The 70,685-nt window shown below is 45.0% G+C and overlaps 4 protein-coding genes and 1 long non-coding RNA gene across 7 annotated transcripts in view; 3 read left to right on the forward strand and 2 right to left on the reverse strand.

Annotated features, from left to right (window-relative positions):
- Positions 1–9,901, reverse strand: part of LOC310768368 (dual specificity protein phosphatase 22-A-like) — a 25,766-nt gene extending 15,865 nt beyond the window's left edge. The window contains exons 1-6 of one of the 2 annotated variants that reach the window (XM_083626381.1): positions 9,721–9,901; positions 8,820–9,020; positions 8,690–8,735; positions 8,413–8,517; positions 3,651–3,684; positions 2,147–2,229 (exon numbers count right to left, since the gene is read on the reverse strand). In XM_083626381.1, coding sequence (XP_083482507.1) covers positions 2,147–2,229; positions 3,651–3,684; positions 8,413–8,433 — 138 coding nt within the window. In that variant the 5' untranslated portion in view covers positions 8,434–8,517; positions 8,690–8,735; positions 8,820–9,020; positions 9,721–9,901. Of the gene's footprint in view, positions 1–2,146; positions 2,230–3,650; positions 3,685–8,412; positions 8,518–8,689; positions 9,021–9,720 lie in introns of those variants that run through there. The other variant, XM_083626380.1, reaches the window with a different exon arrangement.
- A 1,834-nt stretch (positions 9,902–11,735) lies between these two features.
- COX4I1 (cytochrome c oxidase subunit 4I1) lies at positions 11,736–18,690 on the reverse strand. The gene is made up of 5 exons (XM_083626379.1): positions 18,536–18,690; positions 16,561–16,640; positions 15,601–15,765; positions 15,357–15,488; positions 11,736–12,023 (listed from the first exon to the last, which is right to left on the reverse strand). The coding sequence occupies exons 2-5, from the start codon at positions 16,637–16,639 to the stop codon at positions 11,887–11,889; spliced, it is 513 nt and encodes a 170-aa protein (XP_083482505.1). The 5' UTR covers position 16,640; positions 18,536–18,690; the 3' UTR covers positions 11,736–11,886.
- Positions 18,691–19,816: 1,126 nt separating this feature from the next.
- Positions 19,817–33,129, forward strand: EMC8 (ER membrane protein complex subunit 8). The gene is made up of 5 exons (XM_083626384.1): positions 19,817–20,324; positions 27,067–27,143; positions 27,896–27,965; positions 29,726–29,820; positions 31,215–33,129. The coding sequence occupies exons 1-5, from the start codon at positions 20,085–20,087 to the stop codon at positions 31,372–31,374; spliced, it is 642 nt and encodes a 213-aa protein (XP_083482510.1). The 5' UTR covers positions 19,817–20,084; the 3' UTR covers positions 31,375–33,129.
- A 5,257-nt stretch (positions 33,130–38,386) lies between these two features.
- LOC310768386 lies at positions 38,387–58,022 on the forward strand. The gene is made up of 3 exons (XR_014551298.1): positions 38,387–38,741; positions 46,478–46,578; positions 55,769–58,022. It is a non-coding gene; the product is annotated as an uncharacterized lncRNA (long non-coding RNA).
- Positions 58,023–67,627: 9,605 nt separating this feature from the next.
- GINS2 (GINS complex subunit 2) overlaps positions 67,628–70,685 on the forward strand; it is a 10,784-nt gene continuing 7,726 nt past the window's right edge. For both annotated transcript variants that reach the window (XR_014551286.1, XM_083626387.1), the window contains exons 1-2: positions 67,628–67,948; positions 70,317–70,431. Coding sequence is in view for 1 of the 2 variants with exons in the window: in XM_083626387.1 (XP_083482513.1) it covers positions 67,859–67,948; positions 70,317–70,431 (205 nt within the window). In the remaining variant the exon portion in view is untranslated. The remainder of the gene's footprint in view (positions 67,949–70,316; positions 70,432–70,685) is intronic.

A 70,685-nucleotide genomic window follows, 5' to 3' on the forward strand; every position in this document is an offset into this window, starting at 1 on the left:
GGCTAGGCATGGGAAAGGAGCTTGACTCTGCAATTCTTTTTGCCAGAGTGACAAATTGCTCAATGCACCCGTGTGTTTCCAGTTCCCCTTTTCTCCCTGGCCTCATTCACTCCATCATGTTGTAAGACCTCTGCGCCCATTTGCCATCTGTCTGGCAAGTCTGCAGAGATGCGGTCCAAGCAGCTGCGGCTTTGGTGAGCGGTTTTTGCTCCCTGCATTTGATTTCCCGCCCCCCCCCCCGATGACATTAGTCTGTATCTCTTACCAAGAAAATGGCTTTCATGGAGTTCATTTTCAAAATAAATACATACTGTATTTTCTTGGGAAGCAAAGCAGCATGTATCGCCTGGGCAAATTCACCCACCCAAAACCAACACCATCAGTACACACACACAACTCTCTACAGCTGTATTCAGTCATGCGGTTTATTGCATTAGTTTTACTGGTTACAATGCTAGTGCCTCTATCCTGATTTCTAACATGTCTTTTAGGCTACATTTATTCTATAAATTTAAAGTGCTATCATGCCACTTTAAACAGTCATGGCTTGCCCTAAGGAATTCACTTAGTTCAAGTGCTGAGAGCTGTTAGGGGAACCCTGATTCCCCTCACAGAGCTACAATTCTCAGAGTTCCCTGTGAAGAGGAGTTGATTAGTAAACCACCCCAGATTTCTTTGGTGGAACTATGACTGTTAAAGTGGCATCACAATGCTTTAAATTCAAGGTGTTAATGTGGCCCTGGAAACAGCTAACACAGAAATGAGCACTGAACAGCTGTTAGATTTCCAGAAGTGGTTCTTTGGCTATGTGAAGTATCACATAAAGTGTGAAAATTATCAGGTAAGGAAACATCAGGGAAGCAGAATAAACTGCTATTAGCAGCAGCTGCATCAGAAGGTGCCTTGTATCAAGTCAGATAATTGGCGCATCTAGCTCAGTATTGCCTACACCAGATACAGGAAACCTCTGGCCCTCCAGATGTTGCTGCACTACAACTCCCATCATCCCCTGGTCGTTGGCCATGTTTAATTCCATTTTATCTGAACAAAAAAGTCCCCAACGTAACTTTGTAAGATGCTGGAGAGGGAGGGCCTACAGCAAAACCATAACCCAAAGTGAGGGCTAAAGAGCTGAGGAGGGGGAGTATAAGAAGCAGTTTGTACTGTGCCACATTTTATTATGTTTTAAGTTGCTTTTATGGGACATGGGTTAAACCACAGAGCCTAGGACTTGCCAATCAGAAGGTCGGTGGTTCGAATCCCCACAAAGGGCTAAGCTCCCATTGCTCAGTCCCTACTCCTGCCAACCTAGCAGTTCGAAAGCACGTCAAAGTGCAAGTAGATAAATAGGTACCGCTGCGGCAGGAAGGTAAACGGCATTTCCATGCGCTGCTCTAGTTCACCAGAAGCGGCTTAGTCATGCTGGCCACATGATCCAGAAGCTGTACGCTGGCTCCCTCGGCCAGTAAAGCAAGATGAGCGCCGCAACCTCAGAGTCATCCACAACTGGACCTAATAGTCAGGGGTCCCTTTACCTTTACCTTAAGTTGCTTTTAGCCCTGGAGGCAACAAAAAAAACCACTATTATTATCATTTAAATTGGAGAAATGCTAGCCAATCATAGAATCACAGGGTTGGAAGGGACCTGAGGTTCATCTAGTCCAGAGGTTCTCAACCTTTTTGAGTCCACGGCTCCCTTGACCAACTGCATTCTTTCTACAGCACCCCAGTATGACCAGTGGTTGAGGATGATGGAAGCTGTAGTCCAGCAACATCTGGAGGGATGCAGATTCCCCATCCCTATACTAGACAAATCTGGCATTACAAGACAACTGAAAGCAAGATCTGTTAATGCACAGCATGTGGAGGGAGGGAGGGTTGGGAAACCTGGCATAATCATTTCTGTAATTGCACTGCCCTCTACTGGCTTGTGACATTTCATAACTTCACCACAGAAATAATTACCTTCATGCATTCACATTTTAGCTGGGGAAGCCAAAGAAATATGAATGAATAAGGTGGCAAATGGCCTGCAGCTGGGGTCCCTAAAGCATTTTACATATTTTCCAGCTGTCATGTTTTAAGTAATTGGATTCCTCCTTATTGCTATGATCCAAGATGCTCCAGATCTCCTCTCCGTACTCACTTCCAGCACAGGCTTAGCATTATTATGCACCGACAAGATGTGTGTGATCCCATTCTTCACTAAGTTCTCTTTGTCCTCAGAATCTGGAAAGAAAGAGAGACTTCTAAGATCCAAGATGAATAAAAAGGTGCATTAGTTCATAACCCTTGCTTTAATCCAGCAAAGACCAAAACAGGATGTTACATAGAAAGATGTGTGTAAACTTTCTCCCATTTTTTTAAGGGAAAAGCAGCCTCTGGAAGCTGCAGATTTATCACCAGAAAAGTGCTATGGAGGACTTGACCCTTTCCCTTCCAGCCAATGCAAAACCTCCCTCAAGTAAAGATATTGGTACTTATGTGTAGCTTCTACTTTGGTCCTTGTGTTCTTAAGCAAGGATTTGCCCACATGTGGACACTATTTAGCTGTTCATCCACTTCTCCACCTCCTGTTGAATTAAACCACAGCAGTCCACCCACACATATATTAGGAGCAACTTCAGTCTTTCCCATTCACAACAGGAGGCATTCTGTCTTGTGATTGTCCCCACCTTCTAATCTGTTGATTCTAATATGTGGGCTAATTTTATTATTATTTTTTCTAGTGTGTACGTGTTTGCAAGGGGACTGGTTGGCTTTTAATGCTGTTACCATAAATTGTTGTGTGATTTTTATTTTGCATTTTTGTTCTTGTTTTCTCTCTTTTCGAATACTGTATGTATAAGACCCTTTGGGGAAAGCACTTGATAAGCGGTGTATATATTATGCAAATAAACAACTACAGATTAAACTAACTATGAAGAAATTATGAACATGCACTCTTGCTTTATAACATTAAATCATGTGGATGGATCCAGCCCCAGATTAAGACCCTTAGTGTTAAATAGTGGGTAGACATATCAGACGACACAGCGATTCTTCAAACAGCTCTTGTTTATTCACAGGCCAGAACAGAACTGAACTGAACTTAACTGAAGGGTTCAGCCAGCCTGCTTATATAGAGCTCCACTACAACGCAACTGTAACAACTTTCTGTAACTATCCAATCACTGAACGTCACTTTCAATCCCTTATTTGCATATGTGGACCTGAGTGAAAACTATCTACAGTATCCCCCTGCTGGCCCAGAGTGAGAACTTCAGTAGCACTGAAGCACTGAAAATATTGTTGTGCCCTCCCCGCCCCATATGTAACTCAAAATAAAAGCAGTGCTAAACCATAAAATGAAATTTTGTTTTTCAAAATGGCACAGAACTTACCTGTATGTTAAAATGGCACATATGCCTTGTGAAACACATGGTTCCCTTGCATTATATCAATCTATGTTAGTAGGACACTTCCTGGTCTTGGTGGGGATAAGTAATAATACTCCTAAATCTATAACAATACATACACCATGCAAAGATGAAACCAGCTCATCATTCCACAGTTGTACTAGATTCTAGGAGGAGGAGGAAGCAGAGGCCACATACACTGATCATAATAAACATCTGCTAGGAGACAGGCAGAGTTTGAAAAACACTTACCCCTGATGTTTCCAAGGTACAGCCCCCCTACAACCTGAAAATAAGCCAAGAAAAATAATTAGTGCTGCAGGCGCTGTCCCTTGTGAACAAGATCCTCCTGGGCTTATTTTATTTATTTCATAAAATTGATTGTAAAAACAAAAAAACCAAGCAAACCTCAAAGTGGTTTACAAAAAGATAAAACAAGAAAACAAAAGAAAATATTACAATATTTTAAAACATACAGAAAGTTAAATTACTAAAAATAATTATTAAAATTCACACTTTCTATGCATCTGGGTAGGCTTAACAGTAACGTTTTTTAGAGGAAAAGAGATGGAAGTATCTGCCTATTTTTGTTCTCTTCATTTCTCATTTTTCCAATCTTAAATTCAATTCTCCACATTTCTGCAAGAATGGTCTCATTTAAAAAAAAAATCTCATAGAAATTCTTCCTCATTTGGGGAAGAATTTCTCCTGGCACATTTTTGCACCCAGTTTTGAGTCACATACATGTTTTTGCATGCAAGTGTTCATAATGCATTTTGGTATATGTCCATTAATGTATTCATTTTTATATTGTTCTCATATTGTTTCAGGAAGTGCGAATTTGATAAGTTCAGCTTTAAATGTGAATGGAAATAAATTCCTCCCCAATCCCTTCTCCCAGAGCACAGGTCAATCCCCTGGAGCTGACTAAGGGTGGACAGAATGAGGACCAGTATCTACCAATAGATCACTGAATGATTTGCAGTAGACCAACATGGATTTCTTCTCCGTTCCCCACCCAATTCTTTAACCATTGCAATAACTTCCCAGTCCCCAAACCTGGCTTCTGAAATGAAGAAAGCATGAGAGGAGAGAATTCTGAACAGATTTGAGGGGCAGGGCTGTAGCTCAGAGGCATAACATCTGCTTTGCATTCAGAAGGTCCCAGATACAACCCTCAGAATCTCCAGGCATGGGTGTAGCAGATTTTTTGGGGGGGAGTGGACTTTTGTGGGAGGGCAGGACTTTCATTAGTGGGGGCAGAACTGATGTGATTGATTGGTTGGTTGGTTGGTTAGTTAGTTAAGTATTTCTACTATTTTACTTGATCTGGGGGGAGGCAGCTGCCCTCCCCCCGGGATACGCCCATGTCTCCAGGTAGGTCAGGGAAAAGCTCCTTGCCTGAAACCATGGGAACCTGCTGCCAGTCAGTGTAGATCAGCCAGAGCTAGATGCACACATGATCCAACTCTGCATATCTATCTATATCTATCTATCATCTATCTATCTATCTATCTATCTATCTATCTATCATCTATCTATCTATAATCTCAGCTTCCTATGAGAGGACTGTGAGCTCAGTTCTAGGACTTGGGCATAGATTTGGTGCCTTTTAAAAAGCAGCATTCTGAATCCTTTGCCCACTGCCAGCCTCACAAGGAACACACAAAGCGCCAGGCAACCTAAACATCAGGCCTTCCCGGCGTGACCTTTCAAACAGACACGGCTTGGCTTCCCACCAGCAGCAAGGGTCTGCTGTGGCCCAGAGACGCCATGGCTCTGTTTTGCGTTTCTATAGCAGCCAGCGCAGATCTTCCAAACAACTCCACTACGAGAGACGGCATCCAGGGCAGGCACACACGAAGGTGCTATTTTTAAATGCTTAGCTCGAGACATCTGAACAAAACAGGCCCCCTCTCTCTCGTTCCTTCCTCCTGCTCTGAAGAGCAAAGAACAGTTACAACGTGCTGTGTTCCCCGCCTGCCTCCTAACAAAACGAACTTGGGCAGTGTGGTACAGTGGTTAGAGTGTCAGACTAGGACCTGAACAAGTCAGATTTTGTAGAAAGCATTATGACAATGAGCTATCCTCCATGGCGGGTGGTGCCTATAGGAGCTGGTAGGGTGTAAGACAGGGAGCCCAACAGTAGGTGGAGCCAGAGCCAGTGGCAGATGCAGACAATTACTGTACCAACTGAGCCAACTCAGCCAACTAGTTTTGCCCCCATCCTCCTCCCTGCTGTGTTCTACAAGGGCAACATTGAGACTAAGGAAGATGAAGCTGACAGGCAGGGCCACCCTCCTTGAACTGGTTGGAAGTAGGAATGCAGGCAAGTAGGAGCAGGCTGAGTTTGGTGGGACAGTGTCCCGTTTGCCCTAATAGACCTGCCTCTGCTGAATATCCTGCCTACTGTTGCAGGAAAGTGAGCCAGCCAGCTGAGAAAACCTCTTGTCCGCAATTATTTCAATCCAGAAACAGGGAGGTCGGCAGTCTCCGATTTGAGCAGGCATTTTTATCTGGGTCAGAGGATCTAATTTTAATTCAGTAAAGCTGTGACTTTTCCTGTACAGGCAGTAAACTGATCCCACTGCCAGGCACCCAGCTGCATGTTAAACAAATAGTTCTTCAGTGAGTTGTTGTTGTTGTTGTTGTTAAAAAGAATACCAACCAATATTGCTGAATGTCTTCTGATAAAAACAGGAGGCTGCAGCAAGTGTAAGTGGGGTGGAAAGCTCACTAAGTGGGAAAGGTAAACTGGAGGGAGTTGAGAGTTCTCTGGAAACACAGACCAATAGTTTAGTAATCCTTCTAACATCCCTGCAAGGTAGGCCATTGTTGTTATCGTTAATATTGCAGACAGGGAAGGCTGAGGGAATATAGCTTGCTTGGGGCCACTGTAAATTCTTCGCAATAGGCAAGTATTCCTCTGAATTACCAACAATAAGTTGCTGGGAATTTCAAACAGGGAGAGTGCTGTTGTGTTCAGGTCCTGCTTGCTCACTTCCCAACTGGGGTATCTGGTTGGCCACTGTGAAGACAGAGTGTTGGACTTGGTGGGCCCTTGGCCTGATCTAATGGGGATCTTCTTATGTCATGAAAATTTGAACTAGCAGCTTCTCAGCTCATCCTTCCATCCAGTGCTCTTCGGTGGAGCAGGTGGATAAATTTACACAATGGACTTAATGGTCTTACAGCGATGATCAGGTGTGCTGCTTCAGTCGTGGAGCTGACAATCAATGCTTCTATTCCCTCTACCCTGCTGTTCCATGGCTTACAACTACCTCTGCATCCCTGATACGTTAGAGCCATGCTCACCAAGGACCATGTCTGTTGTAGCAGTTGTGATACACTGTGCTCGATACTGCATGGTTTTTAATTGTATTTTTATTGCTTGCTTGCTTCATTCATTTATTCATTTATTCATTTATTTATTATTGCATTTATATCCCACTTTCTTTTTATTCAGAGAGCTCAAAGTGACTAACATGGTCCTCCCCTCTCCATTTTTTATTCTTACAACAACCCTGTAAGGTAGGTTAGGCCCAAGGTCACCCAGTGAGCTTCAGTTCCTTGAACCCTGGTCTTTCAGGTCCTGGTCGGACATTCTGAGCACACTAGCTCAGTGTTTACTTTTTTACATTGTATACTATTGTATTACAATTTGCAATCAATCAAACTGAATTTCTAATGAAAGAAGCAATAAACATACAATTGAAAATCAATATGACTACTGAATGCAGACATGCTTTGAAAGACTACCTGAGTGAAGTTTCTGGACCACTGGTGGTCCACAGTTTGAAAACTCCTGTGTTTAAGCAAAAAGCCACCAAAAAGTCGGTTTTGCCACCCGATTAAAAATACGAAAGTGTGCATCAGACATAGGCAAACTCGGCTCTCCAGATGTTATGGGACTACAACTCCCATCATCCCTGACCACTGGTCCTGTTAGCTGGGGTTGTTGGGAGTTGTAGTCCCAAAACATCTGGAGGGCCAAGTTTTCCTATGCCTGGTGTGCATGCTCAGACTCACTTAAATCACAGCCACATTAATGGATAATTAGAATTTGCTGCTGCTGCGGTGTTAACACATGCCCGACAATAATGAGCCAATTTTTAAGGTAAAAATAATAAAAACGTCAACATGCCTACCTGGCTGCCACAAGATTATAAAGTGTTTTTAAAAAGGAAAGGAAGGGAGGACACTGGGATGGCCAGCATCAAGCCGGTTCAGCCCCAGCATACAGTGCCTGTTTGCTGCTGCTTCCATCCTCGTCATGGGTGGGGGAGGGCAGGAGACTGGACTTTGGCCCTGGGGTGCGGCCCTGCTGCTCCACCAGCTGCTCCACAACCACTCAAACTGAGCCTTATTTCTTTGACATAAATTGCTTCACTGCAGACTTCCCTAACCTGGTCCCTTCTCGATTTTGGGGGACTACCAAGTCCCATCAGCCCCAGTCGTGCTAGTGCAGTCTCGTTGGCCAAGTGTCCAGCCAGGACCCAGGAGACCAGGGTTCAAATCCCACTCAGCCATGAAACTCATTGGGTGACCTTGAAGACCAGTCCCTCTCAGCTTAACCTACACCACAGGGTTGTGGTGGGGATTTAATGAACGGGGGAGAACCATGTAAGCCAGCTTAAGCTTCTTGGAGGAAACAATGGGATATAAATGCAACAAATAAAATAAAATAAAATACTACCTAGAATCATAGAATCATAGAATCATAGAATCATAGAATCATAGAGTTGGAAGAGACCACAAGGGCCATCGAGTCCAACCCCCTGCCAAGCAGGAAACACCATCAGAGCACTCCTGACATATGGTTGTCAAGCCTCTGCTTAAAGACCTCCAAAGAAGGAGACTCCACCACACTCCTTGGCAGCAAATTCCACTGTCGAACAGCTCTTACTGTCAGGAAGTTCTTCCTAATGTTTAGGTGGAATCTTCTTTACCTTCTTTACCTTACCACCCCCATTCCCACTTTTTGCTAAGTTGCAATGAACCCCAAGGATTGTACCTTACTCATACCGGTCCCCATGCCACCTTTGAGTTCCTCAGCAGGCAGGCTCACACACAAAACCCACAGTTGCTCATTCCAGTTTCCCTGTTTGTCACCAGGGCACTGCAAAACAAGGAGAGAAAAGGGAGGGAAACACCCTTATAACTGAGACTTGCTTTCCTCCTCTGACTCATTCCGAAAGGTGCGTTTATCTGCTGAGGAGTGTTATGGGCCAGGAAGAGCATGCGCTGGTTATTATGGGGTGGGGACTTGCAGGAAATCTCCGTACACTTACCAGCTTTGCCGCATCTGAAGTGGGAGGACAGAATACCAGGCAGGAACTGACACACACAGAGAGAGAAGCAGCGGTGTTAATATTAAGGGTCACAACAGGACACGGAGGAATGGGGACTCGGGATTCTCACCAAGATCTGCAGATCTTACGTCACCAGCTGTGACATGGGATCCTTGGTCAGTTGCTGGCGGATTCCTGTGTGGGGCATCGATGCTTGTCACACAAACACACACACTCCCCTCCCATCTCTGCTTCATGAGTCACTGTGCTACAGCTGTTGCTGCCAAGTGAAATGTCTAACATACTGTTGCAATGCAGAGGTTCTGCCTTACTGAAAAAGACAAAAAGAGGGGAAATCAACATCACCCTAAACAAACTTGGGGAAGGGGGGGCGTTAATGGAAACAGCTGTCCCCCCAGCCTTTGCTTATCACAGAAACCCTTCAAAATCTGCACTGCTCTGGATTTTGCACCGCAGCTGCCCAGCCCAGTAATGTGTGCAGACATTGCATTGTGTGCAGGCTTGAGTCAATGTATATATTGATATTAGGGGCTTCCCCCCCACCCCACTTGCTCTGCCCGCCAACTCTGCCTACTCATTTGCCAGCCACCCTTCCCCCACCCCTGACCACCCTTTACCCCTCACCCATCCCCTTGCCTCCCCCACCGGCACCAGTTTGCTCCCAGCCCCCTTCTCTTTTAAAGGAGGGAAGAGGCGCTTCACAGTGTGACTTGCTAAACCACTGTGTGAAGCACCTCCCACTTCCATTTAACCTCCCTTACATTTTTATGTATAAAGGAAGAAAAGTAATGTACAAAAAAATGCATTGCATTGGGGTTTGGTTTTGTTTTTTGCAAAAATGTGTATACTTTGCATACAAAAATGGGTTAGGGGGGAATAGGCTTGAATTTCATGTTTTTAAAATATATATATTTTTTAAAAATATAATTGCAAACTGATGCAGCAATGTGGAAAACTGAACTTAGGTTTGGAAAAATGAGAAAGTAAAATTGTCATTTGCCCATTCCTACCTCTTAGGTAAAGGCTCCAGTTGGGCTGCTCTGGAGTCGTGCTAGGAGCTTCCTCGGAGACGGCAGCAAAGCGTCATCCGCCAGCAGAGGCATCAGCTCCTTTCTGCTGCAGTCATGCTTTCTTTGGCCAAAATACCTTCATTCATTCCTTGCTTGCATCTTTCCAAAGCCAGCCTCCAAAGAAAGGAAGTGGGAAAGGGACCTCTGTTTTGGTACATTATCAGGATTCACCTGAAGAGGGTGCTGTTGCAGAGGCCAGCCGGCCTCTCTCACAGGGATTTAGAAAGCAGGTCAGCGACTGTAGAGTCAGTGAAGGCAGCTAGTGCTATTTTCAGGCACAAGCCACTGGGCAAAGCACTTCAGCTCAGAGGGTAACCTCCCCCACCCAAGCGATCCTTATATTGCTAGGCTGCAAGGGACACAGGACGCAGCTGGCTTATTAGCTGACCTGCAAATCCGTAGCACCAGGGAATGAACTGCAAAATGCTATTCACAACAAGAGAGGTGGTGTGGTGTAGTGGTTAAAAGCATCAGACTTAAGAGCTAAGTGCCTAGGGCTGAAATCCTGTCCCTTCTCAGCCATGCTCACTGGCTATCCTTGGGCCAGCCATGGTCTCTTAGCCTAACCTACCTCACAGGACTGTTGTGAGGAGAAAGTAGGAGGGGAACCCTGTACACAACCTGGAGCTCCTTGGACAAAAGGTGGGGTATAGATGTAATAAAATAGTATAAAGGGGGCTGACAAGAGCCGGTAAGGCTGATTCACACATATGTCAATACACCACCTGAATGCGACAAAATTTGAAATCCTTCTCATGCAGTAATAGTGATAGGATCATTCATGGTCCCGCAGCTGTATTCTGCAGATGTGAACCTTTACAGCTATGCAAACAGCCCGTGCGATCTATAGTAGCTTACGGCTTTTGTTGCTGTGCATGAACAAGCATCAGTCACATTCACTTTCAGCTCAATATGCAGGTCAAGGGAAGAACAGCAGGAGTGACCCCTCCCACCCCTTCCTCTTCTCTGTGCATTGATTCTCCATGGAATTTCGGGGGGGGGGGGGCTCCCAACTGACTGCATGTACTACACACACAAAATCAGGTATGAGAGTTCCATCAGAAGCACTAGAGATTATCTGTCACTAGGCCTGCTCCTATCTTGGATTGTTTACAAGCTACACTAAAGAGCACCAAGGTATTAGGAATTAGCATTCACAGATGGATTTCTCAAAGTAGTGTCACGGCATCTAAAACTGTCTATAGAGGCAGATCGCAACATAGATAAGATCTAATGCAATGTAGTCATATTTTTTTCTGCCGCCATTGTGACTTATCACTGCCATCAAGCAGCTCCCTTTGCCAGCTCAGCCACACACATACCCTGTGGGAAGCCAAAGGCAAGGTGGTGCCAACCTTTGGGAAGGCTTCCAGAAGGTCAGCCCTCAGGCAACAGCTTTGCTGCATTGCAGTAGCAGAAGCTGCTGAGCACTTGGTGCAGAAATTGAGCTAATTCAGGGCAGCAGCATCCGAACCTATAGGCATCGTTGAAGCCAGATTTATTGCCTACATTGTGTTCTGCACACTCTCAAGTTTTATGCAGAATGAGAGGTGTGGTTTCCCTGCTGATTACAATCTGTGGCATAGTGCATGTTGACGTGTCATGCAGCGGTCCTGCCTTTCAGCATGCACTCAAAAGAACACAGAATCGTTTTTTTGCCAGGCCATTTCTGCTGCCGTGGTTTGACAACTCCAAGCACTAAGTGCTTATTAAAAATGCATCAGCACACTAGATGCTTCCAGAGTTGCTGGATCACATAAGATGCATTTGGTATTTCAGCAGCCAGAATCTCCCTGAGATATTTTTTAAAAAGATTATCTCCAAGAGATGGTCACAAAGTCCTTTTCTTTTTTTTAATTTCAACTTTTAATCTTGCTGTGTAGATTTTACATCTAAAAATATAGCAAGAGGGACAATTTATACTTCCTTGGACCCTAGAACAAAGCAGAATAAACTTGTCAAGCAAACCAAACATTTATTAAAGGTTTCTCTTTCAATAGAGGGGTATTTTCTTCCCCATACACAGAAGCAGCGAGGTCACATGGAGATGAAGGAATGGTTTCAACATTTCAAGCCAGAACAGGAGTGGCGATCCCTGGAGTGCATTTATTTTTTCCATTCATTCTTTTCGTAGTCCCACTTGTTTGAGAAGCCGTCAATTGGGTTCACTCTCATATCTAACATTCTTTTGGTCTGCATGGCCTTCCACTCATCTGTGAAAGTGTGAGGGATTGGCCCAAAAACTGTAAATTGAAAAGCAAATTACAATAAGCTCATGACATCTCCAATTTGTCAACAGTAAGAAGTACATTCCATCCAAGCTTTCCCCAAGCCTAGAAACAATAGAACTTATTTGCTTCCCAAAAGGATGCAGAGATGAATGCCCACTCCACAGTTAACTCACAGCAGGGGTTTCAAGTGCGTCTGTCACTGTTTTGTGGAACAGCATCCTAGGAGAGATCCGACAGGCACCCTCCATTTGTATTTTCTACAAACAACTGAATAATTTTTTTGTTTCAACAAGCTTTTTCCGGCAGGATGTTTTTAAGTCTCTCTGCGGCTTTTTTTTTTTTTTTTTTTTTTTGGTACTGTTTTGAAAACTACTTTAGTTGTTTTTATTGTACGTTTGTAAATTGTTTTGTGGCTTATGTGAAAGGAGATTCATAAATAAAAAGTATCTGCACATCTGATGACAGCAAGTCATTTAGAGACTTTATATTTTAGCATCCAACTACCACCATCTGGCTTAAGACCTCTGAACAGAGACACAACGCTCTGTGCGAGTCAAAAGCTCAATGCTCTCTCAGCATTATCTGGCCCAGGTACATTTGAAAGCCACCTCTGCTCTGCCTTCAGAACTAAAACATGAAAACATCTCACAAACATCTTTTGGCCACATAATAAATAATAATATTTTTTTATTTATTCCCCGCCCTTTCTGGTTTAAAAACCAGGCTCAGGGCGGCTAACAGCAAATATAAAACACTGATTTAAATGTATTAAAACAGCATAAAATACAACATAAATGCAGCATCAATGTCAATAAAATTCTAAAATTTAGGGGTCATGGCGGGGGGGGGGTGGAAACCCCAGTCAGTAGACATCAAATGATCACCAGGGCTAACTAAGTTGGTCCTACTAGGGCCAGCAAGGAGACCAAGGAAGAGCTTAAATGTGGGGTCCCAGAAGGGTTTCTTCATAGAAAAGGAAAGGGGAAAGGGAAGAGAGGATCAGGCTAATTCAGACTGAAGGCCAGGCGGAATAACTCTGTCTTACAGGCCCTGCAGAAGGAGATCGTCCTGCAGGCCCTAGTCTCATGGGACAGAGCATTCCACCAGGTCGGAGCCGTCACTGAAAAAGCCCTGGCCCTGGTGGAGGATAGTCAAATCTAGTTTTATGTTAACAGATATTTGTTCCCAGTTCACACTGAATTTACTGCATGGCAGCTGAGGTCCACCCAAGGCCTTTTGCTGCCCAAAGCAAAGGGCAAGATGTAGTCGAGGCTGCTGCCTATTGGAACCAACAGTAGGTGGAGCCAGAGCTAATGACAGGTAGGCCACCCCTCGACTGGTTCTAAGAAAGCAGGCAAACTAAGGTTGGTTGGGCTGTGCCCCATTCACCCTAAGGGTCCTGCTTCCACTGACCATATGGCACTCGCTCACTCACCCCCATCCCAAGTACCAAAGCTAACTAGACTAGCCACTGAATCTTACTTCCAACACTGGCAATGGAGCAGTGTCCTCCACACCTCAGGGAAGCAGCCTGGCTTAAAAGGCACAGGACAGGTTGTGTGGCACTCATGACTCTCTCCTCCAAAAGAGGCAGTGGCTGGTGGATCCAGAAGCAACAGGCAGAGAGATACCATTACTGCCCCCCTCAGTATCTGCTGCCTGAGGAAGTTACCTCTTTGGCCATTGATAGGGCTGGCCCCAGTAGCAGCTAGTGAGGACTGCACACAATAAACAGAAGGGAATTACTTTCTGTAAATTCAATCACTGACACACCTGTCAAACGACTGTGGACAAATATCCCATGAAACCAATAATATGATTATGTGGGCGGCAGTTTTAAGTTCTTAAAATCTGATTAGGGCAAACTTTGTCAGAATGGCAGGAGCAAATGCAGCTTGCTCCTTTGCCCTGCCTTAGCCAGGAACGTACTGATTATTTTGACAACACAGATTGAAGCAAAAAACAGTTGAAGGTAATCCTACTTGGAGAATTAGTCTGATGCAGTACCATGCCTGCCTTCTAAAAACCGACTTTTACTTAATCACTAATTTAATGTTATTTTATTTACTGAACTTATATTCCATCCTTCCTCCCAAAGGAAGGAAACTGTAGGCTAGCCCTGGGTGTAAAAAGGATGAAAACCTACAGAAATGTTAATGAATTGTGCACAGTACTACGTAGTTACTCTAATTCATTTACAGTGGTACCTTGATTTATGAACTTAATCCATTCCAGAAGTCCGTTCTCAAACCAAAGCATTCTTAAGCCAAGGCGTGCTTTCCCATAGCAGCGCAGGACTCAATTTACAAATGGAACACACTCAACCAGAAGCGGAACATGTTCTGCTTCCAAGGCAAAGTTCACAAACTACTTCCGGGTTTGTAGCATTCTTAATCCAAGTTGTTAATAAACTAAGCTGTTCTTAAACCAAGATACCACTGTATTTGTTTTAGAGTCAGTTTCACTGTTTAAGATACTACCAAAAAAACACCTTGTAATTATATTATCATTAGGCTTGATGTTTAAATATTTTGCTGTTCTAAAAATTTGTGCTATGTAATACCTGACTATTATTTGATCAAATCTTTTTTTCTGAGCAGTCAGGTGCCTAACTCTTAATGGCAAATCAGATTGTCTCCAAGTAATTAAGGCAAGAAAGCTTAACAAATGTTTCAATCTATTGTTGCTTGAGATGGCAATAATTTATGTAGCTGAAATGCGAGCAGCTAAGCTAGCAGCTAAGCTAACAACTTTTGTGAAGTTATACACACCCCATCTTTTAAAAGGAAGACTGGAAAATAAGCCATCTGGGGCACTCTTGCCCCTATAAGCTTATGGGAGATGGGGATCAGCTACAGATCTACCTGAAGATAGACAAACACCTGAGATTTGCCTGTCCCTATTATGACAAAGATGAACACAATGTGTTTTTCTGCCCAGGGCCTCCCATATCCTGCTATAGATCCAAAGCCAAGAACCTGTGGCATGAAAAAGAGTGAATAGCCCTATACGCTGTTGTGTTGGCTATTAAGCTGCCTTAAGTACAGCCATCATATTATAAAAAAAAGACAGCTCTGAACTGCCAAAGCAGCTTCCCAAGAGAATACATGGATTTAGGTACTTTAAATTACCAGAGCATAGCAATGATGCTCTTCAATGACTTAAAAGAGCCATATGTTGGCGCAAATACACCTGCAAGTGTAACTGCTTAGTTCTTCTATATTACTCAGTGCACATGCACACACACCTCTCTCCTTACTCTTGGGATCATAAGACATGCACTTCTCACTTGAGACACCTTGCTATCTTAATGGTTAAGATGCTCCTTAAATGCCAACTACTTACCATACATCCTTTGCCAAATGACAACAAAAGCAGTGAGGCCTATAAAGAAGAGTGTCCCACCAAGAATAGTCTTCCATTCAGATGACCCCTTGTTCATTTCAGCAAAGGTCTCATTGAACTTGATGCGGTACACTGAAAGGTGGGGAGAAGAGAGGGTGCAATTGAGATGCTGAAGCTTAAAGTTAGCCAAGCCACCCTGCTTTCCCCTGTTCCAACACAGCCCACCATAACCATAAATACTTACATGCAACCTTCTCAGCAGAAGAAAGGGCAGTCCATGATGCCTTCTCTTTCTCCTTCAGGGCCTTCTGCTCCGAAGAGAGACTTTTTGTAAACTGAACTTCAGGCAATGGAAGATCCCGACGATCAGTGTAAGCTGGCAGGCTGAAATCTTCCGTTTTTGCAATACCTGTTTGGCAGGGAAAATAAGAGAAATCTCACACAGATACAATCCCAGGAAGCTTGGAATAGCATAAACCAAACAAAAGTATCAGAGCAGAAGGGCACACACTAAAATTTGAACTGGGCAGTTTCATCTTTTAATTTCTCTTAAGAAAGGCAGAGACTTTAAAGACATGCTGGTCCTTCACACAAGAGGACCCACAAGTAAAATAAGTTAGTTCTGGAAGCATTATGTCATTATGATGGAATAGATGGGGGGCAGGGAACCTGTGGCCCTCCAGGAGTTACTGGACTACAACTCTCATAATCCCTGACCATTGGCCATGCTGCGGTTGTTGGGTTCTATCTCCTATCAAGATCACAGGTTCCTCATTCATGGAACAGACGATGGGCTGTAATAAGGTATGTGGCAGATTTAAAGCCATTCAGCTTTTTTCACTTGTATGGGAAAGTCACTATTTGTCACTCTAATCTATTTTAAAGGAGCTGTTGTGATGAACTATCACGGTATATGCTGAAATGTACTAAACCTATGTGAACAGTTTTAGGATAATTAAGTTAAGATGAGATCCAGGGTGAGGTAGTGGTTAAGAGTGTTAGATTAGGATCAGGGAGACCCAGGCTTATATTCCCACACAGCCATGACAGCCCACTGGATAGTCTTGGGCCAGTCATGCTCTCTCAGCCTATGTCACAGGATTCTTGTAAAGATAAAACAGGGAAGGGAAAGACCGCTGTATGTCACCTTAAGCTCTTTCAAAGAGAGGTAGGGTAAAAATGTAATAATAAGCCATCATTTTACCATGCCCATGGGCTCTCACACAGACTGAAGTGGAAATGGCCCGCTTGCCAAGAAGACTAAATGCCCGAGAAGCCAACATCCTGAAAGAGAAAAAAGGTACAATGTTATATATCAGACTGAATCCAGAAAAAGTAATTTTCCTTCTGTGTTACAAGTACCATTGGCAGTTTCTTGCAAAACACTGTCCACATGTCATTTCTTGCAGCATTGTCTTTCTTGCAAAATACAGTGCTGGAATCTCAAAACTCTAATGACCATCCAGCAAACCAAAATGTAGCCTACTGAGTAACATTTGGAGAAGATGCAGACTTAGGTTTTAAGGGCATAAGATAGAAGGCATCAACAAGCAACAGACTCCCAACTCCTCTCCCAAGGACTATCAACAGTTTCTGCATTCAACTAATCAACCTCTCACAAACAAAGAGCTGGAAGGGAAAATCTTCCACCCACAGGCGACAACAAAAAAATCAGAGGAAGGGTGGTTGCAGCTACAGAGTTAAAACTGAATGTAAGCTTCTGCACAGCATCCTCCTTTTTAAAACAATCTGGGACAACAGATACCTGGGATTTTCTATGCTCTGCTTTCAATATATTTGCAGCAATTGCATATACACATTGCAAGAAGGGCAATAAGCATCCCACACATTTAATGGATAAACAAGCATAGAACTGCAGCCCAGTGTGTCTTCCCAACAGGTTGTCAAGTAGCCTGGAGGGAAAATGCAACTCTGTTCCAATTCATCTAAGAAATAAATCATAATGATCTTGGTATCATCAATATCAAAAGCATGGAGGTGGTGATACAAGAGAGAATTTTCTGTGGTTGCTCCCATATTGTGGAATTCTCCCCCAACAGAAGATAGATTGGCTCCTTCCTTGGTATCATTCTTCCAGCAGGCTAAGACCTTCCTATTCAGACAGGTCATTGAAAACTAGGTGCAGACAATGTTGACCACTTGGTTGCTACAAGGGCAATTATTATTTCTATGCTATTTTAAATTTGTTGTATTTGTTTGTTAACTATTGTTTTTAACTAGTTTGTTTTTGTTCCTTTGTATTTTAGAAGGATGTTTTCAATATGTAGTGAGCAGCCTTGAGTCCCAATTTGGGAGAAAGGCAGGATATAAATACATTAAATAATAGTAATAAAACTTTTCATGCCATAGAGAAGCATTACCACTTGTTAATTGCTATTATTAACAGGTTATGGGATATCTCCCGAGTTGACAACCCAACTTCCCAAAAGGAAGGAACCCAAAATATTTGTAACATTTTGTTACTTTCCAGAGTAGGGGTAGGGAACATGCAGCCCTCCAGTTGTTATGGGAGGACAACTCCATCTGCTCCAGCTTGCATGACCAGTAGTCAGGGATAACAGGAGTTGCAGTTTAGCAGCATCTAGCTGGCCACAAGCACCTCACTCCTCTTCAACCCTGAACATATATACTCAGATGTAAGCCCCACTGTACTCAACAGGCTAGTGGACAGAGAGGCTTTCAGCATTGATTATGTACTTCCTCAAAAAAGGCTCCACAATGCAGGATTTAGACACATGCATAAGGCTGGGCCTTACAGGTGTAAACAATGGCACTTTTACTTTCCTGCATCCTATGCATGAGGCGGGGCTAAAATGCTTCTGAGTGTTTACCTGGGAGCAAACCCCAGTCAGATCAGTGGGGCTTATCTCTGAATAAGGGTTGGTCCATTAAACCCCAATGAGTGAAATGGGGCTTACTCCCAGGTAAGCGTGCAAAGGGAGACATGTACCTGCCTGCCTGCCCCCTCGTCTCTCCCAGGGCAACTACCAGCATCTTTTCCATTCTCCATCACCAACCCCAATCAGGATACCCCAATCAACCCGGAAACCCCAATTAAGCAGGATGCCTTCCTTCTCCCCCTCCTCCCCGCAACTCCCCACTCCCCCCACAGGCCCTCCCCCTCACTCTTCTCCGTGGAAGCGGAGCCCCTCCCTCACCTGCCACCACAAACCCGAGGCAGCTCGTGTCCTCTAAACCCCGCAGAATGAGGACGGAAAGAGGGAAGGAGAGAGAAGCGGAAACGCAAGGCAGCATGGGATAGCGACGGACCAAGCAGCCAAGAGGGCGGAAGTCCCTCCTCCCAGGAGGTGCCTAAAGCCTTCCGCCGCGAAGCATGACGGGATACGACGAAAGACATAGATAGATATAGGAAAATGTAAAGTAATCAGGTATCGTTTACCCCATGGGGTGATTTCCGCGTTAACATCAAGAACATCCAGCTTCATTGAATTGACCTTCCAGAATGAAAAGAGAGAATCTTCTCTCTATCCACTTACTTCGCACCGTGAATAACCTCTAAAAGTCGCTCCTTGTCTTTTCTACCCTAAACTACTAGTAGTCCAAAACGTGTAGGGCACAGGGCTGGTGAAGTCTGCTATAGAAAAAGTACAGAGAAATATAGAACTGTTGTTTACCTGTGATTGGGTAGCAATGCTCTCTATCAAAAACTCCAAAAGTTTTTTTACTGGAAGAAGGAAAGGCAAAAAAAGAGATTCAAAAGCAACTTAGAAGGTGGTTTTTCAGACAATTGTGTGTGTCACTCTTCCTTTTTTCTATTTCGGAGGGGCAGGGAGAATAAATTTCCAAAGTGCAGTTCACAATACATAAGACCTCAATTTAGATGCAATGTTAACTGCTCTCTTTGCTTCTACGGGGAGGGAGAGATATCCCGCCTAATAGTAATGTAGCTACGCTAAAGTCCTTTATTTTCTCCACTTTCCAGAGGAGTAACAGAAGCAATCCTTAACAATGTCTACTCAGAAGCAAGTCTCCTTGAATTCTGTGGGTCTTACTCCCAGGTAAGTGGCGTTAGGATTGCAACTCAAGTCTATTGCAGCAAAAGAAAAGAGAGAGTGCAAAAAGTGTTGTAGCATCTTAAGATTAGTAGAAATTGTGCCATAAACTTTCGTGGACTAGAGCCCACCGTATCAGATGCACGCTTATGCCATAATATAATTTGTTTGTCTTTTTTTGGGTGGCATCTAAAAAGCTAAGACTTTTCCTCCTCTGTTTCCTCCTCGAAATCTCTTGCCTGTTTTATCCCACTTAAGACGGGGGAAAAACGGGAGAGGGCCGTCAAAAATAACCGAGCAACCCTGTTTGTAGACAATGGACCCGTAACTCTATGCGTTCCAAAAAAAAGGAACTTTAGGTTGGCTTTTTCGCCGCGGGGTATGACGGGAGGTAAAGAAGGCGGAACTAAGAGAAGACCATAGATATGAGTCTAGAAGGGCCCTCGCCACCCTTCCTCTGTACTTCAGCAATGGGACTTGGAGAGGCTCCTTTCGCGACACTTTTGCGCCCCTCCTCCTCTTCCCCGTTCCCAGCTTTACGGCCGGTGCTTGGCGGCGGGCCCGTGGAGCCGGAAGCGAGCAGCGGCGGTGGTCGTGAGGGAGGCCGGAGCTGCCCCTGCCGAGCGGGGCCACATGAGGAGAAGGAAACAGCAGCGGCGACGGCTGTGCTGACTGAGGCGGGGCCCCGGCCAAGATGAAGCTGAGCACGCAGGCCTACTGCAAGATGGTGCTCCACGGCGCCAAGTACCCGCACTGCGCCGTCAACGGGCTCCTGGTGGCCGAGAAGCAGCCGCAGCACCACCAGCAGCAGCGAGGCCGGGAGAGGGAGCCGACGGGGCCTCACCTGCCGGCGCACGCGCTCTTCGTGGACTGCATCCCGCTCTTCCATGGCAGCCTCGCCCTGGCGCCCATGCTGGAGGTGGCGCTCACACTGGTGGGTGGGCCGGGGGGGGCTGCCAAGCGGGTGGGGGGCAGAAAGCCGGCGTCGACAGTAAATTGAGCTAGACAGATGAACCAGTGGGTCTCACGCGGTATAAAGGCCCCATATTGTCATCATTCAGAACCACGAGGACTAGTATCTTGCTTTGATTTTAGGGGAAGGACCCTAACCCCGTGGTCGAGCACCTGCTCTCCATGGAGAAAGTTCTTGGTTCAGTTTCCCAGGTAGGGGCTGGGAAAGACTCCTCCCCGCCTAAAACCTTAGAGAGCCACTGCCAGTCAGTAAGCGCTGAGCTAAATGGGGCAGTGGCCTTACTCAATGTAAGGCCACTTCCCATATTCTCCTTTAAACCCTTTATTCACAACCATGAGGACTAGCGTCTTATATTACTTTTAGGGGAAGCGTCTTAACTCCATGGTAGCGCATCTGCTTTACATGCAGGAGGTTTCTGGTCCAGTCCCCAGCAGCATCTCGAGGTAGGGGCTGGGAAAGCATACACTCCTGCCAGCCTGAAACCCTGGGGAACCTGCTGCCAATCAGTGTAGACAGTACTAAGACTCAATATAAAGCAGCTTCTTGTGTTTCTTTCCTCCTCAATGGGAAACTAGTCCTTAACTTGTTTGCTGCTTTTTGGGAAGGCTTCCCTGTGAATAGAGCTTCTGTGCCTTATAGTGAACGTCAAATCCTCACTTCATCTAGCTCAGTATTATCTTTCAGGCAGGGGACATTCCTAGCCTTATCTGGAGACTCCAGGGATTGAGCCTGGGACTTTCTGTATGTAAATCATGGGGTCTTCCACAGCCCTTCCCCTAAAAGTAAGGTTCTAGTTCTCATGGGTCTGAATGAAGGATTAACATAGGAAGTTGTCAGTTGGTTTCCCTACCTCAGTTGGTTTCTCTACCTCAGTACTGTTGACATTGTCTGGCTGGGAACACCAGGAATTAAGCCTGGGGCCTTGCTTCTACATGTGATGCAGTTGATTTACGGCCTTTCTTAACTGCTGAGGTAATATACTTCTAAATATAAGATTGTGGGGAGGGAGCAAACAGCAAAGCAGGGGGTCTGTTGCCTTAATTCATGGCAGATATGTCCGTTGAAGGCTGTTGACTATAAGAACTAAATGGGGCCTCCCTGTCTGTAGGCAATATAGCTCAATATGCCACATAACGGGACAGATGAGGAAGGCAACTGCTACCTCTGTGCTTCTCAAAAAACTTATGGCTGGCCAATGTTGGAAACAGGATGCTGGCCTATATATAACCTCCCCATGAAGAGGCAGGATCCCTTGGAAAGACAGTTGCTGGGGGGCTTCTTTTGGGCTTTCCTTAAACATCCACCCACTATGAGAAATTGAGGGTGCGGTACTAGATGAACCGTTATAATAACATCCCCTAACTGTCCTCCAGATTTTTTTATAACTCCCTCGAACTCTAGTTGGTCAGAATTTGGGGGTTGTGGGAGCTGTATTTCTAAACATCTGGAGGACACCAGGCTGGGGGAGGCTGCCTTCTACACAAATTCACAGATGATCAGGCAGCATACCTTTGGATATCACATGCATGCGGAGGACAAACAACAGAGGGGGGCTGATATGTGGCCTTCCCAGGGGCATCTGGCCACATCTCTTCACCATGTTATCTGTTAATAACCCTTCCCATTATCTAGCACAGAGGATATTATGCTTCCAAAGTGAGCACCTCTATACTTTTTTCATTGGTTTGTAGAAGTTGAACTTTCGCCAGTTACAGGACAGCAGGGGGGTTGAAAAGCTGCACCTGCCCAACGGTCCTTGGCAACACAACTGCTAAATGTACAAAGGTCCTTGTGTTAAATATTTCACAGCATCACACCACAATACCTTGAAAGACCTATTGTCTCAACATGTGTCTGCCTATACCAAGATCTTCAAAGGAGGCTTTTCTTTTTGAGCTCCCACCATCTAAGGGCAGTGGGTGGCTATAGGAGAAAGGACCTACACAGTGATGGGAACCCAACTTTGGAATGCTAACATATCATCCACCTTGATGACATTTTGGCACCAAATATCTTTTCATTTCTCCCAGCTTTTTCATCTTTAGTCTTTATCAACTTGGTGGCCTCCAGATATTTTTTACTGTAGCTTACATCAACCCCTGGCAGCATGGCTGTGCTGACTGTGGCTCATGAAAATTGTAGTCAAAACATCTGAAGGGTGCTATGTCCGGGAAGGGCGCTCTTCATATTGTTTTTGCAGTGCTTGCTGTTCATTTTAGTTTTGCTGGCTGATTATTATTTTTTTACTGCTTTTTAACATAATGTTTTAATGTTCCTGCTCTAATTTTTTGTTGTGGTTTAAAAAAACTTTTTTGTAATTCACCCTGGGAATCTGTTGATGGGTGCACTATAAATCAAGCATTGAAAATAATAAACATTTTGGCCGCCTGGACAGTGCATAGCCTGTGATATCTCTTCAGATAATAACCAGCGTGTTCACAGCCCCTCTGATATCAGAGTACTTAAACCAAAAGCATCTAGAGGAGGCTGGGCAGCAATGGAATAAGTTGTGTTGCTGAGTACAAAGGTGAATGAAGAGCACCATGGACATAGAATTTTAAGGGCAGTGAGTCACTTTGGTATACAGAGCATTGTGGCAGCTCTTTGGAAATCTTTGCAAAATCAGCTTGTAGCTTTAATGGGAAATTGAAATAATTGCAGAATTCATGAAATGCTGCAATTCCTCACACAATCTAATTATGAAGAAATTGTATTTGTGCATTTTAAGCTGAGTTGGGATTTGTCAAACTTTAATCAATTAGCAAATCAATGTGGCATGCAAATATTGTTTGTGGCAGCTTTGACAAACGTAATCAAGGATAGTGCGAGATGTCTTAGAAAGCCAAGGTGCTTATCCATATTTGCGTAACTTTTTATTGTGCTGCCTTGTGGTTTTGTAAGTGGCATTCAGATTTAACAGCCTATTTGCTGATTGATAGTAGAAACGCCAGAAGATGAAATGTGTATATCAACTTGGGTCCAGCAGTCCTGGTTATATGTCCAGCCAAAAGCCACAAAGTGCAGTGCTGAGACCATCATTAGAAAGATTGAAGTCTAAAGGATAAGAGCAACCAAACAGGTGCATGAAGGAGATACAGTATTGAGAGAAAGTGTAGAAAGCAGAAGTTCCCAGTGAAATATTTATTTTGTCCAAGGAAGAGTCTTTGCTCACATCCTGTCCTTTTAAGGTTATTGTCAAAGTACAAGAATACTTAAGGAGTTGCAGAGTAGTAATAGAGAACTGAAAAAATCACACAAGGCCTTATTTTAAGGGAAGGTGATCCACATACCAGTCCTCCCACCACCCCATGCATAATGATAGGCTTACACAGTTAAAGCCACAATGAACCAATCAGCAAAGGATGAATTAACCACATGAGCCAAGCAGATATGCCACGGGAATAGGCTAAAATGGATTCCTCTGTCCAACCAAGGGTCACTAGGCCAAGCTTGTTGATAGTTGGCCATTTGTTGGGAGTAAAAATTGCCTCTGGCTGCCATGCACAGAACCCAGTGAAAGCTGTCTGTGCATTTGTGTTAAGGCCACAAATGACTAAATGCACTTGTGGCAAATGAGACAGTTAACTCTTGGGAATTGCAAGGAGCAATTTGAGAACTACTTCCCAACGGTGCCTGGCCATCTGCAAAGCACATCTACTGAGCTGTCATGAGGAAACTTTATCGCCTGGTAGGGCAATGCTTGTTTTAAGGCAGGTACATGTGCTTGGTGATGTGTACATATTGCCATTATAAAATGTCTTTCCGTACACTTAAGTAAATTTCATTACATTCAAATATGAAAAAATAGCTGTAGGACAAAACTGAACTTTGAGGTTCAGTTTGGGAAACAGCCGTCCTTGCAAGATTATGAAATAAATTACAGTTGGCACATGGACAGATAAAGAAAGATGACTTTACCCTGGTATGGTTTAATTTATGCCAGTATTCCTGAAAATGACCCCACCTCCCATCAGCATTTGGCTCCATCTGGTTGACCAAAATTAAAATGTAAACATAAATTTTTATTTTCACTTTGAACTGTGCTCCCACACTCATTAATATACAACACTTTATATTGTTTCATTGGTAACATAAGAGGAAAAATGACTATTATTCTTACTTAATCTAAGCACAACCAAAAGGGCTCCTGAATAGGCGTTTAGCTATGCGATGTTGAATGTTATCTGCTAAGTCTGTTCTATCCTATTTCCCCTTTGTTTTTGTTTAAATCAATTCACAAACCCAGGAACTTGAAAAATTGACCGCTAATAATGAAGCATATGTTGTAGATATTCCTGCAAATTTATTATGCTATTTTTGTGATGTACAAATGACATGAGAAGACTTGGTCCATTTATTTGTATAATTTGTTATTCATATGATCCTTGTTTATAAAACCCAATAAAGTGTTACTTTAAAAAAAAACCTGTTGCTAACAAGCCAGAGCAGAGCTGTCTCTCTCTGTTGCTCCCCTAAAATTGAATAGAAACTGAGCTTCCTATAGAATAGCAAAAGGGAAATTTCAGATCAGCTTCTTAATGTTTGCTGTGAGCAAGAATGTTTTATCCGGGTGTTTAGTTTTAGTTAAAAGATCTCAACTTGCTGGCAATTAAAATGGCATCTATAAACCCTTGAAATGGGGGTTATGATTACTTCAGCAGTTGGCTCTTTAAGTATAACAATGCTAGCAAATGACAATTTAATGAAACACATAAATCCATGTCATTCTTTTAGAAGAGATTATTTGTGTAGCTTCGTTCTGCTTTTAGACAGTTTAATTCAGGGCTGTAATTATTCTGCTAACCATGAGATTGATGTGTTTTGCAGGAAGCTGGAATTCAGCATCCAAAATGTTCTGCAATCCACTTAATTCCCCCTCCCCCCATTTTTTTAAGATAGTAGTTGACAGCAAAAAGCACAATTGCTAGCTCGTTTTTCCACCTCCCAAAATCACTGGATTATCTTAATCAGTTACATTTATTGTGAGTAGCAAATATGGGGATATATTCAAAAGCCACTGAAACTGGGCCAAAATCTGATATGGATAAATGCAGCACTTTAAATCCTGCCTCGTAACACCCAAGATGAATTTGCCCCTTTAATTCTCACTGGGTATTTTAAAAAAGCTTTGTGGCAGATCAGATGATACATTAGGATAAAATGATATTATGCAAATATCTTCACTAATTAAAGTGACTGTTGCAGCAGGGGTGGAGGTGTAGACACAATAGAATCTGCACCTTATCACCAGTCGAGGATCATGTTGCTCTTCCTGCTAAAGCCCACAGCCCTGGTTGCTGGGCAGTTTAAATGTGGGTCTTTCAGAGTGGGGCTGGTGACCAGTTTTCTCGCCCCTTCTCCCATGAGAGTACTAGCAAGTCCAGAGTCCACCAGCCCTTCATTCTTCACAGCCGGTAGGGGACAAAAGAATGAGGAGCTCCCTCCACTCTGACTTGTGCCGTCTGTCCTCTTCCCACCCCACCTCCATGAAGTTTCTACACACATCCTAAGACCCCTCTCCACTCATTTTGCCACTTCACTTCCATGCTTAATGAAGTGACCAGAGGAAGGGCAAGATGGTCTCTCCCCTTCCTTATGCATACCTCTGCTGTCATATTTTACTTCTCCACAAAAGTCCTTCTCTGGCTTGTCTTTTCCATGTGTCTGTCAACCAGGTTGGGCTTCAGAAATCCCAATTTATCTGTAAAGGAAAGGAATTGCTATGGCAGGCATATAGCACTTACAGTTAGTAAAAGCATTTCATGGTATTTGCTTTGACCACTTTCAGCAGCCCCTAGTAGATCACTGTCTCCATGGCAGGCTGAGACTGTGCGAATGTCTTACAGAAAAACACACAATTAAATCCAGGACCGAAGTGATAACTTTGAACCCAGATCTCCAGCATCCACTGCACTGATAGTTTGATAAAACCCTTTATATCTTTCTAAGTTCTACTCAATAGATCCTTTGAAATTAGTGGGCATGACTAAATTAGGATATTTAATTTCAGTGTTTCTCCTCTGAGTAGATCGAGATATCCAGGAGTCCCAAATTTGTCCCACCTCCCCTGCAGATTGTCCGTAGCCACCCAGTTCACATTTTGTAGAATGGAAATAAAATGTTCCCTGTATTACAGGGGCCTGACTCATGTTAACTAGAAGTCAGGCATTTAGCGTTTCTGATTCTGTGCTGTGGAACACTCCAGCAAAGATTCCTCAGGCATCGTCACTTTTGAGTTTTAAGTTGTTTATTTTATTTTATTAGCCAGTCACCTTAACCCCTTCATTTAAAAAAAAAAGTTTCATGTTTTAATGCCACCATTGTATTCTATGATTTGGCATTATAGAAATTCTATCAATATAAATAACATAAATATACATAATAGTGGCCAGTTTCACCGGAGTAGAAGAGCAAGTTATATGTTGTATAGAACATAAATTTAAAGTCTTTTATGAAATGATTAACAGCAATAATGTTTCATTTGAGAAATAGATTTTTTACCTAGTACCCTGGCAGCCCAAAAGTTTTCATTTTGTTCTTGCAACAGCTCTCAAAAGAGAGGCATGTTTTCCCATGCTAATAGGTATAAAGTGGCTATTTCAATCCACTAATTCACTAGCTATCACCCCCTGCGTCTGTGTGACGTTAGCCAGTGCTTTGAGTTTTGAATGCTTACGGATTTTTTATTTATGTGCTCTTTCAGATTGATTCATGGTGCAAAGAGAATAGCTATGTAATAGCCGGGTACTATCAAGCTAATGAACGTCTGAAAGATGCCAGGTATGTTGCTGCAACCACCTTGCCACTGCCACCCATTCAAAAATGGACGTGAACCACATAAAGGGAGAGGGGCTTGGAGACAGAAAGAAAGAAAGAACCGAATCAGAGGCTAACCCTAACGAAACACCTAGTAGCAAATTCTTCCTGTAGCGCTGTGCTTGTGGCCTTGCAAAACAATAATTCCCAGGGCTCCTTAAGGGGAAGCTATTACCATTGGTTTAGTTAAATGTGTAGGTCAGCTATCCCTGACCTGATACTATGGGAATTGTAGTCCAGATTATCCAGAAGGCACCAGATTGTTTGCAGAAGCCTTATTTTAATTTCTTAGGCTTTGTTTAATGCCTGATGCAATGAGGCCCATATCCCATGTCTCTGTTACAAGAACAGGAGGTTGGCCAGCGTGAGTGAACAGAATAGAGGACTGGCAGTGCCCAGCCACCATCAGTTTATTTCAAATCTGGTTTAGCTTTAGACCAGGGTTAAGGAAACTGTTGCCCTCCAGATGTCATTGGACTCCTAGTCCAATAAGTCCCAGCCAGTGTGGTGAGTGTTTTTTGGGATGAAGGGAGATGTTGTGCAACAACGTCTGTAGGGCCAGAGGTTCCCGATTCTTGCTTTAGGCCATATAAAACGTTTCTTCTTGAGCACATCATCGGACATCTTATCATCATCTCTTCATTCAAGTGTTCCAATTTCATTATGATTGATTTGAAGAATAGCAGAATTGTAAGTAATTTGTGTGCTTTTTGTAGTCCAAACCAGGTTGCTGAAAAGGTTGCCTCCAGGATTGCAGAAGGCTTCAACGACACAGCCCTCATAATGGTACGTAAGATCCTTCCCCTGCCCCCCCCCCCGCGCTGCCTTTTTCCTTTATTTAGTGTACACTTCATGGCCATAGCTAATGACATCAATTGCTTAGATTACATTTTCTGAAATGTAAGTGCTTCAGTTATTTGCAAGTCTTGTAATACAACCCTCCCTCGCTGCCATGAAGTCACACCATCACCCTAAAGCAGTGCTTCAGAACTGTTTTCCAGAAAATCCTTCAGTTGCTCAAGTTTCTTCCTTTTATTTAAAGTAAAACAAGAAGACAAGTAATGTTGGACAAAGCCCTATACAGTTTCTGACCTGGGTACCCTGATCACTGCCTTCTCTATAAAAGATTGGGAACCACTACATAGGGGATATGGTCTTTCTCTCTGGCCTTTGGGACTCTTCCAAGACATGTCCCTCACCAGCCCTGCTCTGCACCCTCCACAAGTGTTTTTGCCTAGCTGGAAAATGTCCTTGAGCTTTGCTTGCCTGGATGGAGACTAGAGAGAGGTGTCTTGAGAGTAAAGTAAGTAGCCTATTCTGCACAGGTAAAATTCATATTAATTTCCCCACTTTGGCCTCTGGCCCCACCTACTAGTGGCAGGTGGCCCTCAGAAGATTGCTTGGAAGAGAATGTGGCCCCTGGACTGAAAAAGGTTCCCCACCCCTGCTCTACAACTATGTGTCTTTGTATTGAGATCACTGTCAGCGATGCTTTTTGAGGCCCTGGCTATTTGAGAACTAGCAACCAGCTATTGTTTTAGTGTGGGTTGTTTTAATACTGTTTTATTGGCTGCCATCCTGATCATATTAATTGAATAATAAACTGAATTAATGATAATGATACTTATTTCCTTGAAAGTTTGTTTCCCCATCACTACGGGATTTATACCTGCAGTGTACAGCTGCAGGGAAACTGTTGGATGTGTTCTAGATTGCACTCTGTCACCATGGAGCCAATGGTTAACAGGCCTAAATTATGCCTTGCATTAAACAAGTGTGTGCCCTTAAAACATGCCCAAGTATCCTTTGCAACCTGCTAGGTGTCTTTGGCTGACCATCATGGATTCCTCAGCAGACAAAACAAGCTGGAAAGAGTTCCCTGAAGGTGGAAAGTTTGAAAACCACTACTTTAACAGGAGTTCATTTCTAGTTCATTCTCCACATTTCCAACTTAATTGCAAGGGTCCATTTCCAGTGCATAAATTGTAAGGTTGTTCCAGTGTGTGTGTCTAGGTGAGAATGCTTTTCTGAATAGGAAGCTCCCTTCTACTGATTCAGAGTATTGGTTAATCTACCTCACTGTTGTCTACACCGAGTGGGGAATCTTTTTCGGCTCAAAGGCTGCATTCCCTCCTAAGTAACCTTCCAAGAGCCAGAGGAGAAAGTTGGTGGAGCAGCAGCTATGAATTTTACCTTTGTACAGTAGGCCTCTTTATCTTCCATCCAGATAAGCAAGAAGTATGATCTGCATTCAAGGTAGCATTCCAGTCAGGCAAAAACACTTAAGGAGGGTGCAGAGCAGGATTGGTGGAAGGTGTGGTTCAACAGGGTGTGTGGACTTGGGAGAGCCCTGACAACCAGGTAGAGAGGACAGGTGTTCCCCATACCTGGCCTACACTGGCTGGCAGTAGTTCTTCAGGGATTCAGGCAGGGGAACATTTCCCAGTTCTGCTTGGAGCTGCCAGGGATTGAACCTAGGACCTTTTGCATGCAAAGCAGACATTCTGCCACTGAGCTTTCTGTTCCCTCTCTCTGTTCTGCATCAGGTGGATAATAGTAAATTTACAATGGAGTGCATAGAACCGACTGTTCACGTGTACGAACATCACGAAAACAAATGGAGATGCAAAGACCCGCACTTGTGAGTATTCATAGAACAGACCTTTGCTCCTAAGCAGCATTTACATTTTTATATTTAGCATATTTTACCTTGAAACGAAGCCTAAGTTTGGAATTCAGCTGCAGCTGGCTATGAGTATGAAACAGTCAATGCAAAAATATACAATGTACAATCAATACAAGGACACAGCAAATCCAAACAATGAATTAATTCAGCCTTCTTCAGCATGTGCTGGTTGTCTGGGACGGATGGGACTTCTATTCTGAAACATCTGGGGAAGTCAATTTGGGCAACTGAATGAAGTAGTTTTTTGCTATTATCCCCAAACCAACTTGATAAATAAATAACATTTTAATGACCTAGATCCAGTGTTAGCCTAATAAAATTTCAGATCTGCCTAACTGAATAATATTTCAAACTGTAAAGCCAACAAACTCAGAATAGCAACATAGTGTATGAAACATATTGCCAAAGGAAATTGTTAGGTATGGAGGTGGGCTGGGGGAAGAGAGGAAGGAGGGTTCAGATGTGAAACAACCAGAGTAGCATCCATTGGGAACTAATCACAGTCAGCTTTTGAAAGGTTTTCTGCTCTCGCCAGAGCTTTTCTAACATGAACAAATAATGTGCAGGGCCTGTCCATGGTATGTGAAACAGTTTAAGGGTCATGCCTCTACGCCCCTGGCACTGGCCTTGTTAGGATGCAACACTAAGCTCTTGTTCAGCCTAGCCTTCCCCAGCCTGGTGCTCTCCAGATAGTAGAACTACCAACTCCCATCAGCCAACACAGCCATGCTGGCAGTAGCCTGTTGGGAGTCATAGTCCAAAATGTCAGGGGAGCATCAGGCTGGAGAAGGTGCCACCAAGAGGAGCAGGAGGAGGCGATCAGAAGCTTTCACTGAAACAAGCCAGATTAATAACAACGGTTTGAAGTTGCCCTCTTTTAATAAACCATTACCAAGACTGGCCACCGTTTGTCAAGGTTTGAACATAATGCTGTACTGTGCCTAGTTAAAAATAGAAGCATTAGCTTTGAATCTCCTTGTGACTGAGATGGAAGAAGAGAAGGGAGAGGGAAGTGAAGTGAAGTGAGTTAGTTCATCGATGCAACACTTAAGTCATAGATGTAGCACTGCATCTGAAGAAGGTCTCTGTGTGAATTGTAGCTCTGTGAGGGCTGCCTAGCAGATACTTCAAGCAGGTGCGCCTCTCTTGTAACTCCCATATTTCCTCAGGGTGAGTCATTTTGACTGAAGTGTTTTTTTGTTTTTGTTTTAGTTCGTAGTGTAGCTGACCCTCTGCTTGTCATTATGCATTGCTGATAGATTTTTCCTTTGCTTTCACTCCAATGGACTAGGAGGCTGGTTGGTTCCTCCTGAGGACCATTAATTCTTTACTTTTTTCTTGCTTCCTAGTGATTACTGTGAAGACTGGTCAGAAGCCCAGAGGATCTCTGCCTCACTTCTGGACAGCCGGTCCTATGAAACACTAGTAGATTTTGATAATCATTTGGATGACATCCGGAATGATTGGACAAATCCAGAGATTAATAAAGCTGTCCTGCACCTCTGCTAGGGAGTCTCCCATTGACTTGATTTGTTGGCATTTCCACTGTGCTGAAGAAGAAACAAAAGGGGGAGATGAATACTTTTTGAATGTAAATAAAGTACTAAACCGGTTCCTTCAAGTGATGTGGAAAGCCAATGAGTGAGACACATCACTTGGGAGAGAGAGAGAAAAAGGATGTGTCGCTATGCAGTCAAATCTTTTTAATGAGAATCCTTGAGGTTCCAACCGTAGTTTGCAGATTCCTCTGTGGACTCTTCTCCTCCTCGGCATAATACGTTGCTGTAATTCTCCAGCCGGGAACTAGATCCACTTATCCAAGCTATTCATATTAAAAAGTTTTGACTAACCTTTTATAACCTTTAGAGAGTAATTTTTAAAAGATTTAAGATTTATGAAATATCTTCCAGAGAGTTAATTGCTAGTTTTATTTTTTAAAGAATCAAATCTATAACTATAAGTGGAAATACGTGGCCAGTTTGAGAGCTGTTGTTCTAAGTGCTAACTGCTGGGTGTTGTGTGCCACCGTACTTGTTGCTATGACATGCTGCACAGGAAGAAAACAATAGCTTGACAAGCAATATACCCACCAGATGCTGCCAAGTTTCTCTGTCGTTCTGAGAATGCTGCAATTTTTCTGCCTATCAGACTCAAATGTAATGAGCCTGGTCGTTTTTCACCATGTGGTTTGCCCATTCCAAGGGCTCGTTGTGTCTTGAAGTGGTTAAAAAAAAGCAAAGTGAGTTGCAGGATTGTTCTTTGTTCTTGCTGTTTGTTTCAGGAGTGCTTCTCTTAACCTTGTGGTTAGAAGAACCTTGTAACTTCTGTACAAATGCACACCCATGTGGTATAAACAAGATTACAACTATGAATTTCAGTTCCTCTCATTTTACTGACTACATTCAGACATAGTTATGAGCACAACAGCTTTTGGCCTCAGGCTCATGAACTCCCTCTTCACCTTCTCCCTTCCTCCTACATGTTTTGCAGAAAATCATAGCTTCTATTTTGTCTGGACCTGTCTGGGGATTCTGATTTGCAGAAATCATAGTGTGCCAGGGATCAGACGAAACAGTGAACTGTGGTTTACTGTAGGCTTGCAAGAGAAGTTTTAATCTCCCCTCCCATGGAGGAAGGGAATGTGTGAGTCCAAAATTTGTCGTTGCATCTGACTGTAGCCATTTTGTGATGGTATAGTTGTATTTAAGAACTGCAGAAGTTTAAAAAAAAAATAAACACACAAATATGATGGGACACAGCTCAAATCAAAGCTGCGTTGAAATGATTAGGAATTGCTCATGAACACGCCTGAAAGTCTTTTATGGGAGGCACTCCTGTTTGTTAACGTCCTTTATGTCATGCAAACAGTCTTTATAAAGTGAGTTTCAAACAGTTACACTTAGTACTGAGCCACTTTTGCCCATTCGGAAAAGGCTTGTAATATAATATTGTAGCATAAAAGAGTCTTAAAATGCTTACATGTGTCAGTTTAGGGTTTTTTCTTTTCTTTTTCTCTCTACATTTACCTCTTGATGGAGAAGGGGTGTGGCATCTTCCTTGTCATTATTTTACATGTATTTTGTTTGTCTTTTCTATTCCTACGGACCCTGTATTAGCTTAACCTTTATTTATAACACATTCTACATTTTAAGCAGAAATGGTTTGAGGTTTTATGTTGGGAGAAAAAAATGTTTAGCTGACCACCTGCATTTCCTTGCTCCTCCCCCCCTCCCCATCACCTTGAAAATAAAACCAGTGAAATAAGTATGGCTTTTGTAATGACTTGTGATTCCGAGTATGTAGTCCAGATGTGGCTATTCTGACTGGGGCTGATGGGAGTCTTAACAGCAGCCAAAGGGCTACAGGTTCCCCACACCCAATGTGACAACTGTTACTAGAGCTAAATTTAACACCTAGTTGTTGTAGCATGGAGGTATTCTCCTGGTTCTGAAATCTAGACTATACTGCTTTGGAAGGTAGAAGGCAGAACAGAGCCCGGAATATGAATGCATCGTTATCTGAGGTTCCGCTTTTAAAATTTCTGCTCTCAGGAAACAGCCTTCATTTCGCCCTAAACCTTGGCCTGGCATGCAGTTGGCTGGGCCCACCCTCCCTTTTTGTGTAATGATCTGAAGTCCTCTGATGATGCCAAATGATGAGTGTAGTGCATAGAGGAGATTTTAATGTAGTGGCAACTTGCATTTTATTGTCAATTGGAAAACATTCTACAGATGGAGATATTGCTTGGCTTGCATTTAACTAACAGCTTTGCTGATATTCATGTTTAGGTTGATTGCCCAGAAAAGAGCAGAAGGCGTGATGGGCCAATAGAGTCAAAGGCATAATGCAGGTTGCCTCTTCTCTCTGCTTTTCAAACCCTGTTAGCATTCCCTTTATTTTCTGCTCGCAGGGGTTCCCACTAAGTGCACTGAAATACTGTCTTCCAAAGTTCGCTACACTCTACTTCCTTCCCAGATATGTGGGCTTTATAATCACCTGGGCACATGAAAGCAGCGTTGCGTGCTCTGCTAATGGCTTCTGAAAGGAAAGCATCATCTGACTTCTGGATTCTTATTATTTATTTGAAAGATTTATAACCTGCCCTTTCATTTGCATTGCTCAGAGCAGCTTACAACAATGATTAAAATGCAGGCCTGAACAATATAAAAGGTGTTATGCTGCCTTCAGTGTAAGGTTTCCCCAGCTGGGGGATGGAGGTGGAAAGAGATCTTAAATATTTATTAAAGTAAAATTTACATTCATTGCTCTTCCCATTTTTGCCCCTGGCACTGCCAACCACTGCTATATGGCCCCTCAAAGGTTGCTCAGCAGGAAATGTGGCCCTCGAGCTGAAAAAAAGGTTCCCCAGCTTTCGTCTAATCAGACTGGCAGTGTCTCTCGATTAAGTTTTCAGACAGGAATCTTTCCCTGTCTTATCTGGAGTTGTCTGGGACAGCACACAAAATGCTATAGCCACTAATTTATGGCCCTTCCAGGTGAACAATCACAGTGGCAGTGAGTGAATAGATTGAGGCACTTTCCCAAAATCCGTAGGAGCAGCCTTCAAATCCAACTGAAGTCCCAGCACTCGCGAAGTCACAGGAACTCATTAGGAAAGTCGTAATGCATCATTGATCCACTCTCCCCCATAATGCTAGTTTGTAAAAAGCTGTGGTCGTCCACTGATTAATTGAACAGAATATGCCCAGGCACGCAGCCTTTGCAAACTCAATGAATCATTCAGACTCCAGCCTCTGCATTACCCCAGAGACGAGGAATGTGTTGATTTCCTGGAAAATGGTTTGGCTTGATAAGGATGATGGAGGAGGAGGAGGCCATACCCCCAGACACTCAAGTATTTGTGTTTTGCTTTATTTAGTCATATCTTGGGGATCTGAAGCTCACTCACCAGGATGTCTTTTTGTTTAGGAGCTGCTGCCGTTTCTTTCTGGCAGGGATCCCAGCTACATGTGAGGCAGGGTGCGTGTAACAGCTGAGGCTCCCCTGCCACCAAGATGCAGTAACAGTGGAAAGTTTCGCCTGCTGACATTTCTCTTCTGTCACGCACCTGTTCAGAGCCACAAGGGACCAGAGTAGGTCTTACATAGCAACCATATTTTTGTGAGCTTTAGGGGCATCTAATGTTCCTAATTATCTGAGCAGGACCGTTCCAGCTTGCTGTCGTTGCAGAGTGACGGTGGAGTGGCTTCTGCTTATTCATTCAAAGGCCTAAAGCTGCCCCATATCAAAAACTTGGGGAAAGAACCAGCCTTGCCTTTGTGAAACAAAGCTCTTTCCTAGCATGCCTGTGTTTATTCAACGTATTAAAAGTTACCAGATTCTTTTTACTGATCATTGGGGAAATTATTAAATAAATGTTACCACTGTCCCGCAGAACCCTGTGCTTCCTTTCCACCTGCTTTTGGATCTCCAAAGCAATTGCTGACTACAGTAAACTCCATGCAAAACCCACATTAAAATAATAAAATGCCACTTTAAAATAAGGTACAGATTAGAACACAGTAAGAGCCCAGCTGGACCAAGTCAAAGACCCACCTAGTTCAACATCCTGTTCTCACAGGGGCAAACTAGATGCCTCTGGGAAGCCAGCAAGCAGAGTATGAGTGCAATGGCACTGTCCTGCTCATGTTCCCCACCTGCTGATATTCAGAGCCATACTCCCTCCGACACTGGAAGTAGGACACAGCCATCATGGCTTGTAGCTGTTGATAGCCTTATCCTCAGTGCATTTCTCTAATCCTCTTTTTAAAAGCATCCATCCTGTGGTAGTGAATTCTGTAGTTTAATCATTCACAGTGTGAATAAGGTACGTACTTTTATCTGTCCTGATAAAAGTTTAGATTTGGATGGCATGGCTAAAATAAACTTAGTCCTCACAAGCCCAGTGAAGAATTTGCTTCCTTAAATATTAGAAGGGAGCCACTGGTGTGAGTCTCAAGGGGAAGCGCATGTCACATAGGGGAGCCACCACCAAAAAAGACCCTGCTTCTTGTGCCTGCCATGGACCGTCACATCCATGGAGTGTGATCCTCAGTTATCTGCCATAAGGTCCCAGGGCAGAGAGTTATTTTAAAAAATCACAATTGCAAAAAAGAGTAAAACTTATAATAACCAGGACAGTGCAATTAAACAAATGAGGTGTGTCCCACAAAACAACTGTCAAAAGCCAGGGGAAAGAGGCAAGTCTTCCAAAATGCAGTGAAAACTATCAAATGAATGCGTCAGGTGCACCTCTGCAAGGAGAGAGTCCTACAGTGTAGGGGCCACCACAGAGAAGACCCTCTCCTGGGCTTCAAGTCATATGCATAGAGGTAAAGGACGGGGGTGTAAAAGTTGGAGTTAAATTCCAGCGGAATGGAACAGGAAACCATTCAGCTACGTTTTACTCAGAATAGACCCCTTGAAATTAATGCACATGACTAAGTTAGGTCCATTAATTTCAATGGGTTCTACTCAGTAAAGCTTAGCTGGGTCTCTCTTCAGACCCAAACAAACAAAATGTAACTTTTGGATAAGCTGCAATTCAGTATCACACTGGAGTTTTCCTTCGCAGTTTCCTTGTTCCGTGATAGCTACCTGAAGGCCTGTAACAGAATGGCCTGGTACATTGTGAGACCCTCTCTAAAACAGCTGCCATACAGAACTTCAGAAGAAAAAAGAAGTATTGATCTGAGCTGCCATTTAGTGCATGAATTCTCAGCCACAGAGCCTATGCAGTAATAGTAAACACTATTGTGGTGCATGGGGCAGTTCAGTGGCAGAGCATATGCAGAAAGTCGAATGCCCAAAATTCCATCTCGTAAATGACCCAGATATCCACATATACATTTTTATTTAGGACACAGCTCAGTGATGGAGCAGCTGCTATACATGCAGATGGTCTCATGTTCAGCGCCTGGCATTTTCAGTGAAAAGGATCTGGTAACAGAGAATGGGAAAGAATTTTTTTTCCTGCCTAGAGAGTCACTGCCAGTCATAGCAGACTGAGGATTGGGAACTCCTGACTCTCCAGATGTTGTTGGGACTACAACGCCCATCAGACCCGGATAGCATGACCAATGGCCAGGGATGATGGGAGTTGGAATCCAGAAACATCTGGAAGGCTGCAGGTTCCCTACTCCTGCAGTAAACAGTACTAAGCTGGGTTGACCAATGGCCTCTTTTCAATTACGATGACTAGCAAAGAAAGCGAGCCTGTGCAGGCTCAGTAGGAACAAAGGAAGCTGCCTTATACTGAGCTGCACCATTGGTCACTCCATCTAGTCCAGTACTGTCTACACTGACTGGCAGCGGCTCTCTAGGGTTTCAGACAGGGAGGTCTTTCCCAGCCCTGCCTGGAGATTCCAGGAATTGAACCAGATACCTTTTGCATGAAAAGCAGATGCTCTACCACTGAACTGTGACCTTTCAGCTATACATTTCCTACATTACTCTGGGGAAAATGCAAATGGGGTAACTAATCTGGTGCCCACCAATGCTTTGGACTACAACTCTGTCTTGTGGGCCAAATTTGACCCTCATTTGGCTGGCAAGCTCTGTCCCACAAACTATGGACGCCTTTCTGCCCCACCCCCAACACCATATGTGATGTCAGGTGTGCGTCAGGTAGGCACTTGGCCGGATCATGTAGCTGGGTAACCAGGATTGAACTCGGTAGCACATCAGCTGATGGATGAGGCACTCAATCCTGCTTGGGTTGGGTGCCCAAGAAAGTTCTCTGCAGGAAGTCTCTGGTGCACTGGGACTCTGCAGAAAGCAATACTAAGCTCTCTCTTCTCATCAGCTGAAATGGGGGGAAAGATAAAGATCTGACCGACTGGACCAAACAAATTCCCCCATCCATGGCTTAGGTGGGCACTCCAGCAAATGAACTCACCTTCCAGGACAGCCCAAGTTGCTTCAGTGGTCAAGGGCCATGTACACACCATTTTCCCTTACCCACAAGAACATAAGAAGAAAATGGCCTAGCTAGTCCAGCATCCTGTTCTCACAGGGGCCAATCAGATGTCCCACAAACAGGACCCCAGCGCAACAGCCCTCTCCTCTCCTGTGGTTTTCAGCAACTGGTGTTCAGAAGCAGACTGGAAGCAGCACACAGTCATCTAGCAGAGATCTAAAGCCTTATCCTCTGTGAATTTGTCCAATCCTTTTTTTTTAAAGCCATCCACGTCAGTGGCCATGTTGAGTTCCCCCAAATAATCATGGGAACTGTAGCCTGTTAAGGGTTCTGGGAACTGTAGCTCCACTAAAGGTTAACTGTAACTCCCAGGATTCTTGGAGAGGAAAGTGCTTTAAGTATATGGTGTGTGCCCAGGTTTCTTGAGCGCATTCGCCTGCCTGGTGGTGCCAGCTGGGTCTCTCCACACCCACCTCCGCATCCCTCCCATCCTCAGCTTGCTTTGCCTTCTCTCTCCAGCTCTGTATGTTATTATATATCTCGGGATGCACCAGCAAGTTAGCCATCCTCCCGCAGCTCTTGGCAGAGACCAGCGAGGGGAGAAGCACTTTGGCCAGGCATTGCGGCAGCTGCTGAGATGAGGCTGGAGAGAAGGAGGGGTGGAAAGCCGAGGAGGGGGCACACTGTGCCTGGTAGCCTCCGCCCCTCCCTCCCTCTCTGCTGGCCCGGCCAAGAGCTGGAGGTGGTCCCCGAGACAGCAATATGTAAATCGCCCTGGTCCTGCCTCCGACTCCTGCCAGCTGCAATCATCTCCCTCTCGCTGGGCTGGCAGCGATGTCAGGCGCTGCAACTGGGAGAAGCAGCAGCAGCAGCAGAGCTGGGGCTGGGATGCCGCCGGCGGCCACCCAGGCTGGGCTGGGGCCACTGGAGGGGAAGGCGGCGGCTGCCTGCAGAGCTGGTGAGTTGCTGCCCCCCCCCCCCAAGAATCTCGAGGAGGAAGCTCCTGCCCCTCCCTGGCGCGCTCTCCCTCCTGTTATTTTCACGCTTGCTGGTTTGGTTTCAGGGCTGGGTGGGAAAGGATAAAAGCCCTTTTCTAAAACTTGGATGGGAGAGTTAATCCTCCTCCTCCTCCTCCTCCTGCTGCTGCTGCTGCTGCTGCTACGGCTGCTGTTTCTCCCTGGCTCAACACTACCACCACCACCTCCTGCCCTCTTTAGGAGCCGCTTGAGTCTTGGATTCAGCCTGGGAGCTTGCGAAGGCTGTGGGCTCTGATCAGGAAACGAGGGAGGCTGCAAGACTGAGGGACTGCCCTCTCAGCTTCAAGAACTTTGCCTTGCTTTTTGTTCTGAATTCGTGTGGGGTCCTGCCCGTCGCGTTTTCGTGGCTCCTTTGCAACCACGATCATCATCATCATCATCATCACATATTGTTATTATGATTGCAATTGGAAAGGCTGTAGCTCAGGGTTAGAGCATCTGCTTTGCATGCAAAAGATTCTAAGTTCAACCCCTCTGTCACTCATACTGAGTGAGAAGGACCAATGGTCTGGCTCGATAGGACGCAGCTTCCTATGTTCCTGTTCAGATCAATGAGGACTAGAATCTTACGTTCTCCTAATGGCGTAGCTCAGTGGCAGAGCATCTGCTAGGTATGCAAAAGGTCTGAGGTTCAATCCCTGGCATCTCTAGGTAGAGTTGGGAATGTCTCCTGCCTGAAACCCTGGAAATCCTCTGCCAGTCAGCAAAGACAATGCAAGGCACTATAGACCAGTATTCACCCTTTATAAGGCAGCTTCCCATGTGGAACCTTGCAGCGGAACGTTTGCTCTTGTTCTGGGTGCCAGCCAGCCAGCCATGCCCTTTTACACGATACTGCATTCCATCTCCAGTCCTGATCTTTTACCCTATCAGACATTCAGGAAGACCAGTGAGCATACTCTATTCTCACTGAGTTGTAATGGGGTGCTTTCCCCCTAAAGTTTTTCTTTTTTGGGGGGGGGGATATTCTTCTGCAAAATTCTTTGTGCTCTCTTCTGATGCTTCCCTCTTGTGTGTGGAAGGGTACCATTTTGGCTCCATGTGGACTGGTGGTGGCACTCAAACAAATGAGTTTGGTTTTAGTATGCATGGGATGCTAATTAGTGTTAGGGTTGTGGTTTTATGCAGCACCTTATGGGGTTCAAAGCACTTTTCACACATTATCCCAAGGCTCTAACCTGGTGGCAGTGAGGGGGCCGTTCTCAGTGATAGTACCCCACTTATGAAACTCCATCCCAGGTGAAATCAGAACATTCTAGGTATGTTCAGGCACAATTTGAAAATCCACCCTCTTTGTCCAGATTTGGGATCATGATTGGTTTAAATGTGGTATTTTCTGCAGCTATTGATGTAGATCTTTTTAATCTTTGGGGTTGTCACCAGATAAGTTCTACTCAGAGTAAACTCATCAAAATCACGAGTAATTTAGTTCCATTGATTTCATTGGGGTCTACACTCCTTGGATACAACCCTTTTTAAGCAAACAATGAACCTGTTTTCATAATTACAACAACTCTGCAGGGTGGGCAATTATTATTATTCCCATAATGCAGCCTGAAGGGGAAGAGATGTGAAGGAGATGGAGAGAAGCAAAAAAGTGGCTTGCCTAAGGCCACCTCTGCCCGCATAACCTGTCTTTAAAGCACATCTCACCACAAAGAATCATGGGAATTTTGGTTCTGTGAGGGATAAACTACAAATCCCAGCACCCATAACAAACTACAGTTCGCATGGGGTTGTCCCTCTGTAAGGGTGCTTTGTATGTTTGGTGTGTATGCTGTGAGCTAATGGCAAGGGTGCACTTTGAACCAGGGATTTACTGCTGTTACCACACCCACTAATAGGTACAAATGATTGTATTCAACTAAGTTCTTCTCAGAACAGATCCAGTAAACCAATGTACATTACTCACATAGGCACTTACATGCCTATGGGTGGTCTGAGTAAAACTTAGTTGGATACTACCCAAACTTTTGCTCATTGCATGTTACTGTGCTGGAATATAAGCTCACTTAGGGTTGTAAATCAATTCAGGGTTGGCAGGGGGGCATATATGTGGAAAAGGAACTATATACCAGAATCTTATCCTTTTAAGCACCATTTATAAGCCAGAGATGTGTAACAGACATGTTGTATTGCTCTTACCTATGTCCTGCTTGTTTCAATGGGCTTGCAGAGAGGAGACGTTCCCTGTGTGAACAGCAGTTGCTTCTAGGATATTATCAATGGACAAATATTTCCGGTAGCTTTTCAAAGTCTCCTCCGTCCCCTCATTTTCTGGTCTCTTTTATGAGATAAGAATGTTTGTGGATCTGCCCTTTCAGAAAATTAAGTGGTTAAAAACGAGACTATTGATATTCACAGTTGTTTTATGTAGCCTCATTGATTTCGGGTAGCCTTGCCAAGCCAAAAAGTTGTTTGCTTTCTTACACAGGCAGTGAGTGGACCAGGGCTGAATGGGATTTTAGAAAGCAAGGATAGAATTGAGAGCATGGTCTTGTTCCATCTTCATGATGTCTTTGGAAATAATCTTTATCTCTTTCTTTCTCATGGGCCAAATGCTTTGTAATTTGTCTGATTTTCAAAAGGGTGGGTGTTGGCCCATCACTAGCAATTAATCTGTTGATATTGATGGCAAGACTGAGTTGGTCATTGAACAAGAGGGACACTTGTCCTAAGAAATGATATAAAGAGCTGGCAAGTGGTGGCAAAGATTTCTGGAAATTATTGTGCAGGGAAAGTTTTTAAGAAGGAAACTGGTGCAAAGACCATGATGTCCTTAGATGTATTTATACACAGTTCTGTATGTCTTCTTCAGAACTGGCAAAACAGGTCCAACTTTCTCTTTATGTCGGAACATGAATAGGGACTGGATGCACTATTCCAGGCTTCCTCAACCTCGGCCCTTCAGATGTTTTGAGACTACAATTCCCATCATCCCTAACCACTGGTCCTGCTAGCTAGGGATCATGGGAGTTGTAGGCCAAAAACATCTGGAGGGCCAAGGTTGAGGAAGCTCTCACTATTACAATACTGATTGTCACATGGTCCCTACATAAATATGCTCTCTCTTCCTGGAACTGAGGGTTGATTTTTCAGGGATAGGGGATAGGGGAGTGCAGAGATTTTACTTTGACAAATTTAATGTTGTTTGCTGAAAGTGGGATGGAACACCCTTAAGTGGGACCACAATATAATCACATTCACCATCCGCTAAAACAAATTAGAAGACAAAATAAGTGGGGCCTGAGACAAAATGTGACACTGTGGAGAGATCCTGTCCAGGATTCTGACTAGCCAGCCTCGTCCTTTACCTGAATTACTCTGTCCATCCTCCTCAGTCAGCATTTCATACCCAGAGAACATTAAGCTGTTTTGTGGAGGGTTCCCCCTGTAGGCGTTGTTATTTTCCCCGCCTCTGGAGATTTTACTTCTGCAGTTTTTTAGCATCCCCCAAACCTGGTGAAACCTCCTTTTATGTGTGGATTGCGCCAGGTGGCTACATAAGAATCCATACCCAGAGAATGATTTAACTTTTGTGACACCAAGCGATTACATCCTGCTGGGAACAGGCTCATACAGGCAATGCAGGATTAAATCCTGTCTTCCTGTCAATAAGTTGCTATCACCAGTGATGTCAGCTGATGGGCAGGTGGTCATGGTTTGGGGGAAATGACCTGTCAGGCCCACAGAAGTCAGAAGTCCCCCACCCCTGAGCTCAGTGGTCAAGCTGGGATAAAAGGGTTTATTTACTTATTACTAAATTTATATTCTGCCCTTCCTCCCAAAAAAGAGGTTAGGGCAGCCAGAGATAACAGATATTAAGTGTGGTTCAGAACAACTGAAGATTGGTCTTTTTGCTGACAATGTGATGTTAATTCTTGGGAATATATCTGGGTGTAAGATTAGCTTGAATAAATAAAACAAAAATAATTTCACATGTTCAGCATGTCATTTGACTTGAGACCACCATGACAATGTAAGTCTATCAAACTACCAGAACAGGTTGCCTCTGGAATCTTTCCTTTGTGTGGAGATGGGTTCATATTCCAGGATATATGAACCCTGAGTCAATTACATCCGGTGCCCCTTGCCAGCTCCACCTGGGGGCTCTAAAGTATGAGGAGCATGATGTCAGTTTCCACCCCTTTTCATAGGAAAGAACATCAAGTTGCATATCAAATAAAAGCCACTTTTTATAATTGGTTGAGGTGATGACCAATGCCAGCATGATAGCAGCTAATCAGAAGTTAATGATTAAAGGCAAACCTGCATCTGTTAGTCATAGAGTTAAACCTTCCGATATTGACACAAGTTCTCCTTACTATACCATCCAATAAAGATAACAGATGTGGAAAATGTTCTGCTAGATTGAACCTTGCAGAGATTTCACTGGGCCAAAGCCCTGCTCAAGCTGTGCTTGAACTGGCAATAGAGTCACAGCGGGGAGGGTTAGATCAGACAATGGCTATGAAAACAAATGCGGCTGAATTTCATCAGAAACTAGTCTACCTTCTGTTGAATTGCACTGTCTCAGCTCAAACATCAGTGAGTGCTGTGGATCTATTAGCTATTGTTAGGGATGTTAAGTTGGAAGAAGTGAGTCAGGAGCCCCTAGTTATCCAGTGGCTGTTTCCCCCACCACTTTTTCGCACTCTGCAATCAAATCCTTAATAATGTAAAGAAGGGTTTCTCAAATGCAGTCAAGCTCTCCTCCTTTTCATGAAAAGTCCAGCATTATTATTTTTTAAGAAGTGTCTTCTACAAAGATCAAGCCCTCTGACCCCCATCAAAGCTTGGTGCTATAAGATGGCTTTTTGAGAGGATTAAACGGATTCATGGAAGAGGGTAAGTCTATCAAGGGTTAGTAGTCACAATGGCTAGCAGGCAACCTTCCATTAAACCACTGAGCCTAGGGCTTGCCGATCAGAAGGTTGGCGGTTCGAATCCCTGCAATGGGGTGAGCTCCCGTTGCTCGGTCCCTGCTCCTGCCAACCTAGCAGTTCGAAAGCACGTCAAAGTGCAAGTAGATAAATAGGTACCACTCCGGCGGAAAGGTAAACGGCGTTTCCGTGCACTGCTGTGATTCGCCAGAAGCAGCTTAGTCATGCTGGCCACATGACCCGGAAGCTGTACGCCGGCTCCCTCAGCCAGTAAAGTGAGATGAGCGCCACAACTCCAGAGTCAGCCACAACTGGACCTAATGGTCAGGGGTCCTTTACCTTAGGCTTTTAGATTCTGTGTTGTGAGTGGTGTAAGTACAATACAGCTACACAATGCATCCCCTGCAGATGATGTCCAAGCTACCCACGCTCATTGACCTTGAAAGAGGAAAGGACTGGAGCCTCTTCTCCTATAAGTACCTAAGGAGAGCCCTGCTGGATCTGGCCAGTGGCCCACTGAGTCTGTAACTGAGTCCTCACAGGTGTCTGAGGGAAGCTTACAAGCAGAACCTGAGCACAACAGCATACTCCCCTTCTGCAGTTTCCAGCAACTGGTATTCAGAAACTTATTGCCTCCGACAGTAGAGGCATGCAACAGATTGTCAAAGCATGAAATGAACTGCAATTTCTGTGCCTGCCAGAACACTTGGGAACATAGGTAAACGTCTTACACCAAGTTAGGCTAATCTAGCACAGTATACCACGAGTGTGGAAGCTTTTTGGCTCCACAGGTCAGATCATTATCAGGATCTGCCTCACAGGCCAAGTTTGACAGGTGGGTAGGACTTGCCCACATGCCAGTAGCATGATGGCATTAAGACATCACATCCTGTTTGCCCCCCCTTTTAAACCTGGTTGTCCCACCTTCCCTTTTAAGCTCAGTCTTGCCGTGATCTTAAAGATGGAAGGAAAGAGACTTCTAAGGGCTTTTGCAAGGCTTGCAAAGGACTGTGGGGTTCTCCTCTCTCTCCATCCCCTTAAAAGGGAAAGCGGGGGGAGTTCTACACTGACCGGCAGTGGCCCTCCATGCTGTAGCCCCATTTGAGTCCTGTTGCCAAACAAGTAGGGGCTAGGAGTCTCTGAGGAATGCTTGCCTGGGAGCAGAATCCGCATACAAAGTCAAGACAGTCTAAGGTCAGGAAATTCACATGATCACAGAGCCAGGGGTCCAGTTCACAGGTCAGGGAATCCAGAGGGAGAGCAGGCAGCAGCAAGGTAAGGGGCAGGAACTGCAGCCATTGTTTCCAACATTTTACTGTTGTTGGGAGCTTGGCTTAAGAAGTTGGGAGGCAGTTGGTTCTCATTGGTGCCTTCTGCTCTGTGATCTAAGGCTGGTCAGGTGCAGGTGGAATCACTTGGCCTTCTCCCAGTTCAGGCTGCTGTTCAGCAGGTGAAGCTGCCCCCTGGCTCACAACACTCCAGGGTTTCAAACAGGAAGTCTAACCTAGTCCTACCTGGAGATGTCAGGGATTGAAACCAGGGCCTTCTGCATGTGAAGAAGATGCTCTGCCACTCTGTTACAGCCCTTCCCCACTAAGATGCCTGAACAAGCTTGACCACTGAGCATGCTAAATGACTGCCACACACCCCACCATGTGCTAGGAGGAGGAGAATGAAGCTGGCTAAAGGTTAGAAGCTTTAATTGCACATTTTTAGTTGCCTTAAAAATTAAATTGCCCAAAGGCTTCAGGATGGGGCAGGCTATGTGCTGAAATGTATCCTTTGACCACATTGCCTCTACAGGAGTGTGTGTTCACCCCAAGGTGGCCTGAATTGTATACTACCTGCAACTCCAAAAACCAAGGTGTATATGTAAATAACAGTATTATTATTCTGCTTATGGTCTTTATGTTTGCTGCTCAGGGAACAGCTGTATTGCCAGAAAGTAGGAACAAGTAACAAGAGGAGGCCAAACCCTATCAAAGAAATAAAGAGGGAAGCTTAAAAAGATTTCTCTGTGGGAGGCTCCAGATTTCCTGATCTTGTTTCCAGAATTGCACCAATGCATTAGCAGTCTGCCTTTTGTCATTTCCAGGCATTGCAACAGTTTTTCAGTTAGCATCTCCTTTTTTGCACATTATGGTTGGGCACAAGAAGGTAGGCATGTCTGATTAAATCACAGCATAAAATGCTATCAGGATGCAATCATACCAAGGTTATTTTTATACTTTTTTACAGGGTACATCAGTAACTATAGACAGTTAGGCATTGGGGCTACAAAAGGTCTCCTACCTCCTGCTATAAATGAAAGGGGTGGAATGATGCAAACTGCACACCTGCCACTTAAATTTAGAAATCTTTCTAACTGGGGCAGAATGCAGGTGAGAGCAAACTCACGGGGCAGTAATAGAGCACAGGAAAATCTGCTCATCCCTAGAAATAAACTAGCTGCTTATACAAAGTATAAAAACCTGCAGCGATTGGTCACAAGTGTGTATATATATATATATATATATATATATATATATATATATATATATACACACACACATATATATATATATACACACATATATATATCATGTGCTAAAGTTCCATCCAGGATAAAAGTTCCTATATAAATTGGAATGAATCTAGCTAGGTTAATACAATGCCATGGCATCCATTGATGGTTTTCTGGAGCTAAGTGTGAACAAACTATGTTCTGAATGCAGCAATATTTCTTTCCTATCTTTTTTTTAAAAAAAATATTTTTTTCTTTCTCGACTCTCTAGCACTAATGAGGCAAAGGACCAGATGTGGAAATTTGTGTCTTTAATCCATCCCACATGCTAAAAGGATGAAATCATGGGACTTAGTCTCTCCTGCCTGAAAGGTAAGAAGCCATATGATGTCTCCTTCATCCTCACTCAGGGATGGGAAACCTGTGGCTCCCCAGATGTTGTTGGCCAGTGCTCAGCGAAGGTGGAAGTTGTAAACCATCAACAACTGGAGGGAACCAAGCTTCTCCACACTCTGCCTAAACCCACATGGATCTCCATGGATCTATGAGGTGGAGGGGGGGCGTTGTTGTGCTCATGGGACCATGATTATTTTCAAAGGGTTTTTTTTTTTTTTTTTGCCAGAAAGATGGAATAATATTCAGCAGCCTATAAACAGCTTGATGCTATCCACACCACATTTAAAGTTACACTTTTAGGACAGATCCACACCATACATTTAAAGCACGTTCAGCACACATTTAAGGCACAAGCATCCCGAAAAGACCCTTGAGAACTGTCGTTTCCTCCCAACAGACCTACAATTCCCAATAACCTTAATAAATGTCTGTTGCCAGGATTCTATGGAGGAAGTCAAATGCTTAAAACGTGCATTGGGTATGCTCTGAGAGCACAGTATGGATCTGCCCTCAAAGTGTAACTGGTTTGAAAGAAATCCGAGGGGAGGTGTGAATTCTTATCACTTGGAACGACATACATTGTCATCCAAATACTACAAGTTTCCCACATGTGTATATGAAGCAGCCACCTTGCACTGACCATTAGTTCATCTCTAGCTCAGGACTGAGTCACTACTGAGTTCTCTTCCAGGGTTTCGGGCAAGAGTCTTTCACAGCCCTATCTGGAGATGCCAGGGATTGAACCTGGAAGCTTTTGAACATAGATTTTCAGATCTTGCTGGACTACAGCTCCCATCATCCCTGACCATTGGCCCTGCTGGAGTCCAGGATCTTTTGGAGGACCATTCCTTGATCTAATGGATCAGGTCTTTAAAAGAGAAGGCTCTGAGTTGGACCAGACTTCCTCCCTGCCTCCCTTCTTCCCAGAAAGCAGGCACGTGCCATCTCAGCAGCCTTGACTAAGGACAGGCAATCTGAGAGGAGAACTTTACGACTGCAATAACCCAGGACATTTGGAAGGAACTCCAGAAGCCGCCTACAGTGTATTCCGCCACCGCCACCCCATCTAGTTAAAACCAAACTTGGCAGGAGCCACTGGGCCCACTTAATCATCCGAGAAGCAAGGTGGAAGCGAACAATTGGCAGCAGTCAATTGCAGATGGGAGGGAAATAGGGTGGGGGGGTCTGTGCACTACATGGGTTGTCCCAGTTTCATTCCACTGGCCTGGATTTATGCTGCGGCGCAAAGGCTGGGGAGTTTGGCTAATGCACACACCACAGTTAGTAACCCCTAGTTGCTACTTGTTAGTAAGGATCCAAGAAGGCAGTGATTTCCATTCCAACCTGTCTTCATCACAAGCGGTGCTGCTTCTGTTCTGCTGCAGTTCCACATCCGCCAAATTCTGACGCTGTCCACCATATTACCTAATTTACATACTTATTTCCACAAGTCCCATTACTTACATGTAAACAAATGGCACAATTATTTCCTCACCATTCATTTCAATGCAAAGGAAACGTAATTTAAATGGGAATGAGGCCATAATCAATTTCATATCATTTGAAGGCAATGATAACAGCAAATACTGCAGGGTTGGTTCCCATCACAGACATGGGACAAATAAGCAAACATCGGCAATTTCTGCTTCTGTTTCCGATTTCCATGGCATTCCCTGACATCCCTACTCACCAGACATGCACAGAGCACTACGCGTGCCCCATTTCAACAACCCTTGGGGGGTCATAAAACCTGCTAAGGGTTGTCAGGATGAAGCCAGCTGTTATAGACGTTCCTCTATCCATGGAGATGCTCTCTGTCCCAAGCTGGGTAAAGCACCATTCTCACAAAGCAGCCTTGGCTTTTATTTTATTTTCAGTGTGCTCTGTTCTCTCACTGGGTAATCGGGGCAAGTGCTAAATATTGCATCACCCATTAGCTTTTACTGCTGTTTGGCCCCGATGCCAGCGTGGGCTGTCAGCTTTAATGCCAAGCCAAAGGCCTGAGCACCTGCTGCCTTTCCTTCCCCGGGGGGCTCCTCACACAGTGTGGGGCTGGGCCAGCTCCCTCAGGTAGCAGTGCTGGGGAGCGCATCTTGAAAGCAATCTCCCAGCGAGAAGGGGAGGGAAATGCACCCCCTCTGACACTTTGGAGCCATGGATTATTCATTCACTCTTTGGGCTGACATTCAGGTTAATAGGCTGTGGCTGCTCTGGCCCAGCTAGTCAAAGCCACAAATGGCCTGCAGGAACCCTTGTCTGCCCCATGGGAATGCCACCTCTCTGCCAATTGCTCCTGTGCTTCCAAAAGCAGTGCAGCAGACAGGTGGCACTTCTGCAACTGTGAGCAGGCAGCAGCTGGGGAGAGCAATACCAGTTGAATTTCAGACTAGCAGACCCTACACTCCATTTCCTATTTCCTGGTCCCTGAAACCGGTCAACTAACATTCTTATTTTGCACCAGGTTTTTCTTTTGCCTCTGAGGGGCATCTTCTGAAAATTAAAGTGAGTATAAGTTGCTGGGGATTTTGCTGTTCAGGGCTCGGCCATCTCCTCCAGGTCTCTGGTCCTAAATGCAGGGTGTGGCAGATGCATTCTGATGCATCAGTGCATGTACTTGTAAATTTGTATGCATTAACACTAAGTGGTATGCAGACTACCAACACAAGGCATCTGCTGAGGTATATTCTGGACCCCTGCTAGCCAAAGAGCAAACAATTGGTTGCTTTTTAAAATAGCTTAGGACAGGGCTATTGCAGATTAAACAAATGCAGCATACAGTATATGAAGCAGAGAGAAGCTGTTGCTCAGCCCAGCAAGGAGGCTTCTGGCAGGACCCCAACCTATCCTCAACCAGCCCCCATCCACTTGCCTTCTCTCTTACAACCTTCCTGGGTGGTGCTGCTGCCCCTCCTCCTTAGTCTCAGCCTTGCCCCTTGTACAACTCAGCAGGAAGGAGAAGGAGAAGGTTGAGGGTGGGGGCAAAACTAGAATGTGTGGGTTCTGCCTATCATAGGCTTTGGCTCTCCCTACTGGTTGGGCAACCCAGTCCCTACTAGCACCACTGGTGATGTTCCCCCTCCTCCTTTACTCCCCATTTTTCTAAACCTGATCACGTCCCTTGCCCTTTTCTGCCCTTTTTGCACTTTTGCATCTCCTGGGAAGGAAAGACGTGAAAGGCCCAGCGAGAGATGCAGAGATGCCGTTTTGCAGCAGCAGCTGCTGCAGCTGATGTTACGAAGATCTCATAAAAGCCGCTTCCGCAGAAGACCCCCTGGGAACCAGGCAGAAGCCTCCACACGACTCTTTGCAAGGAAACGGTGGGGGCGAGGGCGTCAGAAGTGTACTGGATATAAATAATATATGTTCAAATGCTTCCCTTGTGTCAGACACAGTGCCTTGGATATATGGCTCACGCAAGGCCTCCTCATCTCTTCCCAGCTCATGAGCCAAAGTTTTCAGCTGCTTCAGTGAATTCCCAAATGCCCTCCTCGAAATAGTCCTTTCCACCCCCGTGGAATGTTCACAGTCACTTTCAAGCGACGCCACATGGGTCACTTGAAAAAGGACCTTAGATATAAACCCACCCACCCCCACCCCACACATACCTGTCCTCTTTATTTCTACCATTTCACCTCTGTCTTTCCTTCAGGTAGGTTTGGGGCAGCACACATGGCTCCTCTTTTATCCTCACTGCAACCCTGTGACCCTCTTACACTGAAAGAGTAGGACTGACCCAAGATTAGCTGATGGGAAAATATGACCAGGTGGAGATTTGAACCTGAGTTCCCTCCCCGTACCATATAAACCCTTCAAAAATCTTTGCTCTACTTTAGTCCTTAGTTTGGACTCCATACAGCAAGGCTGAATTAAGTTCATAAGAATTATGAGGGAGAAAGGCCCACAGTTTGAATTTCATTCAGCCATCTCTCTTTCTCTCTGTGTGTGCTATCCCAGAGATTGCTAATGTGGCACCCTGGGTGCACAGAATCCCACCCCCACTTTAAACAGTCATGGATTCCCCTAAAGAATCCTGGGAACTGCAGTTTATTACAAAAAGTACTTCTGTCTTATCAGGATTCAGTTTGTTACATGAGGTGGTCATCTGGGGATTTGGGGTGGGGACAGTTAAATTCACCAGTATGTGGAGGCGACTTCCAACTCCATTAGTGTGGTGGCAAGTTCTGAAGTGCAGCCATTCTTCTGAACAGTCGTGGCTCTCCAAAGATTATACAAGAACCTTATACAATAGTGATAATTAGGAATGCATTGCAATGATCAATGCAGATCTCTGTGTGTTGCCTTCCCGCTATATCCATGCTTCTCAAGCTATTTGAAGTGTTGGACCAGCAATTCCTACCATCCCCGCCCCCAGTGTGCTGGGGACTGTTACCTTAGTTGGCCCTGAAGGGTACCACTCAATCTGGGCTGTGGTGGAGTTGTTGGGGAGTAGCAGTTGATGGCTCATGGGCTTGTACTGGTCCATGGACCATGACTTTGAGTAGCACTGAGCTAAATCTACTATATTCTGAGCATGTTCATGGGCAAACGATTTGGAGTGTTTCACTATCATCTTAAGTTGCGTCTCGAGTTTTGTTTGCCATGAAGTTCCACTGCATGTGACAGAACTTGCACACCATTCTCTTGAAACAGAAGCACCTTGTGTTTTCAGTGTTCCTAAATGCTTAGCTTTGGAGCCTACAGAACAATTCCTCCTTGCTGTTCCTCCCATGCTCCTTCTCCAGAGTGGCTCTAGGAGCCAATCCTCCGTGGCTGGTTCACCTCCTTTCACTCTAATTCGCTCCAGTCAGCACAAAGGTTGAGAAACTTTCCTTTCATTGGCTGAATAGGTGGCTCTAGGATGCTGTAGACAGGGTCCCTACTAGTATCCTGCTGCAGAAATAGTAGTGGATCGTCAACCTCCTGCAGCTCTGGACCACTGCACTACTGCTCAGCTTTCTTTCTCTTTCCTCAATCTCTTGTTTCTATCATCCAAACCTGGAAAAACAACAGCACCCAGTTAATATTCTCAGCAGGTCTCTGCTGTCAGTTTTGGACTGGACGAGGGCAAGCAAACTGAAGCTTACTCCAGACGATAAGTTGGCTAAGGGATCTGATGTTTCGGGGATGCCAGCTTGTTCTGGAAGGGGCTGTGCTTCCTCCCGAAACAGCAGCCTCACAGCCTTGTGAAGAAGACGCTGAGCTCCACATGGCTGGGGCCAAGCCCTTTATGAATAGCAACGCACTCCCATCTGGAAATGCATTTGTAAATCTCAACTCTCTTGGCGATGAGCTGCAGCCCTTAATGCAGGTCCATCCAGCAGCTGGGCCGAGAGGCCCTTATTGATTCCCAAAGAGCGAGGCCTGTTCCATCATCATTAATAACAGATGAGTCGAGCGGCTTTGGATGCAAAGCCCTACTGAGCCTGTTTCACCTAAATGCCGTTGAATGGCGAGCAGGGAGGGAGGAGAGGTGAGAAGGAAGGCTTTGGCTAGACTAGAGGCAGCCTAGCATGAGCACCATTGAGATGGATGGGGCTGGAGCAAAAAGCACATCCACTGCTTTCATGCAGATCCCATTCATTTCTTGCTTGGCATTCCCATGGGCAGCCAGCGTAGAGAGTGGTTAATGGACATAAGAACTTAACAGCCCTGCTGGATCAGGTGAAGGGTCCATCTAGTCCAGCATCCTGTTCTCAGCAGCCAACCAGATGCCTCTTCTGGGAAGTCTGTGAGCAACACATGAGGGCAACTGCGCTTTCCCCACCTGCAGTTCACAGCATGTGCTATGCAGGGACAACCTGACTTAGACAGTGGAGGAAGAGCACAGCCATTGTGGTTAGTAGCTACTGATACCCTTTGCCTCCATCTTTTACAGCCATTCAGGTTGGTGGCCATCACAGTTTCTTGTGCAAGTGAGTTCCATAGTTTAACTATGTGCTGCTCTGCGAATAAGTGCTTTATTTCGGCCCTCTTGAATCTTCCAGCATTCGGCTTTATTGGCTGGTCCAGAGTTCTAGTAAAGTAGTACCTCGGGTTAAGTACTTAATTCGTTCCGGAGGTCCGTTCTTAACCTGAAACTGTTCTTAACCTGAAGCACCACTTTAGCTAATGGGGCCTCCTGCTGCTGCCGCGCCACCGGAGCACGATTTCTGTTCTTATCCTGAAGCAAAGTTCTTAACCTGAAGCACTATTTCTGGTTTAGCGGAGTCTGTAACCTGAAATGTATGTAACCTGAAGCGTATGTAACCCGAGATACCACTGTATTATGAGAGGGTTCTTTCCCCAATCTGCTTTCTATACGCCATGCATAATTTTAGACACATTTGCTTCAGAATAAGTAAGTCCTGGGACTTGGATGGCGCTGTGGGTTAAACCACAGAGCCTAGGACTTGCCGATCAGAAGGTCAGCGGTTCGAATCCCCACGACGGGGTGAGCTGCCGCTGCTCGGTCCCTGCTCCTGCCAACCTAGCAGTTCGAAAGCACGTCAAAGTGCAAGTAGATAAATAGGTACCGCTCCGGCGCGAAGGTAAACGGCGTTTCCATGCGCTGCTCTAGTTCACCAGAAGTGGCTTAGTCATGCTGGCCACATGCATGGCCAGCGAGATGAGCGCCGCAACCCCAGAGTCGGTCACGGGGTCCACCTTTTAAGTAAGTCCTATACTGAGCCTTGTGGGACTGTCTTCTAAGTAGGCCTGCGCAGGAACGAACTCCTGCAGATCTTGAAGCATCTGGAGAAAGGGAAGACTGCCTTAAGGAAACCCACAGGCCCGAACCCCTGGCACCAACCCACTTTTACTTTTAATTATTATTAAATGCTTTTAATTCTTTTAAACTGTTTTTATTGATAGTATTAATGTTCCTTGTGAATCAGAGGTTTTATTACAATCGATCTGTACATAAATCTTATTAAATAAATAAAATAAAACTTAGCCAAATCATACACAGGCATTGAAAGCAGGATTGTGTATGTATAATCACCCCGATACCCTCATGAGCACAAATCGTCACGAATGTCTGCTTTGCTGGCAGATTACAGCATGCATCCCATATGTGTCTCTCCAATGCCCACCAGAGGGCGACCTTGCAACATTTTTGGCTGCAAACTTTGCTAGTTGTAGGCAATTTGGTAGGGAAGGGGTCTGAGAAGGAAGGAAAGCACCAGTTTATCAGTCTTCTCTTCTTCTTTGGAGGGCAGCTTCTTCTTCGGAAGCGTCATTTGTATTCAGCGCCGCACAACAAACTAAATATAACCCAGGATCTTCTTTACCATGGTGATGGCACTGTGTCAGTTGACGGCAAACCTGGTGTATCGAAGCATGCTTTCGCCATATGGCCCATCATTAGAAGGGCGAGGGAGGTGATCAATCTTGAAGCATTAGGGAACAGAAGACCTGCCAGCATCCTCAGGAGCAGAGCACATTCAGCTACAGCTGCAGAGGGGCAGATCTGACCTGACACACCAACGATGGATGCATACTGTGGTGACAGTCAGTGCTGGATTACTCAATAGGCAAACTAAATATATGCTTATAGAGCACAAGCAAAAGCAGGGGCACAAAAAAGAGGTTTTTAAAATATTACCTTTGAGTTCAACAAGCCTTGAAATAGTCATCAGGAGAACAATCAGATATTTGTTAGACTTCCTTACACTGCACCCCACACTATTTTCCCCATTTTCCTCTTCTACTTTCATTACTTACCCCCACCTAAACCAGGGGGTGTCCTACCAAGGTAGATCAAAATAATGCAAGGGAACCTGATCCTGTCACATGCTGCACATGACATACATGCATGTACATTTCAGGACGCACGTAAATTCTAGGTGTATACAAGCATAGCAAATAATACTAAAAGTTTGGTATTGTTTTTATTTTGGATTACATTTAAAGGGCACCATCTTATTTCCAGTGCTTAGGGCCTCCAAAGGTCTTAATCTGGCCCTGAAAAGCAAAATTAAACAACCATATAACCAGGGCTGGCCTTAATAGGAAGCTGCTTTATACTGAGTCAGACCATTGGTCCATCCTGCTCAGTACTGTCTACATTGACTGGCAGTGGACATCCAGGGTTTCAGACAGAATTTTTCCCCAGCTCTCCCTGGAGACACCAGGGATTGAACCTGGGACCTTCTGCATGCAAAGTCAGATCCATGCCATACATTGAAAGCTCATTTATACTGCTTTAAAAGTCACAGCTTCCACCCAAATATCCCCTCTCAGAGCTGCAGCTCCTAGCACCTTTACCAAACTACAGTTCCCAGGATTCTTTGCAGTGGGGAGGCCATATGTCTTTAAATGTGGTTTAAATGTATGGAGTGGGTGTGTTCCTATATGGCTGGAAAGTGCAAGCTTTGGAAGTAAATGTTTCGTAAAATCTTTATCAGGGCCTGCCACCAAGGGCTCAGCCGTACTGTTTTAACGTGTAGGGTCAGCGCTTCCTGTCTTTTCATTAATTGCCTACTATCTGTATGACGTTCTCTGCCTTCCCACATTTTCTCACACCCCTCTCCTTTCAAGAGTATCCCTCGTATGAGGAAATCCAGACTGAAGGAGTGGAAAGTGTGGGAAGGCAATGTCACATAGCCAACAGAGAATTAACAGAGGTGCGGGAAGCTTATTATCCACTTACTTACTTCTTTCAGTTGGTAAGACAGCTATGGTCATTCCTGGAATGGGATAGCTTGACCACAATTGCCCATGCATTGGTAACCTCATGGCTGGATTACTGCAATGCACTCTGTGTGGGGCGACCCTTGGTCCAGAGGCTGCAGCTGGTAGCAAATGCAGTGGCTAGGCTGCTTGTGGGGGCAAATTACTTCCAGCATGTAACACCCAGTTTGTGGAATTGGCACTGCCAATCTGCCTATCCCATATACACCCAGTAGATCACAGTTGCCTGTGGGAGAGTTTCTCTTGCAAGTTCCCACAATATCAGAAACCCGCTTTGCACTAACTCGCAGCAGGGTTTTTCGTGTGGCTGCCCCATTCTGCAGAATAGCGTTCCTGTCGAGATACAACAGTCACGCACTATCTGAGAAGGGCCGACTCCTCTCTGTGACATAAAACACACACACCCAATTTCCTCTGAGGAACAATGAACGTCAGAGGTTGCCACCTCCGAGAGAAAGGTAAACTCTCTCTCTCTCTCTCTCTCTCGTTCCCTCAGGCTTTAAAACACACGTCAACAGAGGTGGTGGCGGCGGCAGCGGGGACATTCCTGTCATGGCTGACAAGCGCCTGAAAGTCCCAGACATTATTATCACGCCTCCTACCCCCACGGGGAAGGCGCTGTCGAGAGACACCAGGCAGGAAGGTGAAGACTCTCCGCACAACTGCTGAGCCAGATGGTCTGGGATTCGGCCGCCCGCGGTGGGGCCAGAGAGACCTGGAATGTGAAGATGCCACTAAAGAGCCCGGTGCTGTGAACAGCTTGCTCAGGAACTCATCTGTGCCTCTGGGTTTCCCTAAGCCATCCTCCGTTTCCCTTTCCTCCTTCCTTTGCCTGGGTTTATGAAAAAATTATGAATGGATCTACATATACCTCACTGTTGGGACCGTTGCACTGTTAAAAACTGGCAGCCGGCGAGGAGGGCCTGTTGAGAAATGAGCTGAGCCAATGGCATCTGGAGAAGAAGAGCTGCTCCAATGGATGGGGTTGGAGAGCTGGGAGGAGAGGAAAGGTCTTGCAGCTGGTGGCCCCCTGCCTCCAAAGTCCCTGCTTGTATCAAGCCTTTCCTTAGTGGTATCAGTCGGTCCGGCCAAATTACCGCAAGCCTGTCTGTTGTGTTCTGTTGTGGAATGGGTAGGCCATAGCTCAGTGGTAGAGCATTTGTCTTGCATGCAGAAGGTTCCTAGTTTGACACACACACACACCCCAAGTATCTTCAGGTATGGCTGAGAGAGAACCCTGCCTGAAGTGCTGTAGAGCCTCTGCCAGTCAGTGCAGACAATATTGAGCCAGATGGGCCAGTGGTCTGAATCCATATAAGGCAGCTTCTTGTGTGGCTGAGCTCCTCTGTGCCACCAATAATACATTGGGAAATGTCCTTCAACAGGACCTGGCACTTTGGTGTGTGAGGAGAAGTGTTTCTCCACTAGGAGTAAAGAAGCTCTAAGTTCGGCACTGGCAGTGACATAATAGCAAGAAGAACTGGCAGCATCTTACCATCCCATTTGTAAGGGACCAATACAATAATATTTGTGGCCACCATTTTGTTGTTTCTCTTCACACATGAAATTCCACAAGAGTGAGGAAAGTGGGAATACTACATTCCCTAAGGCAGGGGTAGTCAACATGGCGCCCTCCCAACGTTTTTGATCTCCAGCTCCCATCAGCCCCAATCAGCATGACCAGTGGTCAGGGATGATGGGATTTGTAGTCCAACATCATATGGGAGGGGACCGCATTGGCTGACCCTGCCTCAAGGGAAGATTGAATCCTTCTTGTTAGAGCTTTATTTAAGCTACTTTTTTAAATGTTTTAAAAAGGCCACAAAATGGTTCAGGCATAGCTGGGAGAACTGTTCTTCACTAGGAGGGAATTGCTCTCCACTAGCAATGTTACTGGCACTAGCCAATAGGATTCTGCGACCACAGCCTACAGCATGCAGACAATAACAACGGACGCACTCATGAGGGTTGTGGGAGTGGCGAGGTAATCCCATTTTCCCAGCCACAAAATATTTCTGTTTTCAGTGCTGAAGAAATGTGATCTTCCCCACAATTGAATACCATTGTTTTACAGAAGCCTTGTGGGATGTTGTGCACCACGGATGTCTGAAAACAATTGTGGATTTATTGCATGGGGATAATGGTTGTCTGTAATATGAGCTGAAAAAGAGAGTACATCAGTGTTTGATTCAATTAAGACTGACTTTATTTGATCAGTTTTTAATGTGACTCATGCGTCCTTTCCCACAACCAAATCTTTAGGTTCAATATCAGGGAATCTCAAATAGCCATACAGATTTTGACTTGACTTCAGAAGCATCAAAATCTTCTCATCCATGCAGCAAATTAAACTCAATCAACCTCCGTACGCAATTGCAGAGCGCCTAGGATTCTTGCAGGGACTTCTTATTAAATATTATTGTATTATTAGAGATGGAATGATTGTTGGAATGAGCATCAGATTATTGCATACCTAGATTGCTATCAGCTATGTAAGAAAATTGGATGTCATTTCCTGCCTTCCCCTTTTTTATAATATTTGAGAACCATACATTTAATTTCTAACATTATTTTTTAGAGGGATGCAAACATCTGAGTTTGGTGCAAGAATATTTTGTTTCAGCCTTAGCATGGATTCTAGACTTTGTGAGCTGGCATGGATGGTTGCTTCCAAAAAAAAAAAAAATGTTTTCCAAGTCTCTGGGAGGGGAGGGATATTTATAAAGCATCATGGTTTTATTACACATAAAAATCTCCCACTTGGTTTTATGGACTGGTTGTCATTTCTTTTCAGATCAGGGTACATTAAACAAGAACAGTGTCTGGGAACTATTATCCTTCCTAGAGATCTGGCTAATCAGACCTGGATCCAGTGACAAAAAAGAGCCGTTCTATGTGATTATGTGGTATTTTGCTATGTCAGGGATTATTTAGCTGTGATTCCTACATTGCAGGGGACGTGGGTGGCGCTGTGGGTAAAACCACAGAGCCTAGGGCTTGCTGATCAGAAGGTTGGCGGTTTGAATCCCCGTGACGGGGTGAGCTCTCGTTGCTCGGTCCCTGCTCCTGCCAACCTAGCAGTTCGAAAGCACGTCCAAGTGCAAGTAGATAAATAGGTACCGCTCTGGTGGGAAGGTAAACGGCGTTTCTGTGCGCTGCTCTGGTTCTCCAGAAGCGGCTTAGTCATGCTGGCCACATGACCCGGAAGCTGTATGCCGGCTCCCTCGACCAATAAAGCGAGATGAGTGCCACAACCCCAGAGTCAGTCACGACTGGACCTAAATGGTCAGGGATCCCTTTACCTTTACCTTTTACCTGCATTGCAGGGGTTGGACTAGATGATCCTTCTAACTCTGCAATTCTATTATTCTAATTAAGAAGCAGCACATCACTAATCCAACAAACATAATGAATGGGAAGAATTAAAACAAACAGATCCCAAACTGAGAATCTTCCTCTGGCTTGAATGGTCTGGGGAGGAGAGGATGATGGCTCCCCACGCGCTGCCTCTTCTTTGCCCCATTGCATTAATAATAGAAAGTTAAAGTTGCATCTCAGCAGTCATGTTCTTGGGTCGCATTCTGTAATCCAGCTCAGAGGCGGACGAAGAAGAAGGCTTACCATTTAAACGGTTGGTGTGAACTAGGAACCCCATCAAGGAAAAGGAAGGAAGTGTCTAGCCACTGCTTAATTCCCCACTCTCCAAATTATCTGACTTCCTCTAGCATGAACAAATTTAAACGCCTCATTATTACCTCAAAAGTGGGAGGAGCAACACATGTGAATTGCCCCTTTGTCCAGTACGCTTGGCTACACCTAGACATGCACCCGCCTCTATTCCCCATCCAGACAAGCAAAAGCATGTACGGGGAATGTGTGAAGCTGTTGAAGGGTATGGCCTGGGGAGAATCCTGAGGGCCAGATAGGTCTGGAGGGCCACATTCAGACACTGGGCCTGAAATTCCTCATCCTTTATTTACTCTGTTAAAGGTTCTTTGTAATCCACTGAGATGAGAGACACTGTCCAAAATCCAGCACTGTTGGGATACGGCTATAATTGTTCCAATAACAACACATAGCTGTGATCAAAGCATGTGATTTGTTTGGAAGTGAACGTGCTGCTGTTGCTAAGAGACCTCAAAGGCAGTTCAATTTCCTTCCACCACCCAGGTCCCTATCTCTCCCCCCCCCCCCGAAATAGAACAATATTTTAATTTGTCTGAATCTGCTCCCCCTTGAGGGATCAGCCACCTTGCACAAATCCACAGATAGCCTTCTTGCCAGAGCATTTGTGCTTATCTTAAAACACAACACAATAAGAAGAAGAAAAAATCTGTGCTGCAAATTCTCTGGTGTCCTCAGCTTCCTTTTCAGCTACTTTGGAATAAAATTGCCTTTCTTATTTCTCAACAACACAGGCTGAGAAAAACACTAATTAGGCTTTGTGAAGGAGGAAGGTGGACTCTAGGACCCTGTCAGAGTCCTCATGCCTTTCCCAAAGCCCTGCTTACCTGGCTTTGGGAAGGCATCACAAGGGTTGTGGGGCGGGGGCATCAGAGGTTTCTGAGGGCAGCCAAAAAAGGCCTTGAGGACTGGATGAGGCCCCCAGGCTATGTGTTGGACTGCCCTGGCCTAAACTGCAACTTCCTACAACTATGGCTGCATAATTTGCACTTTCCAAAACAATATATGAATCGAAGCACAGCCGTCCTCCAAAATCCACACTTCTCTGGATTTTGCAATGCACATCCAAGTAAAGCATATATGTACATAAGCAAAGTGTGCATTGGTGAAAGCAATATACAAAAATGCATTACATTAGGAGACATGTAAATATTAGGGAATGTGTGCTCTGCAAAGAGGTGTATATTAAGCATCATTACATTCAGAAATGTGAATATGAGGAGAAAGTCACCCAGAAACAGTGGTGAATTTTCATGAGGACCTCTAAAAAAATATTCCCAAACTGTTGTGGAAATGTGGAGAACTGCTTAAGGCTGGGGAAATGAGAAAAGGAGAGAGATTGACAGATTAGTCTCTAATAGTGACTATGGCAGACTGGGCACTATATCAAGCATAGAAAATCCTATTTGGTGGTCTGCAAACATGGCTCAGCTGTTATGTGTGTGTGGGGGGGTGTGTGTGTGTGTTAATCCAGCTGTTCCCATCATTTCAAGCCACCCCATGCTTCCAGTAAGGTATAAATAGCATTTTGGTTGGGGTTTCTTCCACCATCACCTTTTTCTCCACCCCTGCCCCCCTGTGGATTCTAAACTAAATGAAACTAAACTAAAACAGGAAGGGAGAAGGTAAACAAACAGTGAGACTGATAGACTGAATCCCATGAAAATCAGTATCATTTGCAAACCAGACCATTCCACCTGACCCCCAGCTGCACATACACAGAGCGACAACATGGTCTGCTGAAAGAATATGTTAGTTGAGGCTTTGCAACAAGGAACAGGGTTCATCTGAAGCCTCTGGGAAGGTGTGTGTGTGTGTGTGTGTGTGTAGGGGGAGGGTGTAAAAACAGATGGAAATTTAATTTTTTAATGGCAGCAGCAGATGGCAAAAGACACCAAAGTGTATTCACACCATGTCAGAGCTGTTTATAGGCTGCCTGGCTACACTGCAGTGCATTCCAATCGGGTTTAGATTATTGCTCCCCAGAGACAGGCAGGCGATTGGCTTTTGAAGAGCAGTGTATTATTTTCCCTGTGTACAAATCCTGGAAATAAAAAAATTAACTATAGTTGCGGAAGCGGATGAGGGAAAGATTTAAAATAAGCTATGTGAGGATCAGAAATCCGCTGGGCATCGTTCCCTAGGGAAGGGCAGGGGGAAATAAAGAATTACCAGCTTGTAGTTTTATTTGACTGGTCTGGTTCCTGTGCCCTTAACCATTGCTCAGACATGCCAAAATACATGCAGGTGCACCTCCTCACCCCGCAAACTTCCCACACCATCGCTAAGAGCAGCGCTTGAAGAAATATCCTTCTTTGGAACCCAGCCAAAGCCAATGATACAAACCCAAGCAATTTGTGCAAATGGACTTACCATGCACAGAGCTGCTCAATTTGTAAGATTGATGCTGGGTGAGATATTTGAGAGTTTTTGTTTTGTTTCGGAGAGAAAGAGGGTTGCCTGGTATGTTTTCTCACCCCAGATTCTGCACAAAGCAAGCCTTCTTTTGCCATCCTCTGCCCAAGAAATTTGTTTGGTACATGATGGAACAGACGGAGCAGTGCATGCCAGCCAGGGGTGGGTGTAAGAGGAGAGTCGAGGAAGCCTGGAAATAGGGCAGGCTGATGACAACAAAGCAGAGGTTGGAAGGGAAAGGAGGGCAACTTGCATGTTGAAGGTCCAGGTTCAATCCCCGGCACCTTCAGGTAGCACTGGGAAAGACTGCTGCCTGAAACCTAGAGAGTTGCTGCCAGTCAGTTTTAACAATACTGAGCTAGATGAATGGGCGGTGTGTGTGTGTATGTATATATATATATATATATAGAGAGAGAGAGAGAGAGAGAGAGAGAGAGAGAGAGAGAGAGTACTTGCAAAAGCTCAGGGATAGAGCACCTGAATGGACTCTCTCTCTCTCTCTCTCTCTCTCTCTCTCTCTCTCTCTCTCTCTGTGTGTGTGTGTGTGTGTGTGTATGTAGTACTTGCAATAGCTCAGGGATAGAGCACCTGCATTGTGCACAGGTGGTCTCAGGATCGATTCCCAGAATCTCCTGGTAGGGCTGGGAACTCAGGAGAGCTGCTGCCAGTCAGTGGAGAGAATACTAAGCTGGATGGACCAATGATAGAACTCAGTATAAGGCAGCTTCTTGTGTTCCTGCTTGACATGCGCTGGTTCACTGTCTCTTCATTGGTTATTCTAAGTTGAACCATGCATTGAAAAGAGGCTTCTGACTTTAGCATTGGTAGATCTCAAAGTCATGCCATAGGCTTTCCTAGCCCTTATCCTGCGGGGGGGGGGGATCACATCTGGCAACCAATGTGCCCCTAGGGTTTCAGTTAGTACATGGGTAGATGAGTCATAAAAAGCCCAGGACACAAATTTTCATAGCCCTCTAGTAGCACTGATGATTTGCTAGAAACAATGTATTTAGCCTTAACTCTGGAAGTATATACTCAATTCTGACCAAACTAAGCCTCCTTTTTAGACTCGTCTACCCATATACTAGCGGGATGTGGGTGGCGCTGTGGGTTAAACCATAGAGCCCAGGGCTTGCCGATCAGAAGGTCAGCAGTTTGAATCCCCGTGACGGGGTGAGCTCCCGTTGCTCAGTCCCTGCTCCTGCCAACCTAGCAGTTCGAAAGCACGTCAAAGTGCAAGTAGATAAATAGGTACCACTCTGGCAGGAAGGTAAATGGCATTTCTGTGCGCTGCTCTGGTTCGCCAGAAATGGCTTAGTCATGCTGGCCATTTGACCTGGAAGCTGTACGCCAGCTCCCTCGGCCTGTAAAGCGAGATGAGCGCTGCAACCCCAGAGTCATCTGCGACTGGACCTAACAGTCAGGGGTCCCTTTACCTTACCCATATACTATCTGAAACCAAAGGGGCATTTTGGTGCTGCTAATGCAGCTCTTTGACGTCACCCCCAGAGGCACACTCCACTTTCTCTCAAGACAGATGGAAGCCAACATCAACTTTTGTTATGCTTGTAATTACATATTTTCTCATGTTGTAAGTCAACCACCTACAGCATGGTTTTAACTATGGAAAGGTGACATACAAATAAAATGATGGATGGATGTATAGACTTTTTTTGTTTGTTTGTTTAAACGGGTTGAATGGAGACCTTATCTGCTTTAACCAAGATAATGAAATTTTCTTCTTTTAGGGGCTTGTGGGGAAGGGACTGAATAGACACCTGAAGGGCTGATTCAGACATAACAAGACATTTCAGCCTCAGGAACAGAAGGAAGATTATAGTTACCTTCCCAACTCTCCAATCATAATCACTTATAATCTTTATTAATGCAACACAAAGATGAAATGATAAGATCTAAGGTGATAAGAGGGATCACCTCCCACCCCCTCAAAAGTATTATTTAGGAGGCAGTGACTATTACCCCAGACCCCGATCCTTCTTAATTCACTCCCTGTTGCATCAAGGTTTGTGCTACAGCAGAGATATAAAGGCAGAAGAATAAAGCAGTATTTTGAAGAGGATTGCATGGATGGGCTATTAAATAGACCTGTCACAGCTAATATTGTTGGAAGGCTTTCAGTTTCCATGGCGACAGTCTAACTGCTCAGTTGACAATGCTCTAAATCACTCTTCAGTGAAAGCCACCCTTTCCCCTCTTTCCCTCCTTGACTCAGAACTTTGGACATTAATATGTCTCTGAAGAGTGCCTAAAGATTGTTGTGTCGTTATTTATCCCTTCAACAATTCCTGGTTGTTGTTTTCAGGGAAAACATATGGAAGTTTACTTAGCGAGTGAATTAATTTTAACACCCATTGGTGCATGCACTTTGCACATGAAAACGGAGTGCATAGTGGTGCTCTGCCTGAGACAAGCCTGTCACAAGTGCTGGCAGCCACCCATCTATAAGATGCAGCTTTTTTCTGCATCTCAAGTGCTGTTTTCCATCAGAAGGAAGTTGAATTTTGTGCATAACAGTGGATGTTCATCACTGAGTTGCTGAAAGCTTGGTCTTACCAGATGCAGGCTTTTCAGTGTGCTTTCCTGTGACCACCACAAGCCCCTGCCATTGTAGGAACAGAACTTTGATGGACAAGTGCAATAGGGACTGCACACAGTAGGTGCAACCATGCAGCAATTTCCACCCTTTCCAACTTGAGAGCCACCACAGAAAATGCCCTGTCACACACTGCCACCACCTCCTGAACCCCACCCAGTGACAGAATATGAGCCCTCCTGGGTCAGGCCAGTGGTCCATCAAGTCCAGCATCCACTTCTCACAGTGGCCAGCCGGATGCCAATGAGAAGCCTGCAAACCAGACCTGAGTGCAACAGCACCGTCTTTGATTGTGATTCCTAGAAACTGGTATTCAGAGGCTATCACCTCCTACAGTGGACATAGCCATCACAATAGACACAATAGTCCCCATGAATTTGCTCTAGTCAATATATGTATTGTATGTAGGGATATCGCGGAGTGGGGAGTGGGGTCTGGAGGGAGCACACTTCCCCACCAGCAGGCAGCCACGTCTGCCTGCACGCGTGACCTTGGGGTGCAGGGAAACCCCCCCCCCAGACAAGCCACAGCTGTCTGGTACAACGTGCCACCTCTGCATGACCTTTCGCGATCTCAGCAGTTTGCGGTGTCCTGTCTGTAATCCTTTTCCATGAGACTTTTGTCTCCTACATCATACACTGTGCAAGGGGAAAATGATGCTGTGGAACAGGTGCCAAAATAGCTTCGTACCACCCCACAATCTCGAGACGGAAGATGTGTAAAGGTCACAGCCCAAAAATGTATCTGCCTGGCTTGCATATTTGTCTCAATAAAAAGAGGCTCCACAGGAATGGTGGTAGCTCGCTCACTCGCTTCAGACCACCTGTGCGCAGCTCACATAATGATCAACACCTGTCTTGGGCCTTCACTTCAATTGTACTTGTTTTTATATATGCAGTTGCACCATATTGTCTTTATTGTATTGTGAAATCAATTCAAGACCCTTCGTAAGAAGAGTTTCATAAGTGAAATTAAAAATAGTCTCTTTTAAAGTCACCCCAGTTGGGGGCCAGCACTACATCATGTGGGAAATGAACCTTGCGAAATGTATGTAGACACAGGAATGGTGCTTTGAAATTGCAAAGTTGTGCTTTTAGTTTCTTTCCTGCCAGATCCCTATCTGTCACCTGTCATCTGGTAAGCGTGTGCTCTGAGGAATTCAGGGGTTCCTCAATAACAAGATGTCAATGAAATGATTTTCAAACGCTTTATTTAACAAATAGAAATCTTAAATAAAGCAAAAAAAGCAATGGCATGCAGATGAGATTAATCATATTTTCCAGCAAATATCGCAAGAAACAAAAAATGAAGAAGCTCCCATGGAATATGCTTTGTCCAATGGTTACCAACCTTGTCCTGCAATGTGAAACTAGAACATAATGTTATGAGTTGGGGAGCAGGGGAGGAAGAAGGTTGCATGTGAGATCCTACTAACCCCTGGACCAAGCAAGTGCTAAATATAAGCCAGGATAGCTTCCTGTGTTGAGGCTATAGCCCATGATGGGCCAGTAAAGAAACAAAGGAAAGGGGTTATGTGTGAGATTGCATATGGGTAGACTTCCTCATCCAGCTCCTGGTTAGAAGGATGAAGCCAGAGTTTGGAGTTCAGTTGCACTGCAGTGATGTGATCCAGAAGTAAAGCAGCAAGTTGGAGAGACAGTCAGGCAAGAGACATTCCCAGCCCTACCAGCCAGTCAATAGTTAAGAATGATGGGAATTGTAGTCCACAGGTTCCGCCTCCGCTTTAAAGGATCAAATCATGCTTTGCTATCAGATCCTGGTTGATGTGAAACAAGCCAGTAAGACAAGAAGGGACCAAGGACATGAGCCAGAGACCACAAACTGGAAAAACCCCAATATAGTGTGGTGGGTGGGGAAAAGCAAACTAAAACCTCCAGCCAATAGGTGCCCGGGCAATGTGTCCCGCTTTTTTTCATTGTCAGCATTCTGCGTTGCGGAAACGGCAAGTCCTTCGCTTGTGGCTCTCCCTGCAGCTTGCGCAGTTCTCTTATTCCAGCCGAGGCTGTTGTGGTGGGCGTGCAGCTTGTGTGTGCTGCTGCATCAGTGCACATCCTCCTGGTCAGATTCTCAGTTGTCGGTGAGGTCCTTGCGGTGGACCCTCAGTTGGGATGATGAGTTTGACTGGAATCCTTGAGCTGACCTCTCGGCGGCTTCAATTGCCAGGGCCTCCTCTGGGGCGACATGGAACATCAGGTCCTTCTTGTAGAGGCACCGCTGCAGGTTCTCAGTCCGCCTCAAGGCGGTCGCGGAGCATGTTCTCCAGTTCTGTGAAGTTGCAGAGCCAGGCAGCCCGGCGGAGGGAGGTCACATACCTAGCTATGGTTTCTCCAGGGGCCTGCCGCTTTGCATAGAAGGCGTTGCGACACGCTACCACCGAGGTAGCGAGAAGTGGCGAGAAGTGCCCCTTCAGCCGTTCCATTATTGTGTCGTAGGGAACAGTCACAAAATTTGCGGGTGCGAGGAGGACTCGGGTGATCTCGAACGTTTCTTCTCCGCAGACGCTGAAGAATGTCGCCCTCTTCTTGGCTGCATTGGTGATGTCCTTTGCCTCCAGGAGGAACTGGAAACGGGTGGCATATCCTCCCCAGTCTCCTGAGGATGGGTTGAACAGCGTGAAGTTGTTGTCTGTTGCCATTCTGGGTCCTTGGGTCCCAGAGCTGTAGCCTGGATGCATGGTGCAGTGCAGTACACAGCGGACAGCTCAGCAGGATCCTACTTTCGCCGCCATAGTGATTTCATGCATTTCGCATAGTGATTTCATGCTCTTTATTACAGCTCATAAAACAGTGAATGAATTTCCCCCAAAACCTCAGGCTTTATATACAGTGGTACCTCTGGTTACGTACTTAATTCGTTCCAGAGGTCTGTTCTTAACCTGAAGCACCACTTTAGCTAATGCCGCGCTGCTGGAGCACGATTTCTGTTCTCATCCTGAAGCAAAGTTCTTAACCCGAGGTAATATTTCTGGGTTAGTGGAGTCTGTAACCTGAAGCGTCTGTAACCTGAAGCGTATGTAACCCGAGGTACCACTGTACATTATTTACACGAGTCCCGTCTGATTCCGCTTCCCTCCTGGAGCCTGATTGGGCTGCTCCTGCAGGCCAATCAGGTTGTTGCATTCTAAGATTCTACCTGCCTAGTCTAGGATCCAAGCTTAGTACATAACAGGCACCAACTAAACGCCCCAGCCCCCTGGCGTGCGAGTGAGGGGGTGGAATATCCCGCACTTTTCATAGGAAGCAGCAGCTGGAAGTGAACGGGGCTTGCTCTTGGTAGCCAATCAGTTCCAGGGCTGATACCTCAGGCAGGGAACGACAGCGGAAAGGAAAGTCGGAGACTTTCCTATTGTAGGGAGTAGGTGGGCGGCGCTCTTGTGTTGCCTGAATGACATGCGCCACTACCGGGGGCAAGAAGGGAGGATTGTGCGCGCGAGAACCTTTCAAATGACGAAGAGAGGGTAGCGGGCGGGCTTATTTTCCCACACCAACCAATGAGGGACTCCTTTAACTCAGGGCGCGGATGAGCGCGCGAAAAAAGAGGCAGAGACTTTTCATACAGTAAGCGGTAGGCGGGGCCTTGCTTTTGCTCTCTGGCCAATCGCAGGCTTTACTACCTCAGACGGGGAGAGGAAACTTTGCGCGCGAGAGAGACTTACCTATAATAACGGAGAGGGCTTAGTGGGTGGGGCTTGTTCCCCCCCCCTCAACCAATGAGAGGCGTAGTCACCTCAGCGTCTCGTGGTCGCGAGCGCTCAGACGGCGCGCTTTTTGCTTCTTCCGCCGTCTCCCCTCACGGTGCTCCCGGGGCGGTGTGAGGCCTAGCTTCTGCCGGGTCGCCTCTTTTCGTCTTCCGATGGATCCCGCCGAGGCCGAGTTCCTGGCCGAGCAGGAGCTGGTCACCATCATACCCAACTTCAGCATGGACCGGATTTACCTCATTGGGGTGGGTCCGCGGCGGAGGGAGCTGGCGGGACGTCGGAGGCGGGTAGTCATGAAATGCCGACCGAGGTCGAAGTGTGAGGAAGAGAACATTATGGGATGGAAGCAAAGGGGATTAGAAAGAAGTGGGGCGGCCGGCGTGGAGTGGGAGATCAGCGCTTAAAAGACGAAATCATGGAGTGGAGGGCGGGGGCTTGCGGTTAATAGTAATGTTTTATTAACGGTGTAGTTGTGCTCTATATTCCTCTAATAAGTATCTCGAACGAAAAAAATGGCAGGGGAAAAGCACACCCAATAGTAGTTACTTATATTACTGCTTATGCCTCGCCTTTGAATAACGCAGGCAGCTCTTGAAAAGAGGGAAGATGCAATGAAAAAACGCACGACTCCTAGCACCTTGTCGAAACAAAACGATTAAAAAATGAAGGATTTGAAATTATCAGTACATGGTCATTGAGCAAGAGTCAACTTTTTTCAAATCATATTAAGCAATAAAAAGCGAGCCTTACGTCACTTTGGAAGACAGGGTTGTAGCCAACGAAGTGCTACTCAGAGTAGACCCATTGAAATTAATGAATCCAAGTTGCATCTATTTATTGCCTTCTTAATTTCAGCAGGTCTACTGTGTGTATGACTTAACGTTGGCTACAGCACTAATAAATCTGTTACAGCTTTATAGTTTACTTTTCACCGTGCAGTCCCAATACAAAGTTACATACTGCTTTAAACAATACACTAGCCACATCATGCTGCATAACAACACCAATAGATTGTAAACGCGAACACAAAACCATCAGCAACACTGCAGAGTGAGTGGTATGCTGGACTTAGCCTCTTAATTCCTATGGAAGCAGTAAGGGTGTACCTAGTTTTCCACACGTCTTCTCCATTTTAACTTTATTTTTGTTAAATAATGACACGGTGTAATATGTTTTGTTGTTCATCTGAGGTTTTATTTACCTTATTTTAAGACCTGCTAAGAAACAGATGATTGTTATTTTGCCCTGACATTTAAAACCACAGAATTCAAAGAGGGTGTACTTTCTTTTCCCCATGACTGTACTTGGGTGTTGCAAAACATATTCTCTTTTTGCTGCAGTAGGGTAATAATGTGTATACAGTTATCCCACATTTTAGGATACAAATCCTTTATTAAACAACTTTAAAAAACAACAAGCAATATCAACATTTTCAAAACCATCAGGATATTTCCCACAAGACAGTTGATTGTATTGGAGGGGAGACAGGGAGCAGGTTGATAATGACTTTTCCTGACTCCCGTTTCTCCTGCAGTCCTCCATACATGGTCATGTCTTTTGAATATATTAAAGAATAAACATCTCAGATGAAATGAGGGAATAACCTATTTGTGGTCGTTGAGAATATAGCTATATCTGAATTGAAACACATTGGCTACTCCAGTAGACAGTGCTGTGCTATATGGACCATTGACCAGCTTAATTATAATATAGCTTTGAATTATTCCCTGAAAATTCAGCTTAGTCACTTCTCCCCAGAAATGAAGCTTAACAAGCAGTTAAAGAGATCAGAATTGCCAAAAAAAAAAAAAGAACTTATGACTTTTCCTTGTGGTGGTATACATGCTTTGTATGGTGTGGTGTAGTGGTTAAGAGCGGTAGTCTTGCAATCTGGGGAACCGGGTTCGCGTCTCCACTCCTCCACATGCAGCTGCTGAGTGACCTTCGGCCAGTCACACTTCTCTGAAGTCTCTCAGCCCCACTCACCTCACAGAGTGTTTGTTGTGGGGGAGGAAGGGAAAGGAGAATGTTAGCCGCTTTGAGACTCCTTAAAGGTAAAAGGTAAAGGGACCCCTGACCATTAGGTCCAGTCGTGACCGACTCTGGGGTTGCAGCGCTCATCTCGCTTTACTGGCCGAGGGAGCCGGCGTACAGCTTCCGGGTCATGTGGCCAGCATGACTAAGCTGCTTCTGGCGAACCAGAGCAGCGCACGTAAACTGCCGGAGCAGTACCTATTTATCTACTTGCACTTTGACGTGCTTTCGAACTGCTAGGTTGGCAGGAGGAAGGACCGAGCAACGGGAGCTCACCCCGTCGCAGGGATTCGAACCGCCGACCTTCCGATCGGCAAGTCCTAGGCTCAGTGGTTTAACCCACAGCGCCACCCGCGTCCCCTTAGGGTAGTGATAAAGCGGGATATCAAATCCAAACTCTTCTTCTCTTCTTGTATTCAAAAGGTTTGAGGTGTTATTCCTAAGCATCTCTAGGCAGGGCTGGCAAAAACTCATGTATGAAAAAGTGGATAGTTTCTCCCATGCAGTGCCAAGTCCTTGAGCTACATACAGTTATACAAGGCAGCTTCTTATGCACCTCATTGTGAATGTCTCACTTAGGGGGATTTGGGTCCCTTTAATCCTGGGCTGCCTGTGGATGTGCCTCTCTGGCTGGCTATCAACCTAAAGCAAAGACAGAAGTGTCGACTTATACCTCCAGAATGGATGGATGTAGGTAAGAACTATCACCTGCAAGTAAGTTATTAACTGTGAGTGGCTTCTCATAGGAGTTGGATTTTTGCTGCTTGAGTTGAAGTTATTGTTTCTCAATTGCTCAATATCTTTAATTGCTTTTAAAATTTGTTTACCTGGCTATCCATCCACATTTATCACAGCATCTCAGCATACGTTTTAAAAATTCTGATTGAACGTTACAGTTTCTAAAGTTCTTAACTTCTTATTAATGTTTTAAAAATAACATACTTTTTT

The sequence above is a fragment of the Podarcis filfolensis genome (genome assembly GCF_964270895.1).
Source record: "Podarcis filfolensis genome assembly, chromosome: 8".
In the NCBI taxonomy this organism is placed as follows: Eukaryota; Metazoa; Chordata; class Lepidosauria; order Squamata; family Lacertidae; genus Podarcis; species Podarcis filfolensis.

What these genes read in the sequence shown, in the direction of transcription:
- COX4I1 (XM_083626379.1), bottom strand. Translation starts at nt 16,639, where the DNA reads ATGTTGGCTTCTCGGGCATTTAGTCTTCTTGGCAAGCGGGCCATTTCC. An exon ending in TTCTGCTGAGAAGGTTGCAT is followed by an intron (nt 15,489 to 15,600) that starts GTAAGTATTTAT and finishes CCCACCTTTCAG; the next exon opens with TGTACCGCATCAAGTTCAAT. An exon ending in CATTTGGCAAAGGATGTATG is followed by an intron (nt 12,024 to 15,356) that starts GTAAGTAGTTGG and finishes TTCAATTTACAG; the next exon opens with TTTTTGGGCCAATCCCTCAC.
- EMC8 (XM_083626384.1), top strand. Translation starts at nt 20,085, where the DNA reads ATGAAGCTGAGCACGCAGGCCTACTGCAAGATGGTGCTCCACGGCGCC. An exon ending in ACGACACAGCCCTCATAATG is followed by an intron (nt 27,966 to 29,725) that starts GTACGTAAGATC and finishes GTTCTGCATCAG; the next exon opens with GTGGATAATAGTAAATTTAC. An exon ending in AGATGCAAAGACCCGCACTT is followed by an intron (nt 29,821 to 31,214) that starts GTGAGTATTCAT and finishes CTTGCTTCCTAG; the next exon opens with TGATTACTGTGAAGACTGGT.